This window comes from Fundulus heteroclitus, chromosome 6 (genome assembly GCF_011125445.2).
Source record: "Fundulus heteroclitus isolate FHET01 chromosome 6, MU-UCD_Fhet_4.1, whole genome shotgun sequence".
NCBI classification, from domain to species: Eukaryota; Metazoa; Chordata; class Actinopteri; order Cyprinodontiformes; family Fundulidae; genus Fundulus; species Fundulus heteroclitus.
This window is the reverse complement of record NC_046366.1, coordinates 11,970,771-12,040,944: the sequence shown is the minus strand read 5'-3', so window position 1 is coordinate 12,040,944 and position 70,174 is coordinate 11,970,771. Positions and strand designations below refer to the sequence as shown.

The following is a 70,174-nucleotide window of genomic DNA, read 5'->3' as shown; positions in this document are numbered from 1 at the left end:
TACGGTTTGTTTTAAACTTTGTTTTTTTCGGTTCACTCCGCCATCATTCGACAGTGCTACGAGCGTTAGTACAGCATTGATAGGGAAGGTTAATGTTGATTGTGTTTTGTGTAACTTAGGTGAACTCATCAAACTAATGTAAACACGACCAGGATGCACTCCCACACACGTCATTTCCAGTTGTCGTCGGCTAAAGTGCCTAGCTTTCCAAGTTACCATTTCGAGTCTAATTATTTCCTAGAGAAATAAGTAAATTAATAAAATCAAGTGTCCTAAAGGTCATTGATTTCTACTTAGCAAATCATTCTTTAACATGTTATTTCCTCAAATTTTTTTTTTATATAATTCAGATTTGCATTGTGAATGGATTGAAACACATACCAAATTTTCTAAATTAGTTAAACTAATTTAATCTCATTCCACCTTGTTTAAGATAAACTTTGGTTCTCTTACTTGGATCTGCATTGAACCAGGATTCACTGAATCATTCTGATGATGTTTTCAACTATCGTATTTGTCCTTTTTGTTTCTTTTGTGTGTAAATAGTTCTTTAGCTTATTTCTATCTCAATTTTGCTTAGTAGTTTAGTTAAGTCTCACTAGCCTAGTAGAGTGGAATTGTTGATTGAAATATAGTGTTAATTCAGATAAACAGCATTCTGTATTGATGTTCTCTGGATATTTATTTTATTTCTGTTAATAAATTCTTGAAGAGAAGTTGTCACTCATTTATTCTATGTGTGCAGAGTTTGCTGTTAAAAGAATCCCAGTGCTCGAATCATCCCTTTCAACTATTGTCCTAATATCAGCTGTATTCTTGTATATTCACCGGACAATATCTCACAGACCGAGAGTTATTTATTAAACATTAAATAACTTAAAACCTTGCATAATGGCACAACATGTGTTAAGAGTTAAATTGTTCCTTTCAGCTTCAAAGTTATCTCAACCTTTGTTGTGAAAATAACTAAAATAAAATACGTTTTGTTGTTTAATGAGATGTTTCTGGAATTTATCGTTATCCACGCTAAGATGTCACACGAGGCCGAGGAGGTTGGATATGTTTGACTGCAACTGTATAAATTCAAACAGTCAATTTTTCAGTACAAACAGTGAGAACTGCTGTCATGGTGGTGTAGATATGTAGGACATAGAAACAAAACAAATCTTTATGTAACTGAGAAACTAAACTCTAGTTTTTATTCCCATCAGCCTGACAAGTGCCTTACCACAGAAACACTGCCTCCCTGTGTTCAAAGAGAGAATCTACAAAAATAGAACATCTTAGACTAAATTGAAAGGATAATGTGGGTAGAACTTCAGAAAAAATATAAACTTGTGATTAAGTTTGAAGAATAGAAATATTTCATAAAAGAATTCTATGTGTGGTGCTTTTTTTTTTTTACTTTGTATTGTTAAGAAGCATGATCCAACAGGAACAAATTAGCTTTGATCTCTATCTAATACGAACCCTACTACGTTGTGTTGGAGAAAACAAAATACGGAAACCACTGCATTCAGTTTAACTTATGTTAAACTGAATTATTATATGGCTACAATTTGCAAAAAAAAAAAAAAAATGCTACCTCTAAATCCTTTAAAAGACAAACGGTCCACAATCATTTGCAGTTTTATGAAATTCAACTCAATGCATTTCCTTTCTATTCATTCCCATACGAACAACAGTCATATAGTCAGAATCATATCCGAATAAATGTCATGCCCGCTTTCCAAAGCCGTTGTCTCACCAGCACCGCTCTACTCTCCCCGGCCCGCCCCGTCTCTGCTCTGCTCCGCTCTACTCCTGTTGGTTTCCCACAGACCCGGTAAGGCCAGAGGGTTGGAGAACGCCTCCTGGGGGTGGCTTAGAGCAGCCCACTTCAGCGTTGAGTGTTTTGCGCTCTGCAGCTATTAAGCATTACTCTGTGGCATTAACTCGAAAAAAATCTGTGAGAAACGGTGGAATAAGAACTTAAGGAAATCATTATTAATAAAAAAAACAACTTTGAAATAAAAAAATATATATATTTGTATTCTTGTATATTGAAAAATGTCTTGGATATTTTCTGAGGATAAAATAATTCACCAGGATAAATATCTGGATCACAGATCAGGCTGAACTAATGATGCACAGTTTCTCTCTCTGTCTGGACAAGTATTGGTGTGAGAGAGACAGAAGCAGAGAGGGGAGAAGAGACTGATCTGTTCCATACCTCCTAACGGAGTTAGGTGCAGGAGAGAGAAAACTGTCGTTGCGGCTGCAGCAGCAGTTGCTCTGCCCTCCACGGCGCACATACACACCACAGTGGTTCAATCCACGGCCGTGAACAACTTTGGAAAAATCTGGAATTTCTTTTGTCAATGCACTCATTGGGCTTTCATAAAGGGAATAGCATCCGATGCTGAATACGGATTTAGAAAAATATATTGCCAAAATATTGCAAATAGGAAAAAAATTTACCACAACACAAGACACTTTCATTTACCTATTTAATACTGTTCTGAGCTCATTGTGTAATGCCACTACCAGCAAACATTTTATGATACTTTCATTGTTTACAATGGCAGGGCCGCCATCTTGTTTTACAAGCATGTTTCACAGCTTGCATTTAGTTGCTCTTTGATTTCAGGTCAACTTCCACACAAAATGCTTGAAACAAAAGCAAATGTATAATTTCTTTAATTCCTATTTGTGAAATGAAGAGGAAGACAAAAGAAAAATTGATTAATCAGATTTGGTATACTGTATTTTTCGGACCATGAGAGCACCGGATTATAAGACGCATTGTACCACATAAAAATCAGTGAGCAAGCTCAACGGTAATCATATATAAGAAGCACCAGATTATAAGGTGAACCATACATTTTTTTGTCAGTGGAAGACACTTTTAAAGAGCTAATTTTCTGTGCAAGCCCTTAACCCCATAAATGTGACCTGGTGGACTAAACACAATCACAAATGTGTTTCTATGCCTACTGCAGATTCACATCTGTAGCAGGAGTAGACAACCGAGGGTTAGATATGACGACTGCACAGGGACACACTGCTATAGAAGAATCACATTTCAGCCACACTTTTTTCCAGAGCCTTTGTCCAGTAAGAGAAGAGTGGGATACCTGTATATGTTTAAGGGTGTACACACTTTTCCAACCAAATTAATGGAATAAGTTACAGTTGAACGTGACGGAGGACATGGTGTGCAATGATTTCGTCTCACCGGAAGTCAGGAATGCCGGCTGAGGTGCTAATTCCAGCTCCAGTGTGGACGACCAAGTACTGAGATTCTTTAATGAGCTGAGAAAGCGTTTCCACTTTTGCCTTTAGCTCCTCAGGACTGTCAAACGTCTGCCAAAGATCAGAAAATACAAAAATCAACAACTGGAATAATCAGTCGTCAATAGTATTTGTTTGACACATAAATAAAAAGGAAGCAGTGCAATTTTGAGAGGTTATATCATACAACATTTCATGAAATGGAAGACGATCCATGCATACACACAAGTAAATCGGATCCGAACACAAAATGCTTCTCCTTTTAGACATGACTTAAACTGTGCCGTAGGGACTGGCAACTAATGTACCATTTTCCTTTATCGGAATTATTTTTAATTGTCATAAGAATCTTATTGTCATTGTCTTTGAACGCATGATGAAATGCAGTAAATGTTTACTGCTTTCTGTCCTACCATCCCAAATGTGAACATCTGCAGTTTGCTAAACTCTGCTGGGACTTTTACAAGAACTGTGCACTTTGGTCAGATGAGACAAGAGATTTTCAGCACCAAACGCTCCAGTTGGGTTTGCTGTGAAACAGCGTCTGGGCGTGTAGGAAAGTAACCCGTGCTCACTGTTGAACACGGCGGAGGACCTATGATGCTGGAAGCCTGATTCTCTTCCAGTGCTGAGAGTCCTATCAGAGTGAATGACAACACAAACTCTTTGGAAAACCAGGAGGTTGTCACCGGGTATTTCAGGACGATAACAATCTTAAACAATATTAACACAGAACGCCTCAGCCCCCAGACCTAAAACCTTTAGAACACCTGTGTGTTCAGAGAGAACCAATGGCCTCTGCACAATCTATAGAGCTGGCCAAAGATCCCTGCTGGGTATAAACCAGTTTGATTAAAAATGTTAGACCAAGAGCTCCCTGACTGGCAAAAAGGGAGTACAAAGCATTGACATTATGGGTGACAATAGTGGTGTCAGCTATGATTTTGTAAGATGCTTATTGTTATCAGATTTGTTTCTCTATTGAGTAAATGTACTTAAATTAAAAGCTGGATCTTTTTGTCACATCCTAAGTATAAGTAGTAAACAGTATAAAGATTATTTTTGATCTAAGGCTTTTTAAGCATCTTTACGAGATGTGCAACGTGTAAAACAAAAACAGATACACAGAGTAGTATACTCTGTATATATATATATATATATATATATATATATATATATATATATAATAAAACACTGCTTCTTAACTCCTCATGGTTGGACTTAACTTAAAAATAAAAACCCATCAGTGATTACAGCGCAGAGAACACCTTGTAAATAAACACCACCAACACCTTCTGACATCAAAAATGTGTAAACCCAGATATCTTATAGAGTTTATTTATTTTAAATGGGACAATGCATATTCACTGACATGCTTACAGTGACTATCAACGTGTAAATATGCCAAATTTAGCCATACAGGCGCATTTTCATCAGCAGTCCCATGGCAGGTTAATGTTATTTCGACCCGGAAAATGGTTTGTAGCCTACCTATAACTCTAGGTTTACTGGAGCACAATCTGTTCCTTCACAACTTTCTCATTATCTAAACCGACTTCGGCTAAGACGCTAACTAGCTGTTCAAAGAGCTCTCTTTATAGCTAAAAGAAGCCAGAATTTACCTCAGGCAATCCGCAGACACCTTTATCTGCGTACGGAGAAAGTCCAGCAGCATAATTTACAGACATGACTGCAAACGTTGTCTTTACTCTTTATATTAAAAGCAGTTCATACATCTAATGCAATTTCTCTCTGCCGGTGTTTTTTTTTTCTAACCTGAGCTGCTTTGTTTGGGAAACGTCATCAGTGAGCGACGCTCTATGCTGCATTAAATGTTATGTGGAAATTTTACTTCAATGCAGCACAACGTAGTTGTACGATTTTTTTTCTCTCACTAAAAGTACAAACATTACTTAGTTATTTAGTATTCTGCAGTTTCTGCAAAGAGAATGTCAAAGTTTAATTTGAAAAGGGATCCGTAATCTTCTCTCACACTTTCGTTCATGATGCATTCATGGTAACGCCTTTTTCTGAAGTTTGAGTGGCTCAAGTCCACACTTCCTGATCTCCAGTTTTGACAAACAACTCAAAACTTTAGAAATGTCTTTTAATTCAGATTTTTTTTCTTTTCTGCCTTTGTCAGGGATGTCATGTTAGTCTCTTCTATCTCTATGGGGGAAGAAAGCATAGACAGTACTGTACGTTACTAGTGCCATTAAGTTTGTTGAACCTGAACCCCCCTTTTTAAATGTTTGAAATCATCTTTAAAATTGTTTTTTGTTTTAGTTTTCTAACTTGTCAAGTGCTTTTAAAATGTATTTTCACGTATAATCCAGTGGCTGAACATGCCATCACACTTTGAAACAGGCGTTTTACAAACAAATAAATAATACATTATTTTGAGAGAAAACTTGGCAGTAAATTTTGATCCATTTGACCCTGCTCTTTTATTGATTAGAGTATTGAAAAAATATATATATTGCTGAACTCCAAATGCAATATCCAACTGTCCATCCCTCGATCATTCACTTCCTGGTCAGTTCAGAAGTACGACCTCTCTCTCATCTCTCAATTTATCTGTCTCAGTCAGCAGCTTTTAGGTCAGAGATCACCAACCTTTTTAAAACTGAGAGCTACTTCATTGGTACTGTGTCATACGAAGGGCTATCAGCACTGACATTTGAACTAGAAGAGTCAGAGCTTGCTATAACTTTATGTAAAATTAACATATTTTTAATTCTTTTTTTAGATATTGTCATTTCTAAATCAATATAAATGCAAGAGTGATTCCAAAGGAAGAGCAACGCAATGAAATAATATTTTAGATGTAGTTCACTGGAGGATTGTGCTATTTTTAGATAGAGCTCGAGGGCAGGTGTCACCAACAGGTCTAAGTCACGGAGTCGTCATGAGCGCATTATCAGCCAACCAAAAGCAGACCTTTATGTGCAAACCACACCCTGCCGCACAACCAACAAGAAAAATTTATTATACTGTTTTTCCAACCACATTCTTTAATGGTGAGACAGAGACCCCAATATCTAAACTATTGTTGTAGATTATACTAAATGTATTTGATAAATGCAGCCAATTCCATGGGATAAGAAACATCCAACAAAAGGAGAAAATCTCCTTAGCATGAACGCTGACTTCCATGTTCCCAGAGTCCAGTAACATAGATTAAGTGTTTGGGGGTTTTCTGACAAACTCCAGGGCCTAGGTGCAATAACAAGAATTTTGCATTTCACATTGATTTTCAGGTAGGAATGCAATATGACCAGCAAGTAAATATAGCTCTGTACATCTAAAGACCTGCAACTACTCTTCCTTTCTTATCATAAATTCTTCAGGAAACAGTTGCTAATCAAGTGTGTGAGCATTTGCACTTCTGATATATCTTGATTAGTTTCCGTCAGGTTTCAAAACTCACCGTAACACAAAAACTGAACTGGTGAAAGTCACAATGATATTCTCATAGCCCCAGACAATGAACTTGTATCTGTACTTGTCCTGCTAGATCTCAGTGCTCCATTTTATGCAGTCAATAACAGTATTTTTCTTCGAAAGACATTAACTGTGCTGTTGGAATCAAGGTAACAGCACAAGGCTGGTTCATATGAAGTTTCATTAGAGCCAAAAATATGTTTGTGTGGTTTAAATCTCGTCAAATTCAAGTTTGTTCATGTTAATGATAAATCTTCTTCATACGGCAAGGTTAATTTTGGAGTACCACAGGGTTCAGTGCTTGGGCCAATTCTATAATGATCTCTAATGTTCTGCTTTTAAATTCAGCCAATACATACGTTGTTATTTTGGGAACAGTGTTTTTGAAAAATAAACTTGCATAGTCAATCACTTAAATCGCATGGCATTAATTTGGCCTCTGGTAATAAAGTGACGAAGCTTGGTGTTGTCTTTGACACGGAAATGTCATTCAAATGCCATATTAAAAAGGTTTTTGTATTTCCTTCGTTGACCTCCAGATTATTGCCAGAATTAGCAATATCCTGTCGGGGAGTGACGCTGAAAAACTAGGCCATCCATTCGTCATGTTGAGGATAGACTATTGTAATTCTTTACTATCAGAAAGTCAACAAAACCCAATAAACAGCCTTAAGCTTATCCAAAATGCTAAAATGAGAGTTCTGATGAAAAAAAAAAAAAAAAAAAAAAAACAGAAATCCTATTTTGATTTTAATTTCATGTTTAGCTTCCCTTCATTGGTGTCCTATTAAATCCATCATATAATTTAAAATGTTCTTTTTCACATATAAAGCCCTTAATGATCAAGTTCCAAAATACATCAAAGACATGATTACTCTAACAGAGCACTTCGCTCTCAGACTGCAGGTCTATTGGTGGTTCTCAGAGTCTCTAAAAGTAGAATGGGAGGAGGATCCTTTAGTTATCAAGCTCCTCTTCTGTGGAACCAACTCCCAGTTTTAGTCTGTGAGGCAGACACCCTGTCTACTTTTAAGACTGCTTAAAACGTTCCTTTTTTGATAAAGCTCATAGAGTGGCTTACGTTATCCTGAGCTATCTCTGTAGTTATGCTACTATGGGGCTTGAAAGGGTGATGTAACAACCGCATTGCATTGTGGGATACTGGGGCATTGGGAAATCCGCTTCAGTTTGTTTACATATCCTTATCCCCAACGCTGCCTTTGTGTTCTTGTTTTAAAAAGTTAAAAACACGGTGAAATGTGCTGTGTCATTAAAGGTATACTATGCAACCGGGGTTAATTTTCCAGCGAGGTCCCCCAGAGGGCGAAAGTAAAAGTGCACTGTCGTAAAGATGCTCAGCTGTTCTGGTTTCTCCATGAAGCCAGGCGCGGTTGTTTTGAGCTTAGCAGACAGGCGAACGCAACGAAAAGTGGAAAAAACGGCAGTACAAACAATGACTAACACAGTGAAGGTATGAACATCAGGCTTCCCGCAGCGCTATCTTGGCGAAGCGGCCGCCGCGGCCGCCTCGCCAAGCCGCCCCCTCCTCGCCAAGCCGCCGCCTTGCCAAGCCGCCGCCGCCGCCGCCGCCGCCGCCGCCGCCACCGCCGCCTCGCCAGTTTGATTATTATTATTATTATTATTATTTTATTTTATTTATGTTGGCGAGACGCTACCGCCACCGCCTCGCCAAGCCGCGGCCGCCGCCTCGCCTTGCCGCGGCCGCCGCGGTAGCGTCTCGCCAAAATAATACAAAAAATAATAAATAAATAATAATAATAATAATAATAATAAAACTCGATATGCTTGCATGTTTATTTGACGTTAACACGCGGTTCTTTGTTGTTGCTTTCGCGCGTGCATATAGTGAATGGCAGGGCAAAAACACATGGAGTTCTCGCCGTAAAGCGAGACTTCTGTGTGTGCGGGCCGAGGGCTCCTGCAATTGCAAGTGCGGTATTTCCCCCACAGACCCCCAGGGCGGCCGAGAAAACCTTTGTTCGACCTGAAATGACTCATTTAATCATCCAAAACGGTATGGAACACATTAATTAACTGAAAAATGTTGCATAGTATGCCTTTAACTGTCACACTCGTTCACACGATCTCTTCGGGAAAAAACAACAATGGATTGAGATTTTTAAGTTTACCATCAAAGCCAAGGAGCTCGGATCTCTGATCTAAAATAGATGCGGAATGGACTATGGGTAGCAGTCATGAGACGACCAAACCTCACTTTCAACATCATATCCTGATACGTGTGTATGTTCAGGGCATCATCAGACTGGTAAGTGTGAATCAAAGGTTGTTGTGCTGTTTAACATGGAGCTTAGCGGACTGCTACCTGTTGCTTAGGTTGCTGGAGGACATAATGGTCATTTTCCCTCACTCTGTAACATCCTCCTAATACTTATTTTAACATTAACTATGTTTTCTCTGTTTTTTCCTCTCCCTAGAAGCTACTTCTGACTCGGCATTATGAGGGGGAGCATCGGCTGAGCTAATGCTCCAAACAGTTTGATGTTCACCTTCTATGGGTGATAGACAAGGTCCTGTCTTTCATCGTTTAACCATGTCTCTCTTCTAAACATAGCTATTGGTTGAGCTTTTAGTGAGACTAGCTGTACTGAAAACTGGCTCAGAGCTAATCTGTTTAGTTGTTTTCTCTCCTAGATGAAACGTCTAAAGGAGTCATATTTGCTGTAAACTCTTTACTTTTTCTTTAACATAGAAAAGACTCCTAGATCAGTCCTTCTGCGTTTTTTTGTGTGTATGCTCTGTTGTCTCAAACCCCAAGTCTGTCGTGGCAGACTGGGTGTTTACCCTGAGTCTGGTTCTGCTGAATGGTTCTTCTTGTGTAAAGGGGAGTTTTCCTTTTCACTGTCGCCACATGCATGTTCAGTATGAGGGATTGCTGCTAAGTCAGTGACACAATGCAAGCAGACATTGTGCTGCTCATCCAGGAGTGAATCCTGCAAGTCGCTGGAATCTGCTGAGTTTCCTTAGATAGAAAACCTATAAACCAATTTATTGTTAATAGAAAACTTTTTTAAAAATTTTAATAAAAAAGTGAACTTCACTGCATTGTTTGATAACTTGGAGCAATTTGGAATGCATTTGACTTTGAATCTTGCTATGATTGGATAATATTGACTTGTGAAGTGCTTTGAGATGTCATTAATTGCAAAATAATGCTATAATAATAAAACCAAACTGAAGTACATTTGCTGCCTTCCTCCTTAAACAACTACTACCAGTTTTTTTCACAGAATGACTTCTCAGGCTTAACTTCACAATATTAAACACAGCCCTTTAAATTAATAATTTAATTACACAGACTCAGCATCATGCATGTCATACTTGATGGATTTCAAGTACTCCAATACAAGTTATCTCGCGTTTAAACTATCTGGAAAAGGATCTAAGATTACTATTGTTTCGACAACTACTTTACAAGAGCACTGTGACAAATGTTGACCTAGAAAGATAAGTCTACTTAAGTATAAAGCTCCAAGAAAAACTAAAACATTCACATACTGAAGACTGGAAGAACAGGTTGTGACAAAATCTAAAAAGTCCATCAGTGATATTTTAAAGGATACGAGAGTCAAAGTAAAAGTCAGTGCAAGGGTTAGGATTTGGGTTACAAACAGGGCTACTACAAAATATACATATTATTCCAGACTTCTTTTTATGGTTCATTTTTCTGTCGCCGTGGACATTTAAATACCGCATTTTATTTGGGTTTTATTACCTTTTTGTCATAAATTGTCAATTATCACAAAAGATGGCTTTTGATTTGTTGTAAAAGAACATGTCAGTTTTACTATCTGGGGTTATCTGAACAAAGTTAGAAGTGTACATCACCCCAAAGTTTTTTTTTCTTTGAGATAAACTGAATAAACTGGGTTTAAATTTGCTACTTTACAAAAAAATCTGGACCAGGTTAGATTAAAGATTAAATTAGATTCCTTCAAATCACAGTTTTTCAATAATAATCCAATAATAATTAATGGAATTCCAAAGCAGTGTTTGAAATCTAAGCTGAACCCATTATTAGGGGTGTAAATCACCGGCTTTATCACAATCCAATGTTACGTTGATTTGTTTGTATGACGATACGATATTCATCGATATTACAAAGTCTGTTGCGGTTTCCGATCGATACAGTATCTGCCCATCTAATACACATCATTCACCCATTTTACACTATATACATTGCTGTCAGCTGAAAAAAATGAAATTACCATTTTATTTGTAAGTTCTGCCAGGTATCAGGCATTAAAATCAAAAACAGCATTTGTCTAATTTAAAATACCAAAAGGGAATAGATCACCAGCTCACTAAAGTCTTATGCCTGTATTTCAAAATAAAGACGCATCTTAAAAATTAAGCTATGGATCGGTATTTTCATGTTGCACCGATGTAATTGGATCGTTAATCATTAGATCGATATATTGATGTAGATTGATGTGTTGCAAACTAAAGACAAAAGTCGTCATCTGGATACAAATCAGTGCATAAAGTCCTTAAGTTTTTAGAAAAGTCTGATTTTTTTTTTTATATCTTTCAGGTAATAGGTGTCTGAAAACTTAAACGTCTCCTGTTCCATTTTAATTTTTCCATACTTAGAAAATGATTAAAAAAAAATACACACACTTCACTTTTCCAGACTTTTTAGGATTACATAGGAACCCTTTACAAATATTAGGGACGTATTGTCAACTAAGTAAGAGCAAACTTCAACATTATCTTCCATCCACATAAGACGACACATTGTTCTTTCAAATAAATTTTTATTTCCGGTTTAAATAGCTGAAATAAAAAAACAGACACAGGTAAATAAAACAACGTGGTGATCATTGGTACAGCTACGTGTGCATATTGATTATGGTTCCTGTAGAAGCTGTAAAACAACACTGAAGACCACCGCAAGAGGAAATTAGTTGCTTGTCTTAATTGTTTTGTCGCATGTAATTTTCTCCTGAGAAATTCTTTATGATGTCCCGGTTTAAAAGAAATTTAAAATCAATATTGCTGCAGAAAAATAGAATACACGCAGGACACCCATACACTCTAAAAATATCATCAAAGTCTGTTCACCTTTAGCTAACACAAAGAATAGGTCATGAGAAATAAAACAGGGCGGTCTGATTCTTCTTACTTCCACTTGAAGGGCTGAAAACTTCAGTAATCCTAGCAGTCCTCCTATCTACAGGTCTCTTGGCCAACCACTTGAGCAAAAATGTCTAACAAAAAAAATTAAATAAAGCCAATTATAATCATGAAGCTTGCAAGAGGGCCAGAAAAGCAAAGAAAGACAGAGAGCACGCTAAACACTAGTCAAAAACGCTGAAGGGTTTCTTCTACACAATGCTATAGGTCTTTGGGTCAGTCAGGCGTTGCAGAGACCGAGCCCAAGGAGAAATAAAACTCTGATCAACAGTTTCTTCTATGCCCATTCCCCTTAAAAAACAAAACAAAAAACCTCAACAAAACGGTCGTTTTACACGTCCTGGAAATCCGAACAAACACAGCCCCGGAGAAACACGTCCAACAGCAACTAGAAGACAGCCAGCAAACATCAGTTTCATGTTAGCAAAAAAAAGTTTGCGTTGCTCGTGTGAGGAACTGAGCCGCCGACTCGGCCGGCCGGCCGCTCCTCCGTCATCACGACAAAGTCTTTGCGTGGTCGCGGGTCGTGAAGGAGGCAAACAGTCCACCAGTAAGTAAGACAGAGATAAAAAGCTTTCCGAGATTCTCTGGCATGCACAAGAACTATGAAAACACTGTCACGTAACAATTCATTCGTGCCTTGTCCTATCGAAGAGGGAGAGGGAGAGAGACAGAGAGAGAGACAGAGAGAGAGAGAGGCTGTAAAACTTAGAAACGTCGAGCTTTGTCCAGCACAAACAGGCTGCGTAAACTGGGCAATTTCCATCAGAGAGCAGCAGCCACTTACAATTAGAGAAATACACATATGAGACGGGGAGAAAGAGGCTGAGTCATGTTTTGGAGAGTTTACACCAGTAAATGTCACTGTTCGCAGTGGTACTTACCCAACAACAACACTTTAATCTAAACGCATGAACTAACGACGCTGGAATAGGTGAGCAGTTACGCAATTCTCTCAAAGTAAGGTTTAGGTGACGATGAGGACCGGAAAACGCAAAAAAACGGAACTGGTGACTTGTTTCTTGCTGGTGCAAATTTGACCAAGTCTGACCCTCGAGGGGCGAGGCATCAACTTTTAACCTCTAAGGCTCAAGGAAAAAAAGCTCTTATTGATTTAGAAGAAGGAAGCTTCCAATCTTGGTTGTAAACCTGGAGTATCTGGCAACCCGGGCAGAGAGAGAAAGGAGGAGCATTGGTCGGACAGATTTAGGCGCTTCTGCCACCAAAAAAGCGCGTCATGACTCCTCGTTGCCGGAGTCGTCCTCGTCGTAGCAACAGTCGCCGTCCTCCCCCTCCACGTCGTCGTCGTCGTAGTAATAGTCGTAGAAGAGGTCGGAGCCCTCGTCGGGGGCCGGGGCGCGCGTCCGGACGCAGTACTCGGCCAGCGTGGTGGGCACCTTGACTCCGTCGCGCTCGGCTTCAGCTTTGGTGGCCATCACTTGTTTCCTGGGGGGGGGGGCAGATTTCAGGGAACAGCTGTTACAGTTTTGTGGCCTCTGTAAATTCAAAGCCTTTAGAACTTGTGACATCTTTTGACATTTCCTTACTTTACAATTATGTCAATGTATTTACTTAACCTGACTCCGCCAGATAGATTTGCTTCGCATATCCATCTGGAAACCTTCCGCTGAAGTAATTTTGGGAAGGGGCGAAAATACTGGTTAGCTGATTGGCCTATGTTGGTGAAAGACGGGCCAAATAAACCAATCAGATCAACGAAGCATATGACGTACTAACAGCGACGACGTAAACACAACCACAAGCTCTTGCCGAAACCAGTTGGGAGAAGAGCAAAAACATCTTTTCCTCTGAGAAAAGCCTCCAGAGGAGTGTTTTGCTCTTCTTTCAGCAAAGAAATACTCTGTAATTCCGATAAAACTTGCTCGATAGCCGCGCTAACGCTAGTTTCATCGGCTGAAGCCGCCATGTTCTTTAGACTGAACTGTCGATCTTCTCGTTGCGTCACACCTCAACCCGCCTCAATGCCAACGCTGATTGGACGTTCGTTTGGTGAACGGCTCCAAATTTAAAACTTTAACGGAAAGTATCCAGAGTGATCTGCGAGTGAAACCTTGAAAGCTCGCGAGATCAGGATGGTCTCACGAGGCTAGTATTTACTGGGATTTTAAGTGATTAAACAAAGCAGTTGATAATCAGGAAGAGGAAGGAAAACAGACTGTTTAACGTCTTTTTGAAGAAGAAGAATAAAAAAAAAAAATCTAAAACTGGGGCGCATATTTCTATTCACCGTTTACTCCTGATGTCCCTAAATGAAATACATGGCGACCAACTGCGTTTTATTTACCCTACTATTAATCTAGACGTTCTAAGAAGGCCGGACAGCGAACAGCATCGCCGAGGCCCAGGAACAAAGACGAAGACGACCGCGGACAGGTTTGAAGCAGAGCTAGCTTTGAGAAACAATTTCCCCGTCGTTCGTACATCTCACTGCGCACAGCTCAATCCATCGTCTGAACACTGAAGGAGTGCACTACAGCTGTGATGCCACCCAGACATGGCTGACCAGCTTAAATGGCAAGCCGAGAGAGGAGAGCACTTATGAAGCTTTTGATAACTCTGGAGGAGCTGCGGAGATCCACATCTCACGCCGCAAATTTGACCTTTATGGAAGAGCGGCAAGAAGAAAAGCCCCATTTTTCACTAGCAATGTAGGGGAGACCGCAAGCATGTGAGGGAAGGCGCACTGGTCTGATGAGACCTGAACACAAATGCACACCACACTTTTCACATCGTTGATTTGCCAAAAACTTTGGCAGCCAGATATGCCTTTCTACTCACTTTTATGCACTACCTTGTGTTAATTTATCAAATAAAATCCCCACCCCCAATAAAACAAACATTTAGGTTTGTGCTTTTAACGTGACAAATAGTAAAAGACTGCAAAGAGTACAGTTTTGCGAGCATTGTATACGCACAGCGAGGGAAACAAAGCAGCTACATGACAGCCGCTGAAGGGCTAAACCAATGAAGTGAGCCGATCTACCTCTATGGCTCCGCCCCCAAATAGTGGGGAGGTGGCGTTTACCTGATGATCTCTACGTACTCCCGGTCCTTGCCTTTGCTGTCCCTCCATTTGCGATACATGACCGAGGCGTCCACGTTGGCGGGGGAGAACGTGTTGGGCTCGTTCAGCAGCGAGATCACACTCAGTAGGATGGTCCTAAAAGCAAACGCAGAGGGAGAACGGCATGTTAGTTCGACTCTGCACCGGCTTTCAACAGGATGCAAACAACAAGGCTCTGAATGATTATTTATTTATTCTCTTTTTAAAAAAAAAAAAAAAAGAAAAAAAAAAAAGAAAATTTGATCTCTATCACCTTTTAGGATTACTATGATTTAAAACGTCAATGATTTTGTATAAAAGGCTATTTGGGAAACTGATACAAGAACATTATTAGAAGAATCTGTTCCTCTCATTTTGTTAAAAAAAAAAAAAAAAAAAAAAGAGAGAATATACAACTGAAACAACCATTATATACTGCCGCAGATAAAAATGTACATCAATCCTAAGATGTTTCAGGACAACAAACTTAGCACAAAAGCTCTGTTACTCTGCAGAGGCTTGGCATGCAAGAAAGTGGCCCAGTGAGCGACATTGTGTGGGCCACTTTTGGAAGCAGGATGCAGAAGCTGCGGTTTGTGACCACAGCAGCAGCAGAACCAGCCCGAGCGCTGGTTTAATGCTCGATACGAAATCGTCTGCTGCCACTACCCCTGGTAAAAGCTAAACCCTCTGAACCGAAGCAAGCCGAGCAGTTTCTGCTTCCTGCTTCAAGATTTCCTCTGGGCTTGTTTAGCAAATACGTACCAGGAAACAAACGAAACTCTAAAGGATATGTGTGTGTCAGCTAAGCCTTATTAACAGGGACACGGAAGTTGTGCGTTTATTTTACTGCTGCGACAGACAAAATGTGCTGGAGGAAAATTAGAAAATGTGTTAGCTGAACTTTAAAATCTATAGTCCCCCCCAATTCTAGGGCAACTGTTCAAGACATAATTAAAAGAGTTATTGTAGTGGAAAGAGTGTTACAGAAATGGGTTTTCGATATAAAAGTAAAGTCACTAAATATACCACAGTTCTGTTCATAACCACAGCAAATAACAGGCAACATAAGAGATGCTTTCAATCCTTTTACAACTCTGTTGACACAAACCTGAACAGGTATTCCAAATACATATGAAGCAGCTACCTTTTTTTATTCCTGGAAAATATATCCTTCAAGCTGCAGCTCAGCTCCATTCATGCAAAGTGCTGACTCAACTTACCGGGAAAGAGTTTTCTACATGTTGAATCATATTACAGGAAAACGTGAAATGGATCACAGGTGGAACTGAGATGGAATGACCAGCGCAGGTTGGTGACAAGATTAGAACTGAAATTTTCCTTTTCTCCGAGGACATTTCAGCTTGTAAGAGGATTAATTGAGAGGACATAACAGCAGAGCCCTGGATCTGGAGCACAGCCAGAGCTGCTGCTGCTGTAATGGTATTAATGGAACCTGTGTTTGTTTTTTTTCCTTATAAAAGGAAGACAATACCCACATCGTCTATAAACAGCTTGGGAAAAGTTGCATGAAAATTAAAGACAAATCAGAATTTATTGAAGACCAATTTTTGAAAAGCTTTGACGTAAAAAATTTTTCTAGCCTTCCTACCAGGAATTCTATTTATTTATTTAAAGCAGTAGCTGTAAAAATCTAAATTTTCAATTTAAAATTAAAACAAAATGAATACACTCATCTTTGGCACCATATATTAGCAATTAGCACAATTAGCATGGCCAAAACAGCTTTTGCCGTCGGTATTTCCACTGAGAGCGTAAATCCCTGCCTTAACAGAGATTTTCAGAAGGTTGCCAAATCCAGGATTGTTCCATGACAACAGTGGTTGATAGTTTCAAAGGATAAAACCGAGTGAAACTGCTGCACTCTGTTCAGCCTTCTCGTTATCCACTGAAGGATTTGCTCTCTCCAAGCCTAAAAAATCTGAAGGCATGTCTCAAGTCATGGAAATAAACTTCCTTTAAAACTGTTTCTACCTCGCCTTCCTCTGGCCTTATCGTGAACACCTCACTGACGCTAAAAATAGGTTGTTTTCAGTCTTCGTCACTCAGTAACAACTTCCACATCAAAGAGTACCTCACCCAGGTGCACTTTATGTATGATGCGTTCACTTTACAGAAAAAGATCAGGTTTTCTGAACATCGTTCAGATCTAATCACCCTCTGAACTGTTGATTCATCTTAAGAGAAAACGATTCATTCCTTTTTTTTGTTTACCTATCATGGTTATGGGAATATCTATTCTCAGCCAAGTTATCAACAGGATGCATACAAACAGTGTCCCTGTTGCAGGATTATTTTAAAACATATTAGTGGGTGGATCCAGTGTCAAGTTCTCTGAACAGGTGAGGAAGACAGCCCTGCTAATGTATGTCATGCGATAAGAGTCCGAGCGAGGCGGCTAAATTATTGAAGCGGCGGAGAGGGGACAAAGCAGGGAGGAGAAGGGATCAAACCGGAGAGAGATATACGAAGAAAGAAAATGATGAGGGGGTTGCTGACCGGACATTCTGGGTAGGATTCCATCTTTCCGAAGGCAGCTCTCCGCTCTGTGGGTCGTCCACTGGTGGGTGCAAAATAGAAATGCAGACGTCGCCATTCTAAAACAGAGAAAAATCAGCTTATTTCACTACAGGCTGACTGCGGATTTTGAAACGCATGATGTGAATAAAAAAAAGCACAGGCTGTTGGGCTCTGATACTCAACCTCATATATGTTGGGATGCCACATTTTGGTGAGGAAGCGGAAAGCAGGCGGGGAGTAAGGATAGTCTGTAGGGAACTTGATCCGAGCCTTGACCATAAAAAAACAAACAAACAACAAAAACATAACTTCATATCCATAGGGTTAAAACATTTATCAAAATTAGCCAGAACTTTATGAGTATATGACACAAGCTCTCGGACTAGTACTTTTGGCAGGGAGATGTTGCAAAACAAACACATGTTTCCTGCCAGATACATTAAGTGCACCTAAGAAATCCCACTAATGCAGTCAACAAACACATCAACAAACATGATGTACTATGAAGAATTATATATATATATATATATATATATATATATATATATATATATATATATATATATATATATATATATATATATATAAAAAAAACCTTTCTAATAAATCAATAGCGGCAGAGATGCACCAATCCAATTTTGTTTTTCCGATCCAATCCGATACCTTGGCTGATCACATCGGCCGACACCGAGCCGATACTACGGCTCAATGAATATTTGACACGATACAATTTTCAATACCAAGTGGATAAAATTATGAAAAATGTTTTAACATGAAAAACTCACCTTTTTCAATCTCAACATGGAACATGATTCCTCAACAGAATCGCAAACGCTAGTTAAAGAAGTGCGCGAAATAAATGCTAAATAAATAACCCAAATATAACCCATGCCTAGTAGCACGTTAGCCACAGCTAATCACACAACATTAATGCGGACCACCGCACTAACGCCAGTAATACGTTTAATGCATTAAACTAAATTATGAACAGGGACTTTAACTTATTAACCTGTAGGAATTCATCATGAAGGCCAGGGTGTCGGTCCTTAGGATGTTTGGCCAAGTTTGTTGTGCTGCTTGACTTTGTTGCCACTACTTTAAAGAGCTGTTTGCACACAGTCAAGATCTCTGGGTTTCCCTTCTTTGTTTGCCTCGTATGCAAAATATTTAGTGTTAATACCGTGCTAAATTAGTATTGTATCCGGATGCAACGTTCGAGTATGGATATTTTTGCCAACCCTTAATACCGTACCATGTTTGTGGTGTTGAATTGACCGACTTTATTGCAGATACTTGTTGGCGTATCAAGTTTGAAATGTTTCCAAATAGCAGACCTGGCTTGATCATCACTAGCTGCTGTGCGTGATGACCTCACCGGCGTTGTAAACATATAACTGAAGTGACTAGATCGCTGTAATTGTATTGCTCTGTTATGATATATATATATATATATATATATATATATATATATATATATAAAAAGAAAGTACTGGATCAGCGTTGCTGATCCGATATCCGATGCAGCTAATTAGCCAATATCAGAGCCGATATTCGATCCTGGTATTGGATCAGTGCATCTCTTTTTTAAAACATGTTTTAATGGAGAAAGAAAAAGGAATGATCTAAAAGATGCCCCCCCCCCTTCCCTGTTCTGCTGGATTTACAAACTTAATTCCTCTGTTAAAGAACCTGCAGCACAGCTGTCCTCTTTGTGTTATATACTCCTTAGAATAACAGAAAAACAACACATTAGTCACACTCTGAAGTGGGTATTGGTGAGGAAAATCTTGATCATAATAAACGGATGGGTGGATGAACAGATGGGTGGAAGACTAACAGAGGTGAGAGAGAGAGAGAGAGAGAGAGAGAGAGAGAGAGAGAGAGAGAGAAAGAGAGAGAGAGAGAGAGATGGATGAATCTCAAGCAGATAGATGCATACTGAGAGGCTGGTGGGAGGCAAACAGATGGATGGAACAACAAAGCTTGTGGACAACAGAATAGGAAATAAAAGTCTAAAAAAATACACACGTTTCCCCCCCATAAACAATTATCTTATCTGGGAAAACCCCGTCATTAAACCACATAATTTTCCAGACCGCGAAGGAACCCTGGATGATCGATCACATCTCCTTAGTGCCAGCGCCAAACTTTGCCGGTATAACAACAACAACAACAACAGATCTCCTTACCTTAAAATATCCCCCTTCATAGTGAGTGTTCGGCGGTCCGAAGATGGCCACCTCCCAGTTGTACAGGTCCGCCTCGTCCACCAGAGTTATCTTGAAGCCCTCCACGGGCTCCTCCTGGAGGCTCTTCATCTCCAGCATCAGCGCTTTCTGCGAGCTGGCGACATGCGAGGGGTCGTGTTGCGCCATCCTGCTTTGTGGAGCTTTTCGCGATAATCCCGAGTCAGCAGCTGACGCTTTTGTTGACACCAAGCTAACCCTAGCTAGCCAAAACAAACCTACTCCCCCCACCCCCTCCAACAACTTCTGCTTTTTTTCTTTTTCTTCTTTTCCTTTCTGTTGCTTCTGTGCAGAAACAACAACAACAACAATAAAAACAAAAGCGGGCCGAACCTGCGCACAGACCAAGCGGAGCTTCTCGGAACAGATGAATTAATGATCAATGTCAACACCGAGAAGTGGCCGAAACGAGAGAAACCATCGTGGCTGAGGAGCTTTAGCTGATTTACCTGGCGGGGCAGCAGCAGCAGCGGATATAAGCCCCGTAAAAATCTAACCACGGGGGCTATCGGCTAACGTTAGCTTGCAAAGCTTGTGTGTCCCTTCCCCGAAGCAGCTGGAGCCGATCGAGACTACGACTCAAAAAAACAACAAAAACACTTTAGAACTGCGAACAGCGGCGAGTCCAGACAGCGACAACCAGCAGCCGCCTAAAGCTGCGCCAAACCCGCACTCTGCCGAGACTTGTCAGCTCAGCGGCTCTGACCACAGGCGGAGGAGACGAGATAGGGAAATATGTAGCAGAAAGGAGTCCCTGTGCTCTGAAAACAGGTAATGGCGCCTGGTGTTGCCTGGGAGTTGTAGTCCTATTGTCATAAGCGAAGCCCCCCCCTTCCTTCCTAATAGTTAGAGGCATTTTCGCCCTAACGTCTTAAAATATATGAACATGAACATTAAACTGGCTTGCAGCAGTTTTATGTAAAAGTTGTTTTTCTAATTATTTAAAAATCTAAAATAACATTTAAAAAACGTGACACGACAAAATCACAATGATGGTTATTTCAAATGACAACAAATTTCCTTTAGTAGATATGCGTCAAAAATTACAAGTTATCTTTTTTATTTTATTTTTCAAAAGTTTATGTAACATTTGCGGCTCTAAACGAGTTTTAATGAGGCGACCTGATGGACAAAAATGGCTCTTCGTGTTGGAAAGGCTACAGACCCCTCTATGTGGGATGTAACATTTTGACAGTATTTAAAAAAAAACTAAGTGTCAATAAATACATAAATGAATGAATTAAAAGCTTCACAAACCACTCGGTGTGCTTTAAAACGTTTGCAATCAACGTAGTAAGTTGATTCTAAGGTCTTTAATTACAATGACCATTATTACCAGTAGTTGGAGTTTGTCTTCTTTGTTAGGTTTTGTTACAAAAACAGAAGGAAATAAAAAAATATGCGTTTGGACCGGATACATGAATCAAAAACGTCTAAACAAATTTTAAGCGGCCCAGAAAGAAAATTTGTATGACGTTTTATTTCCAAGTGGGGAAAAAAAAGAAACAATTCTATCCACCTCAAAATCCAATTAGCTTGGTATGTGTTTTGAAACATGGTGATATCTCCACTTCTGGCAGTTTTTTATACATAAATCCATGTACAGTTACATCCATATGTTTTGTGTGTTATTGTAGCGCTTTGAACAATAAAACAAATGCAATGGTCAAAAGACCTAGAAGAGTATCATCCAGTAAAATCCGTGCATTTCAAATGCCATAAAATAAAATAACATCTAACATTAAAAGGTGTCCAAAGGGTGCTTACTGGAGGACATTATATAAGGTGGCTTTATTAATTAAATATCCGTCACAAATAGCACAATTATTACTGCTTGTGCAGTGCGTCTGTTTTTATATATGCTTTGTAGTTTATTGTGACGTATTGAACTTGCGCCACAGTTTCTACAAGGGCCTTTGTAGGTGTCTTTTACTTGCCTTTGTGATTGTGGACGCTAATTTGATCTTGGAAATTTGTGTTATTTTTCCCCATTGGGTTTATTTTTTATTATATAACAATATAATATATATATATATATTAACATATTTTCACATGTTGTTGGCGCAATGTTTATTTGCCCTCTAAATTATGGCAGTGATCTGTCCTCTTCTTTTAACTAGTTCATACGTCTTATTTACGCGACAGAGTCTCTTTCGGACCCCTCCGTACAGCAGTTGGTTCGCGATGGGTTCGAAATCGCGACGTAGGACCCGGTCCAGGTCCAGAAGTCTGGGTAGAGAACGACGAAACAAGGCTAAAACGAGCAGATCCCGGTCTCCGGAGGAGAGGAGAGGCCGCAGCAGGTCTCCGGACGCCAGGAGAGCCGCCCGTGGACGGACCAGATCCAGCAGCCGCGGCGGCGGCAGCAGCAGCAGCGGGGCCTCAAATCATGGATCCCCGGTCCGCCGTCGGCCTCAGCACCGGGGCCGATCCGGGTCCGGCAGCGGCTCGGAGGACGACAGGCGGCAAAGAGAGCAGCGTCGGAGCAGCAGATCCCAGGCTCGATCATCAAGGTAAAGTCTACGTCCTGGGTTCTCATACTTCCTGTTTGAGAGCTTTAAGGTGTGTTTTTTTTAGAAGAGAAACAATAAACTCCCAGGTAATCACAATGTTTTTACCTTTTATTATTATCATTTAACTTTAATATGTTAGCTTATTTTTCTGCTGCGCACAGTGGCAAAGCCAGCATGGACTTCAGCATGTTGATCACTGAATATAAGCTGATGATTTGCTCACTCTGTGCCGGTCTGCTGCAGCTAACCGGGCTTTGTCCTAGTTATGGTGTCCAGTACAACATTTTGTTTCATCCTCAAAAAGAGTGTTTGCTGTGATTGCTACAACTAAGGAGGATACATCGCTACGTGTTTACATCGATTTAGGTGGCACGCCAAGGATTGTTGTGTAGAGGAAAGGGAAATGCTGAGATGATGATGATGCAAGCAGATACTGTATGTTGGCAATAAAGTGTTTTTGTATCCTTTGAATGAATCAAAAGGCTCAATGAGAGCCTTGACTTAGGGCAGGGCAATATATCGAGGTTTTTAAAAAGGCAATGTGAGACTTCATCGTTTATGTCGAGATGGTCTGTGTTGCGTTAGAATGAAACATTTATTTATAACAGTGGGTTATTTTTCAGTCGTTACTCATATTTATGTACAGCTGTTTGTTAAAAAAAATGCCTGTCAGACATCTGGGATAAAACAGAGACGCCTTTTTATAGGCAGAAAAACATGTCGAGATAAATATCATATATCGGCATTGAGCCTAAAAATATTGAGATTTATCTATTTATATTTGGTCCTTATCTGACTGACATCCTGTGGCAGAGCGCTTCGTTTTGCACCTGGAAAAAGTCAGGGACCAAATTTACCCGCAGAAGAGTCCGCCAACATACCTTTAATTTAAGGGGATCTTTGCAGAAGCTTACTCCATTTTATTTTTCTTTTCTTTTTTTTTTATTTATTTAATCACCTCACTGATGCTGAAAATAACTGCTTTTGATTATTCTTCCCTCAGTTACAACATTTGCACTGAAGAGTGTTGTTAGCATGACCTGTTTTTTGTTTTTTTTTGTTGTTGTTGTTTTTTTTTTTTGGCTTATGAGGTCACTCATATTTCCCGTTGCATATTCGAACCAATCATTCGAATATGTCTGCTGGAAGCAGGCCTGGTTTGCAGAGAGGCCATCTGACAACACAGAAGAAGAGAATCCGTTGCTTAAGTTGAATCATTAGACGCCCAAGGCCGTTCTTGGACGCTGCTGTCCACGCCCTGAAGGGTCAAAAGACGTTTTGAGACTAGCGAGATCAATTTAATTATTGAGCAGGTGGTCATAGTGTAAATGTTGATTGGTGTATGAACCATTGAACCTTTCAGAGGTTTGGATGTGAGCTTAGTCGTGATTTCCATGCTCTATTTCTAGTTGTGTGGCTTTGCATGAAACAGCACTCGTGTTTCTTTGGCATTCAAACAAATCGTCATTTTGTTTTTCTCTCTCAGCCCCGATTCAGATAATTCCAAGATGAGGAGGAGGAGGAGGAAGGAGATGGAGAGCCGTAGATCCTGTGAGAGAAGGAAGGGAAGGTCTCAGTCCGGCTCGGACTCGGGCGGCGGAAGCAGCGACAGAGAGAGGAGGAGAGGGAGACGAAGTCTTGATCGGGGGAGTCCACCCAGAGGCAGAGAGACAAGGGAGCGGGACAAGGAGCGAGTGAAGAGCAACAGCAGGGACCGGGAACGGAGAAGAGACAGAGGCAGGGAGAGGGAGAGGAAGAGTAAAGACAGGGAGCGAGGGAGGAGCAAGGGGAGCAAAGAGAGGGCTGATAGGAGCAGAGGGAGGCGGGGCCCCAGCCCGTCTGACTCCTCGGAGAGCTCGGATTCGGACAACGAGAACCTTGCAGTCAAAGAGAAGGAGGATATGAAGAAACAGAGGGAGCTGATGAAAGCCCTGGAGACGCCAGAGGAGAAGAGAGCCAGAAGGCTGGCGAAGAAGGAGGCAAAGGAGAAGAAGAGGAGAGAGAAGATGGGCTGGAGCGAAGAATACATGGGGTACACCAACGCAGACAACCCGTTTGGCGACAACAACCTGTTGGGCACGTTCAAATGGCAGAAAGTGAGCGCTTTACCGACCCAAGTGTGAGCCGTCGTTTTTTTTTTTTTTAACCCAGACGTTGTTTAATCCCATGATTCTTTGCTGCGTTTGTGCCTCAGGCGCTGGACAAGAAGGGCATCGGCCATCTCAGCGAGAAAGAGCTGAAGGAAAGAAACAAATGCATTCAGGAGGAGAACCGCAGAGAGCTGCAGAAGGTAAGGGACACCGGAGCGGTGCGTTTCTGAAGGCCGGTGGCGGCGACGTGCTCAGTGGTGACGGCCGTCTCCTCCTTCAGGTGAAGCAGCTGCGGCTGGAGCGCGAGCGCGAGAAAGCCATGAGGGAGACGGAGCTGGAGATGCTGCAGAGAGAGAAGGAGGCGGAGCACTTCAAGACCTGGGCCGAGCAGGAGGACAACTTCCATCTGCAGCAGGCCAAACTGAGGCCAGTGCGCAGCAGCGTCTTGGTCACATTAACTGCAGCATTTATAATGCACTGAGCTGTATTCACATATTTGTCCAAAAAATAAAATGTCCTTTTAGGTCCAAGATTAGAATTCGCGACGGCCGTGCGAAGCCCATCGACCTGCTGGCGAAGTACATCAGCGCGGAGGACGACGATCTGGCCGTGGAGATGCATGAGCCGTACACGTTCCTGAATGGACTGACCGTCACCGACATGGACGACCTGCTGGAGGACATAAAGGTCGGTGGCCACGAGCCGGGCTGACTGGAAGCCGAATGAGCTCTGCAGCGCGTTGGAAATGCATCTATGACCGCATTTTGTCACGATACAGACCAGTGCAGGGGAACAGTAACGTCAGGTGTAAGATTGGTAAAGTGAGACATTTAAAAAAAAAAAAAAAAAAAAAAAAGTCTGAGAAATGCCATATTTTTCGGACCATAAGGCGCATCGGGTTATAAGGAGCACTAATTATTCTTCCCAAGTGTGTAATATCACGTGAATGCGCTTCTAGTATCGACATTCCAGTCAGGCAGTCCTGTAGACAGCTCAGGGGTCCGATCAGGCAGTGACACAGTGCACCGTAATGATCTGAATATCCACTGAGCGGAGTACTTACACATTTTAACGGATTTCTTAGCGCATTGTACAACATAAAATCGGTCAGTGAGCACAACGGTAATCATATATAAGGAGAACAATCAAGTTTTAAGGATTCTTAAGTGCGCCTTATAGTCCGAAAAATACGGTATGTTCTCGCAGCATTAGACCGTGAGGATGCTTGTCTTCAGCAGGGTCAGCGAAGCAAGTTAGAGCTGACGTGAGGATGCTAAATGCAGAGACTCGTCCTCCTGCAACATTCGGCTCTGGGGCCACATGTTGAGGGGTCAGTGTTTCCACAGCAGGAAGTGACCAGAAGGAGCAGGCTGAGCTGCCTACGGGCGCCCCTAACTCTGTAGCAGACAGCATGACCAGGCATGGAGAGCGCCGGGGATCCGTTGTGTATGTCGCTTTTTCAGCATCCAGGTGGAGAAGTCAGGTTGTTACTAGAAGGAAGATCAGCTAACCAGTCAATGCTGTTTACTGTGTGTGTTCTGATATGCTGCATAGCCTCTACCCAAAGCCCAACAGAAAATGATGAATGAAACGTGAAAACCAAGACAGGGCAGTTTTGCTCATCTATTAATTAGACTTTCAGGCATCAAAGACGTGTTGCAGCGTGTCGTTCCCATCTCCAGCCCTGGAAATAAAGCTGTGATTGGGATGAAAACCTTAGACTGAGAAAAGCAGGGAAAAATGTGGCAGATTCAATTTAGTTAGGAAATCTAAAGCTGTTATTGATGGATTCTTTAAAAAAAAAAGTACCAAGAGTTTCTAAAGGGAAGAATTCTGTGGCTCTAAATAAGTATTCTTTACAGAAAAAAGGCCAAAAATGGCATTTTTTTACGTTCAGATCAAAGCAGTCATTCTTTATAAAGGCCCAGAAGCTCCATTGAGACCTAAATAGGATTAGGAAAACAAAGGTTTTGTTATTGTATTTTTATCCATCTGTTTTCTATACCCGCTTATCCGTCCAGGTCGCGTGCTGGAGGTGAGGGGGTGGGGCTGGTACATAATTTCAGTGGTCATTGGGCGAGAGAGGCGGTACACCCTGGTCAGGGGTTTAAACCCCGGATGTTAAGCAGTGCTACCAACCGCTCCACTGTGGAGCCCATTTTATTTTTAGATATTTTCCAATCTTATTTAGGTCTGTGGTGTCCATTTGTGTTCGGTTCAAATAAAGTCCAGTGCAGCCAGTGGCCTTCAGAAGCCACCTCATCAGTAGACGTTCGCTGTGTGTGAATTTAATCCCAGAACATTTTAACTCGTGAACTCTCTCCAGTTAATATGCATTAATTTTCTGCTCATCATTAGCACAGAGCGTGGACCCTCGGCACAGTTTAGATTTTCTAGAATCAGGCCCCAGCCATCATGTCTTTGTTGTCATGCGGGCTGATGTGTGTAACACGTGCTTTAACCTCACGCCTCCTCTGAACCGTGTTTCTGGTGCTCCGTCTGAAAGGTGTACATGGAGCTGGAGCAGGGCAAGAACGTGGACTTCTGGAGAGACATGACCACCATCACCGAGGATGAGATCAGCAAGCTGAGGAAACTGGAAGCGTCTGGCAAAGGACCCGGTACAGACCTCTTTGTGTTGCTGAGTCCATATTAGAAAAGAATAATCTGGTAGTTACTGAACTATTTAACAAAAGCCTTTTCTGAGGGAACTTGGATCTATAGTGCAAGAAAGGCAGAGTATTGGCAGGATTTGAGTTTCTCTGGCTTTCTCGCAGCTGCCTGCCATTCTTTCTTCCTGCTTTTAGAGTTTTGTCCTCTTGTTAATTGCTAATCTGAGATTCTTGTCATTTAGCTTGTATTACCGGTAAGATTCAGACAGTACATGTCTACATGCCTCGGTCCCATCGGTAGCATCTGGTGATGAAAAGCCATCGATGGGAACAGAGGTATTTCTTTATGATAAAAATCATCCCGCTGCTGTTTGTGGACAATAAATCTTTCTATCTAGTTGATTTGTCTTTTTTTTTTCTTGCTAAGAGGGATTTACTTGTTTCTGCATCCTACGAATGGACAGTTTAAACGTCCATTGTTGGCAGTGTGTTGTGGATCCATTGCAGTTGAATAAATCACGTAGATTTCAAAGAAATTGGGAGAAAAAGCGCACAAACTTCTCCCCCCTTTAGTTTAGTTAAGGTTTAGTCTCTAAAAAAAACAAGTTGGCTTAGCTTGAAAATCAAAAGCTGCTAAATCCTTTTGGTAATTTAAGTATAAATATCCCAGAATGAATAATTTACCTTTTAGCCGAATATGTTGGGAGTAAAAAGCAGACCTTTGACACGTTACGCTTCGCTCCGTCCTGCAGGGGATCGACGCGATGGCATCAACACGGCGGTCAGCACGGACGTCCAGTCCGTGTTCAAAGGGAAGACCTACAGCCAGCTGCAGGCGCTCCACCTGAACATCGAGGGGAAGATCCGGGCCGGCGGCTCCAACCTGGACATCGGCTACTGGGAGAGTCTGCTGCAGCAGGTTCGGGTCTACTTGGCCAAAGCCAGGTGGGACAGCAGCCGCGCCCGGCGGGCTTCAGCACTGAAACGCGCCGGCCCGCCTTGCTCATTTGTGTCGTTTCGCCAACGCTCAGGTTGAGAGAGCGCCATCAGGACGTGCTGCGCCAGAAGCTGTTCAAGCTGAAACAGGAGCAGGGAGTGGAGAGCGAGCCTCTGTTCCCCATCATCAAAGAGGAACCGAGGAGCGAGGAAGACGAGTAAGTCAACGCCACGGCGCATACGGCAGCGTCTTCACAGACCTTCACCTTTTCAGAATTTTGTCTCGTTACCGTTGCTACCGAAGTATTTCACTGGAATCTTCTAGGAAAGACCCCCCAAAAAAGATTAAAATGACACATTTATTCATTTATTTACTAAATACATCTGAAAAGGATGGCGTGCATGTCTATTCAGCTGCCCTGAGTGGAGTGGTAGCCTAGTGGTTACAACATATCGCATGTGTCCCGGAGGTTCTGGGTTCAACTCTCACAGACTGCCACTCTGGGTCCCTGAGCAAGACCCTTAACCCCAGACTGCTCCCCGGGCGCTGCAGAGAGGCAGCCCACTGCTCCCCAACGGGATGGGTTAAAAGCAGAGAACAAATTTCGTTGGAATATACATTGCCATGACAATTATAAAGATAATGATTGATTGATTGATCCCATCACAGTTACAGCTAAAAGTTATTTCCAGTATGTGCCTAACCAAACATTTAGCCTTTTTTTCCTGCAAAATGGCTCAAGCTCAGTCAGATTAGATCCGTTAACATTAATTTTCAGGTTTTGCTACAGATTCAGAATTGGATTTTGCTCTGGACTTTGACTGGACCATTCGACTGCGTGACGAATAGGCTTTGATCTAAACGATACCGCTGTACGTCTGAAGTTTTGTAACCTTCTCCAGCAGGTTTTTTTCTTCCTGGATTGCCCTGTGGCGGTTACATTCATCTTCCCTTCAGTTCTGACAAGCTTACCTTACCCTCTTAAAGGAAATCATGATCTGAGGTGCTGCCGCCACCATTTTTCACCCGGATGATGGTTTGTGCTTAGGGCGATGCAGTACAGTGCGTTTCCCCCACACATAGAGGATTTTCTTGATCTCTGCAGCTCCTCCAGAGTCACCATGGGCCTCACAGCTGTCTCTCCTTGCCCGGCCCTTTAGATTGGAGGATGGTCATGTGGTCCTGGTCCTGCTGGGATCATTTCATGCTCTTTCCCCAGTTTGACTAATTGATTGAACGTTGCTCTATGAGACGTGGAAGGCTTGGGATATTGCCACTGTTTAGATTTTATTTAGTTATAGCAAAGTAAAGGGGGGTAGGATATGAATTCCCGCCACACTTTACTGATTTTATTTCTCCAAAAAAAAGATTGGTTTTCATTCAGTGTCGCAATCATGCAGTACATTGTGCTAAGTCACCCCAAATCCCAATAAAGATCACTGTGGTCGTAAAGTGACAAAACAGGAAGAAACCTTCCTCTCAGGTACTTTTTGCAAGTTACTGTAGAAAAGTAAGATGGAAATAACCATGATTTAAAAAAAAGAAAATCTAACACAAAGCCTCTCGTTGTTTAGCGATGATGATGAAAGAGCACAGAGGCAAGGACGGGAGAGGACCGCAGAGGAGAGCGGCCCGTCCACGTCGTCCTCCCGGAAGAACAAGAGCAGAGAAACGGAGGAGGATGACGAGGCAGCGGGCCCGTCCACCTCCGCGGCCGGGAGCCAAGATGAGGCGAGAGGGGAGAAGGACGAAGGCAAGGACGAGGCGGTGGAGGCCGTGCTGACGGAGGAGGACCTGATCCAGCAGAGCCAGGCGGAGTACGACTCCGGCCGCTACAGTCCCACGCTGCTCACGCAGTCTGAGCTGCCGCTGGACACTCACACCATCACCCCGGAGGAAGATGCGCACAGGCTCCAGCTGGCCCGCCGGCAGCTTCAGGTCACAGGTACGGCACGCCGCGCTCAACACGCCGCATAGGCGTTATAAACGCGTCAACATCAGGCGCCCCGACGTTCATCTGCGTTTTTTTCTCTCCGCCCCTCAGGTGACGCCAGCGAAAGCGCCGAGGACGCCTTCGTACGGCGAGCCAAAGAAGGCATGGGCAACGACGAGGCCCAGTTCAGCGTGGAGATCCCCGTCTCCGGGAAAATGTACCTGTGGGCCGACAAGTACCGTCCCCGGAAGCCCCGCTTTTTCAACAGGGTCCACACGGGCTTCGAGTGGAACAAGTACAACCAGACGCACTACGACTTCGACAACCCGCCGCCCAAGATCGTCCAGGGGTACAAGTTCAACATCTTCTACCCCGACCTGATCGACAAGCGCTCCACGCCCCAGTACTTCCTGGAGCCCTGTCCCGACAACAAGGACTTTGGGATTTTGAGGTTCCACGCCGGCCCGCCGTACGAAGACATCGCCTTTAAGATCGTGAACAGGGAGTGGGAGTACTCGCACCGACACGGGTTCCGCTGTCAGTTCGCCAACGGCATCTTCCAGCTCTGGTTCCACTTCAAGAGGTACCGCTACAGGAGATGAAGGCCAACTCACCGGCATGGACAAAAAACCTCAGGGACCAGATTATGTTCACGGAAACTGGATGATTCGGTTCTTTTTACAGTTCAAAGCTGCTCTTACATAAAAGTAGAGCTTCAGCTACAAACTCGGTCATGTTGTCTGACAAGTAAAATGTAAATGTAGTTTAGTAAATACACATTAAAGATGTTTTTCACCTCTTGCTGTTTGCAAGCTGTCATTTATTGATGCTTTTCTGCTTGAATCTCAAATTTAAGGTGGAGTTTGCCTGCAATGGGTAAAATAATTAAACATGCCAAAATTTTTCTGCCTAAATATATTTTTATTGGGGACATTTAGATAAAATTTACAACCCGACTTATACACTTATAGAAAGAAATCAAAAGAAACGGGTCTATAAAACTGGTTATGCAGAATAGGGCAGCACTGGATATAGCAAATATATCGTCGATGCAATGTCGGTGTGCGTAATATTAGTTTTGCAAGAGCTGTTTGAAATCCAGTATTTGTTGGGTAATTGGTTGAGAGTTTAAAAAATACACATTCTGCGTCCTCATAAGACGAAGTATCAAGGAGCCAAAGGGGGCTGGTAGCACACGAGGTGGACCTGGATGAGGAAAATGTGGATTTTCTACAACTCACTGCAATAATTGCCTGTTAAATATTTAGTGTAGGATTTTCTGACGTGCTGCCCTCATGGGGGATAGTTGGAAAGGCACAGGGGAGAAGAGTCTAGGTAATATAGGAGTGCATCGGGGGGACTACCTGCTAATTCCAAGTCGTTCTGAAGCTTGGTTGACGGTTTATGCTGAAATTAGGTCCGTTTCCCTTCCAGATTATGACATTAATGGTGCATTTAAGATTAGAAATGCATCGGTAATTAACTGTGTGGTTTGCAGTAAGCTTGCCAGTAAGAACTCAGCTTCTAACCATAAATTGCATAATGTGTGATACCATCGTAAGAGAAACTTTATTCATCACTAGAACTAAAATATTTTTTTCACAGATGAGAAGCAGGGTTGCTTTCTAAATACTGACAGATTGCAGCTATTTTCCAGCTACTTCTCTTTGTGTCTTCAATGCATATTCCCCACACCATACCACTTTTTTTTCCTCACAATCTAATTTCTGGATGCATTTCTTTCTGATTTTCTTGCATGTGTTGATCACTTGGGTTGTTGCCGACATCTGCAGCGAGTTTCATGTCTGTAAGTCCGTAATATTGATGTATATCCAGGGACAAATGTCTGACATTTATTTGTGCACTGTAATTACAGAACCAGAACTGTGAAGACAGAAGTGTTGTTTGCGTTTGTCAAAACGTGAGCGGTCATGAACAGAAAAACTGATTTACAGCATCAGATCACTCCCAACAGCTGCTCCTCCTCGCATTCTTCAAAAACACAGCCGTGCCAACATAAATAAAATCGAATTGAAAAAAAAAAACACAAAACGGATTTGGAAAACAAGACAGAAAGCTTTTTTTTAATTCAAAAATAAAAAACTTTATTTCAAAAGAATAAACTCTTTCCAGATGGCAACAGGGAACAAAGTGGCTCAATTACATTTACAGTAAAAAAAAAAAAAAAAAAACTGAAGAATCATCGGGACTGTGGAAAAGTAGAACATTTTGCACACAAAACAACACAAAAGCATTTAACTTGTGCCAATTAGAAATAAAACAAACAAACAAAAAGAAAGATATGAGCTTTCTGTAAAAGCCTCCTGCATCGATCAGGTCAGCTGACCAAGGTTTTTTAAGAGCTACTGCTTAGAAAGTGTAATTGAATAAAAGCAAATGTCTTGGAGCATCACAGTAAAACTGATTATACAGTAGCATGCAGCAAATACTTACCCTACGGCGCAAACAGTTCTGCCATAAATTATGACAATTTTTCACAAGGCCTTAAGCTAAAGCAGAAACACTCCTGTCAGCATCTTTAGCCAGATTTGTGTACTACTATCCCCCCCCCCTCCCTTACAATTTCAAAGTTAAAGAAATATAGAAACTTGTAATCTTACAGACAACAAATGTTAGCAGGATAACTGCTCTTAATCCGTAAACATAGGGCTGATGTCTCGTTGGTTTTAACGGAAGGGTTTGAGTCCAACTGGATCACTACGTTAGTAAAATAGCAGAATGGGTTTTATTCTGACATCGCAAAATGAATCCCGACAGACGAGAGACAAACAACCTCTTTTAACACAGGAGCACAATTTTAAAGACAACTCTAAATCCACAATTGACAACATCAAGAAGCAAAAGCTGAATGTTTGGCCCCGTAATCCTTAAACCCTACAAATCATCAGCCCGAGACGCCGAAACAAAACACTGTGAGAATACAAATACACCCTCCTACTAAAAACACAACAGCAGATTTTTACAACTAATAAAGAGTTTAGAAAATTAGACTGTATTTTTTTACAGGTTTTCATACGGCTGTTTCAGGCTTTTATCATGTTTTTTTTCCCCCCATTTATTTATTTTATAACAATCAAGGCAATAAAAGTGTTGCTGAAAAACTTCAAGAAATGTGTCGTATTTTACCTTACTCCCTTAAAAATATATATATATTTTTACACTGAGTTATTCCAAATAATTTTTTTTTTATCAGTGTAGTAACATGTTAGTCGTGTTGGAATAGCCGACTCATCATTAATGCACTGCTCAGACAGGAGAGCTTGTGGTGCGTCATGCTCCGCTGAATCACACGGTGCGCTCCTTGCTCTAACCATTACCGTTCCTCATCGAGGTCTCCTGGTTCCGCTGCGGCTCTTTTCCCAATTTGCAAGGCAGGTAGCGCTTACAAAACCTCCAGGTTAGAAGAAGTAGGATAAAAACAGCAAGCAGGACGATTACAACTATCAGTCCAGCGTTAGTTGAACCGGCGGTCCGAGCCTGAGGATCTACAGTATCAATCGTGCGTAAGTCTCTGGAGTCGACGCTGACCGAGTAATAAGCTACAGTGGTCGTATGGTCGCCACTTTTGGATTTCTCCACAGACAAGCAGCGGTAAAGACCCTCGTCGCTAGCTGAGAAGCTTGGGATGAATACTCTGTCCTGATGATACGGGAAATTATCCCGCGTCCAGGAGATTTTTGCCAGGTTGGATGGGGAAGAACAATTGAGCTCAAACTTCTCTCCAGGCCTAAAGGACAGCTTCGTGGGCTCGACGTGCTCTGAAATCAAAACAAATTTATTTTATGACTTAACAACCCATAACATACATCATAGAATCTTACAACCCAGAGTTCCTTTAAACAAAGACACTTTGAGATTTTTGTTGCTGCACCAGAGTGCACTAACTCACCTTGAGGGCAAAGAGAGGGGTTTCCTGTCATATCTTGGATTATTGCTCTTAAAAAAAAGGAGGAAATACTTGTTTAGTTTAAAATGGACAGTTACAGTACCTTGTAAATTATTTATAACCCTCAAACTTTTGCCACAATAAAACTTAAATGTACTTCATTTACATTTTTTTCTGATGAACTAACACAGAGTAGCACATGATTGTGACCTAGTAAGTAAGGAAGTAAATACAGAGGCATGCGGCCCATCCCCTATAGCAGGGTTTCCCAAACGTTTCAGCCTGCTAACCCAAAATAACAATGCCAGAGACTGGCGACCCCATTTCGGTGAAGAAGATTCATTTTCTCTTCTAGAATTTCTGGTACGTTATAAAATTACAAGAACAAAGTAATACTTCTTAGAGAAACTATTGCAAAAAAAAGTGCAGCCTTCCAAAGGAGTTAAGACGAGGAACATATAGTAAATACTTTATATTCAAATGCTTAATCTTTTAGCACATCGGCATCAAATCATTTCGCGACCCCAAATGAATTCCAACTACCTTTAAAGTAATAATAATTAACTAGAGTCCATCTGTCTGTAAATGAACCCCAGCATGAATCCAGTTGTTATGCAAAGATCTAATTCAGAACATTAGTGAATAAACAGCATCAGGAAGATTAAGGAACACAGCGGATGGATCAGGAAGAAAGTTGCAGAGAAGTTGAAAACAGAGTTACGATTTAAAACAATATTGCAGGCTTTGAACAGAGCTCTGAAAACTGTTCAACCCATCATCTGGAAATGGAAGGATTACAACACAGCTGTGAAAACCTGGCAAGACATGTCTGCCCCCCTGCACTGACAGGCAGGGGAAGGAGAGCATTAATCTGAAAAGCAGCCAAGAGGTAAGAGAGGAGCCGCAAAGCTCCACAGCTCAGGTGAGAGAATATGTCGGCAGGACGGCTTTTAGTCTTTAGCCTTTATGAAAGAGTGGCGAGAGAAAAGGCCAAAGGAAGGCCCGATTCAAAGTTTGCCACAAGCCGTAATCCTTGGATAGGAAACTTTTTGACTAATCCGGATGATTTGATTGAATTTGACTTTGTAAAGTGCCTTGAGATGACATGTGTTGTGAATTGCTGCTACATAAATAAAATCAAATTGAAAATTGAATATATGGGAACCGGCAACATTATGGAAGATGTTCTGGTCAGATGAGAGCAAAGCTGACATTTTTGATCCGAAGACAAAATGCTGCATATGTTGGAAAACAACACTTCACAAGACCCTGAACACACCACGCCTATAATGAAGCAAAGAGGCTTTCCTTTACCAGGAACAGGCTAGCTGTTCAGAGGTGAAGGGAAGATGAATAAATAAAATACAGGGGATGTGTGAAATAAATCCAGTTAGAGCTTGAGATGTTTTATAGAGGCGAATGAGTAAGGTTTAGTCATTTCAGTCTGCAGATGTTCAGAGCTTGTGGAGACATGCAGCTGCAACTGCAGCAAGAGTTGCTCCTCAAAGTGTTGAGCCAGATGGGCTTTTCAGATTTCTGTTTCCAAAACGGTTTTAAAACCACGCGTCCTCTCACTTCCACTTCACAACTGAACACTGCTTGAGATCCTATTGACATGCGTTGAAGCTTGTGGCAAAATGTTATATTAAGTATAAAGGGTATAAATACTTTTGCAAGGGACTGTTTAAATTGTGTCCACTGGACGTTTTGGAGAGCTGCCTACCTCTGTGAACTGGAAAGAGAAACACATTTGCTCTCCTCGGAGTCCCATCCACAGTAGGGATCTCTGGCTAAAACACAGTCGACGCAGGTTGACGACCTCTCACAGTTAGCTGGCGCTATTTGGACAACACTGACATCAGAGCCGACGTAAATCTGACCCTGCACGAACACAAACAAACAAAGCAAGCAGGTTGGCACACTGTAAACCCAAATAATGGAGATAGTTAAGAGTACTGTGGCTTTAAATTACAGTTTCACTGGAAAACTTGAGAATCTTGACTGGCTGAGTAGAGTTAAAGAGTTGGACTTCTTCTATGATGAACATCTCTCCATCTTTGCGGTCCAAAGCCTTCAGCAGAGTGCCCTGGTCTTTTCAAAAATAAAACAATGTGTTTGTGAACTATTAGGGAAGTCTGCGTTTAAACAGAAACTAGAAATAGAGCGGGACACGAGCGCTCACCTGTGCCTATAAACATGACCTTGTATTTTTCACCATCCGAAGCTTGCACTTGGGTCACGATGATCTGCGTGAACGTGGCTCCGCTCCGGATCAGCACAGGTCTGCCTCCTATTGGCTCGATTGCCTGGTCCATGAGGGGCTTGTCTCGGATGAACTGAAGGGTCTTGTCTGGGAGATCCAGGGTCCGATTTATTTTCATTGTAAGAGCCTCTTTGTTTATGCACTGGTGAAGGAGGAAGGGGAGAGAAAAAAAAGCAAAAAAACAGTTAAAGGGTTCCAGAGGAACTGGCCTCCTGCTGAGTCGACTCGTGAAAAGAGGAATTGAGATTCTGCTTTGGTGCAAACACTTCAACACACGTTTCAGATTAAAGGTACACTCACAGCTCCAGGCCGAGGCCGAGGGACCTCTCCGGTGTAGACCACCCACTTTATAAAAGAGGTTTCTACGATGGCCGGGGTCTTGTACTTCCCTTCTGAAAACACTTTGTGAATGTCGAGCATGCGGTACGTGCACACTGCAGATATTTTGGACGTGTGCCTGAAAGGGGCATCCAAACAAACGTGAGGGTTAAAAAAAACAAAAAACAAATCAAACACTAAGAACGTTATCTTTGCTGGCGAGAACGTACGGCTGCGCGGTGAAGACGGCGTAGAAAATGCACTCCTTCCAGTGAGCAGGGGGCAGAGAGGAGTCACACCAGCGGTATGAGTCCTGGATAATGTACGGCAGGAGGGAGCCTGGAACTGGACAATCCAATCTGGCTTTGAGGAAGGATGTCCATTTCTTCTGCAGCGTCCTCTGACCTCCCAGATCCCCCTGCGGGCACGAAAGGAATCCGTTACAACACAAGGTCGAATGGAACCAGGGTGGATGCGAAATCCAGCAGCGGAAAAAGGCAGCTGAGGAGGAAGTGCTGTTTATGTGTGATTGTCGCGGAGAAAAACCTTGCACACACGGGCCACGCGGGACACCGCCACTTTGCTGAAGCAGTCGAACTCCACGGCGGTCTCGCTGAAAAAGAGGTAGACCTTGTCGTCGTCTTCGTCCTCGCTCTTCTGACTCTCTGGCATCCAGGCCATGGAAACAAAGTTTGGGTCTGGAATAGCAGAAAATAAAAAGAAATTTGCTACCAGTTATGAAGGTGAAAAGGTCCCTTTAACCACCTGGGTCCCCTGGAGTAATAAATAAACGCATAAAAACTGCTCTTTTAAAGAGAGCCATACTGACATATTCTATAAATAGGTATCTCTTGTAGAAGAGACGCTGAGTCTCAAGGGATTCACCTGTATAAATGAAGGATTAAAAATGGATCCCTTTTTTTACTAATTTTATTTTTAGGATTTTTATCCAAGCATTGAATGTCAAAATCACACAATAGCACTGATTCTGATTAGTTTTAAATTTCAAAGCAATTTTCCCCCCATTTATGCAAATCCGCCAACTTTCAGAACAGCGGATTTTCAACTACTAGATAAAATTCTGAAAAGATTTTAACATCTGGAAAACTGCAACTAAAAAAATCAAACTGTAATGGTGGTGTAGTTAAGAAATGTATTTTCCAATGGGAATAAATGGGATGTTTAGTTTTAAAAAGCATGTGAAAAATGTGAATACAATGAAAAATGCACCCAAACTTTCCTATTTTTAGCCCAGCTAAAATTAAGCAAAAATCTAATTAAAAAAAACACTCAGGGAGCCAGGAAGGTTGTAGCCGGGGAACATTTAGGTTGCAGGTTACCATAAAGCCAGGAGCTTTTTATCTCGGTGCGTATGGAGCTAGAAGAGCTGCGCATCAGGACGGGCTCAGAGCCGAGGAAGTTCATGGACGTGGCAGAGTAGAGGTCATCCTCTGCCAGGAAATGAGATTTTCATGAAAACATTGCAATGCTGCCTCCGAGCTTTCCTCAAACCTTTCATGATTCATCATTTCTACGTACCAATCATAATGGAGGCATATCTCTGGAACGGATCAAACGGACACTTTCCTTTGCCATCCTCATCAGTATCTGTCAAAGTCAAGTTTCTGTCTGCATAAGACTGGAAAAAAGAAACAGACAGTGGTGAACCTTGACCTTATTATACAAGTCCTCAATATAATCAATATGAAAAAAAAAAAAAAAAAACAGCTTTGAACTGATCTTACCATGTAGCGACATGCTGGATCAAAAGCATTGGTTCCACACACGTACATTTTGCCATCCTTCATCTTATGAAGTATTCTGATATAGTTCTTGCACTCTGTCTGGAATTTCAAGAGATATACAAATTATGCAGCAAGTTATAAATGATGCGACGTGTCAGTTGTAACTAAAGCCACCAACCTGTTCATCTTTTCCTTTTTTACCACAATCTGCCACTTGCTTCTGTGAAACCTTCCACGGTATCTGAAAAGGCAGAACCACAGATTTGTGTTCATTTTAAATCATTACATTTTTCCTTTACATAAAAATCACGTTTTTCCACGTCAACTAAATGTTTTTTTTAGATCAGTGAGTCTCTAAACTCAGCAAATATTACATTTTCCAAGTAACGCCACACTGCCATTTTCAAGCAGTAATACAACACTACCTGGTTTGGCTTCATTCCACTAAGAAAAAAAATATACAACATCTATCCACTGACTGCATATTTGATCGAAGTCTGCAGGTTAATTTTATGTTCCATTTAACTTCAAAAACACCAAATTATTCAACCCCCTGGGAGATTAAGAATCAACCATTTAATGGTTGTTTAATTTTATTTAACAAATAGTTTCTTCCATTTAGAAGTATAACTTTTATTATTTTGGAGCTGCCTTGCTAGAATCCTGACTACAATCTGACAAAGAACCTGTGGAGGGAAGCCAAATATTAGGGTGATGGCAAAAAGGCCTTCTAACCTTAAAGACTTGAAGCTCATCACCAGAATAACAACATAAACTGTGTCTGATTGATTTATCGCTAACATAATGATTCCCCTATATATTGAAATGAGAATAAATTAATTTCTAGATTCCATTTAATGTCATAAAAGCAGAAATATTTTCTTTCAAAACTGGTTCTTTTTGCCTTGTTTTATTATCTTTTTTAGAGATTCTTGTCTCATTCTGCAATAGAAACAAACTTGCTGGTCTAAAATCTAAATCTATCCATGAGTATGAAAACATTTTGCCTTATCCATAAAATGCAATGAAACACTGTTAAAAGAAAAACAGGTTAAAAGAAAACTGAAGCCTAAAACTGTTGGTGTGTATTAATAGTAACTGGACTGGAATTGAGATCAACAATTAGCATTTTTCATAGTTTTTCTTACAAGCACCTCGAGCATGGATAACTCTGCCTTGTACTCTAGGAGGAGTTATTTAACCTATTTCCACTGCACTTCAAGACATTAAACGCATCTTAAAACTGAAATTACCGAAGAGTGAACGAGCCAACCCTTGGTTGTTTTTTTTCTTATTAGCTTCACCTCATAATTAAGTGGTCTTTTATTTACGCGGCAAATGAAGGACATCAAAATTACTTCTCAGGACCACTTTTGTCATGTGGTTTGTCACCTTGGGTCCTGAAAAGTCATTCTACTAGAGACACACGTATATATATATATATATATATATATATATATATATATATATATATATATATATATATATATATATACAGTGGTGTGAAAAAAGTGTTTGGCCCCTTCCTCATTTCCTGCTCCTTTGAATGTTTGTCACACTTAAGTGTTTCGGAACATCAAACCAATTTAAACAATAGTCAAGGACAACACAAGTAAACACAAAATGCAATTTGTAAATGAATGTGTTTATTATTAAAGGTGAAAAAAAATCCAAACCATCATGGCCCTGTATGAAAAAGTGATTGCCCCCTAAACCTAATAACTGGTTGGGCCACCTTTAGCAGCAACAACTGCAACCAAGCATTTGCGATAACGTGCAATGAGGCTTTTACAGCGTCCTGGAGGAATTTTGGCCCACTCATCTTTGCAGAATTGTCCTAATTCAGTTACATTAGAGGGCTTTCGAGCATGAACGGCCTTTTTAAGGTAATACCACAACATCTCAATAGGATTCAGGTCAGGTGTATATATATATATATATATATATATATATATATATATATATATATATATATATATCCAACATAAAATGTGGGTTGCAATGAGGCTCAGTTGTCAGATAAAAAGTACATTTTGAAATTAACAACCAAGTATTAAACATACTTTATATTAAGCCCACATGCCTGTTTTAATTTTTTTTTGTAATCGGTTTAATGTAAAATCCTAATCCTAAATGTTTTCCTTATATATAAGCGAAATATCATCTCTATTAACAGAGATACAAGCTTTAAACATCAGTCTGTGAGTGTAATGAACCTATATAATGTGTTTACCTCGGCTTATTGGGTTACTGAAACAAATTACTTTTTGATAATTGATAATATCTAAAAACGTTCAATGAGTGGGAATACCTTTGCAGACACAGACTCAGTCCCAAAAAGTCATGTCCCACAGCTGTTAGCAATATCTTACTCATCTTTTAGGATAATTATTTTTTTTTGCCTTAACAAAACAATGAAAGGGTCCTTACTGAAGTAATATTCTTGGAGATGTTTCTGAGGTCGAGAGCGAACACTTTCTCTCTGGCCCCCACCAGCAACAAGTCCAGGTCTTCCCTCAGCAGCATGGTGGAGTAGTTGGACACGCTCTCCTCCCGAAACAGAAGGGCATTGTTGCCTAGAGACAGTAGAGCGCTTAGCTCGGCATTAAACCAGTGAGTCAGTCCAGACTCACAGCAACATGAGGGCAAACGTGAGCCAACACACTCAAAAAAAAAAAAAAAAAAACAAGGTTACACAAAGAGAAAGAGCAACACTCACTATGGTAGGGCACCGATTTGCGTGGGACACAGTCCAGCGGTGGGTCCTCCGCGAGCATCAAGGCCGCCGGCAGCAGCAGTCCAAAGACACCGAGGGACAGCAGCGGAGGCATGGCTCCTTTTGTTCAATTTAAGAGGAATTTGGGGCTTTATTGTTTCCAAAACAGTCATTCATACAGGGATAAAGACAGCAAGGGGCATCTGTGACGTGATGAAGTCTGCGGGGCACTGGCCCCTTCACCGGCCCCGCTCAGCAGGCCGTCCATGGTGAGACGGATGACACAGGCTCGAAGACACAAAGCCAATGAGGCCTGAAAGAGAGACGGTCGTATGAATATCGCTATGAATGCGCAACATTTCAGACCTGAGACAGAGGAGGTCTAAAATGTGTCCAGCCAAAGACCAAACACAGGATGTTTAAAAAAAAGAAAGAGAGAGAGAGAGAGCTGAAGTCAGCACAGCAGTAATTCTGTCAGAGCCATAGTGATGTTAATGCAGAGCCATGAAAAGCCTTCAGCAGGGTGCAGGGATGTCAGCCTCAGCTCCTCCGAAGCACACAGCGCTGCAGCACGGAGAGTCTTCACAAAGAGTGGCAACCTTTTTACCTCAGGCATGTTGCAAGAACCCAACTCTGTTTGGTTCTTGCAACAAATGCCCACATGCTCACACAGGAAACTCAGTGGTTTGACAGCCATCACTTCAATGAGAACGCTGTAACCGCAAAAATACGCGTTCGGCAAAATAGGCATAGAAACGTCTGACTGAGATCTGCTGAATTTAGCTTACTGCTAAAAGTTAGGTGTGAGATAAGAGTCAGGCTATAGAAATGGTTGCAAATAAATAGAAGTCCTCTGTAAGTATGGGAAACACGAATGTGTGTGTGTGTGTGTGTGTGTGTGGTAACTGTGTAGGTGAACGTGTTGAAACGATGAGCCTCGACATGTCAGAGAATGCGGGCCTGAAGAGATGTTTTCAAGTATACTGGACCGAAGCCAGTTTGATTTAAAATCTCTCAGCATGTGCACACACACACACACACACACACACACACACACACACAGTGGCGTTACTGTGCACCAATAGTGGTGATAAGTGCAGGGGGCACTTGAAGAAGGTTTTCAAAGGAGGGTTAGGATGTCTTGGTGGGGGTGGGAGCCACTGCTAGTCTCAGGGTTTCTGTTATGTTAACTGTAATACGGTTTAAATATATTTTTTAGGACCTGTATGATTTAAATTTAAGATCTACAAGAATAATAATTAAAAAAAATATATTTGACTTATTCAAATCTAGTTGATAGTTTGAGCAAATTACCTACAACCTAAATGGGTGGGGTTTTTTCAGCTCATGAATGTGACTTTAATGCCTAAATTATCTGAATTAAGCACCTTCCAACAGTAATACAGCTTTATGAACGTTACTGGGAACAGGTTTTAGCAAACTATTAATATAAATCAGGTTAAACTGTTGCCCTCCGGAAAGCGCCTCAGGCTATGTAGAGGCCATCTTTACGGCAGAGCTGCAGTTGCAGCGGTTAAGACCTCACACACTTGAATCTGTTTTCACTTTATGTGGGAGAGTGCATAATGGCAGATAGAGCAAGTTATGGCCTTTTTAATTAGACCAGGCTTTTGAACTGTTTTGGATGCATTTTATCATGTATTTATTTGTTCTTTAGTACAATTAATACTTTCCAGTTTTTATGCATCTCTGCAAAGAAGTCATGCAATCTTTTTATACTGTACCCGTGGACATCACAGACAATAAAGCTCTTACTATTACTACTGAAATGCCTTATTAAATATTTAAATATTGCACCTACAGTATTCTGGGGTTTTTTTAAACTTTCTCCTGGCTTAAAATTGCATGATATGCCAGGAGGCAAGTTCAAAGTCCATCAGCCAGAGATAGAAATCCAACAAACAACATCAGGGCAATTAAATTTTTTTTAACAGAATAACCATGAAAGAAGAAACAAAAATTGATGCAAATATAAAAATTTCAACTTTAAGACTTTCCAAGGCAATAGAATAGCATTGTTAAATTTAAGGTTTTTAAAGATGTTTTAGTATACATCAACAATATCCTGCTATATATATATATATATATATATATATATATATATATATATATATAAATAGTGCAGAGTGGTAGGGCAAGTACAGAAGGAGTGATTTAGAGTCGCCATAGTATGAAGTTTAATGAAATAACAAATAAAGCTTAATTAACCACAAACAAAGAGGTACATACATAAATGTTGCAACATCTAGAAGTTTATTTTATATTTATTTTATTAATTAGATTTTTTTAAATTATGGGCCGTTAACTCCCCCTTTTAGTGGCACCACTGCTGAAATAATTATAAAAGCGAGAAAGAATAAGTCAGAAGCAAGTCTAAAGTTTTTTTTTTTTTTTTTTTTTAACTTTTGTTTGCTTATTTTTTTTAATATATATCCAATACAAAACTCCTCAATTTAGCATTACGATCCCCGCTGCCCCCTCAGCTGGTCGAGCTGTCAACCAAACCCCGGCAGAAGTTTAAGGGAGGCAGACTGCAATCCTTCCGTGAATCTCTTACCTGCGCGCACAAACGTCCTGGATTGCGGAAACTCTGGTTGCAAAATAATGCCAGCAGCACCTGCTCGGGTTGCTTTTTAACCCCCCATTTCTACAGCAAATAAAGTATTCGCAAGAACAAATACAACGAAGTGAAACAAAGTGCACGCAACGTACCTTTTGAGACGCGTGAATCCAGTGTGCTGCTTCTGCTTCTCTCTGGAGTAAAAAAAAAAAAAAAAAAAGGCTTCTGAGGCTTCCGCAGCCCCGTCCTGCCCGTCCCAGGCGGGTCCTAATGAGCGCACACAGGAGGGGAGCTCAGGTGCCCTGAAAAGCGTCTCTGAACTCACACCCGGCTGTAAAAATAAAGCATGCGAACAGCTGTGTGGTTCTTGTCTCGTTGTTTTTTTTTTTTTGTTTGTTTTCTTGGCTACCGTCTTCTTCAAACCGCCGTTTAGGAGGAGGCGGCTGAAGGCGCTGACCTCTGCTCCGATCACGCTCTCGTTGTTTCTCAGTTACTGTGGTCAGACGCTAGAGGGCGCCGCTGATCCTCGCCTCAGACAATGCAGCCAGAGAGCTAAACGTCATCTACACACGGGCGGCTGATTTAATTATTTGTAGCTGTACAAAAAAATGTAGCCCTACAGAATAGCAATTGTTCTCTCTAAAAAGTATTGTAAAGAACAGGTAAAGTAGTTGAAGACCTCCTTTGAAGCAGACGCTTTTAGGGCAAAGGTGTTTGTTAAAATGGAACTAAAGTGAAAGTTCAACTGAAGAAACTCTGCTTACTTCCATCCAATTGGAGGCCTGTCCGCTTCTGTCACATCCAATCTGCTCCTGGCCACACCTCCACGAAGTCCAATCAGCATCCAGCGTTCTACTTAAAAACTGCTCCATATCATCCCTCAGCCTGCTTCTCAGCAATTGCGAAAACACTGATCATGTCAGACTTCGATTCGGATGACCCTCAACCCACCTCCATCCCCTTCTCCACCATAGTAGCAAGTTCTACCAGGCTTCGTCAATGCACCTTCATCCTCGTTCCTAACAGACTGATGTTCCTCCTGGACTCTCTGGAGTTTTCCGCAACTCCCTCGGTCCGGCAGAGACCACCATGTTGAGCCCGGTTCTGCCAGAGGTTTCTTCCCAAATGGGGAGTTTTTCCTCTCCACAGTCGCTTCTCGCTTGCTCAGCATGGACAGCTCTCAATCTAAGTTATCGCCTCTCAACCAACTCTTGGACTACCTACTTTATCTATCTCCACTCCACCACCAGTTTCAGACCCGGGGGAAATATCCCTACTCTCATACATCTGTTTTGTATATTAAAATATAAATCAACATTCATGTTTCCTGCCGAGGTCTGAGCGCCAAACTGAATTTGTATCAATAAAACTCTTCTAATTGATTCCCTTTTCTCTGTGAGTTTTTCAGATTGAAATAAACATATATACGAGTGATCATTTTCATTGAATTTTAAATACATAGTCCTGAATCATTTCAATGTTCCAATCATTTATCAAACACAGAGTTTGTGAAAACAGACTGACCAAAGTGTGCATTCATTTCTATACAGTACTGATGCCTTCATTTATTTTATTTGTTAGCCTTACTCATCATCACAATATCAGGCCCATAGGCCCCCTTTCCATTGAAATTTTTTTCTTTGACAAAATCAAAAGAAAAACACTAAAGTAACAAAAACCTTCACACGTGAAAACGAAGGTTGTCTCACGTTGTTTGGTTCTGCTCCTGGAAACAATAAGTTACCGGATCTCTGATGATCTAAGGTGTCTACACGTTTAAAGTTGCTCAGAAGCGTACCTCTGCCCAAGAGCTTTATAGACCAAGAATTTTAAAGTTTATCCTATTACAAAACAGCAAGCAAGAGGAGGGATTCAGTAACTTGATTAAAAAAATTCATTTTCCTAGTGTTGGTCTGGACTCTGGCAGCAGCATTTTAGATGAGTTTGAGTTGTAAAGTTTGAGTTGTTGCAGTAATCTAACCTAAAAGCATGCACCAGTTTTTCTTTATCCTGTTATTGACAAGAATCACATAATTTTTGCAATCTTTAAAGATTATGGCAGGTTAATTTAGACTTTATGCGGTCTGAGCTCCAATCCAGGTCTGAGCCCAAAATAGGTTTACCTGCTGAGTGTTCCTTAGCCCTATTAACTCCAGTTGACTGCTAATTCATCTACAGCTGCATTTCTGTAATATGCTGGGGAAAATTCTGACCACGCTATATTAGACTGACTCCCTCAGAGGCTTTTGCCATGCTCTGACACAAAGAAATAAAAATGTGTGTCATCAGCATACATATGGTGAGAGGAGTTGTAGTACTCCATTGTGTGACCTCAGGATCAAGATCATAGCTACAACTTTTTCATCAAAATGGTACATTTTTCAAAAATGATACGTCCACAGAGCGTCTAGAGTGGTGCAGAATAAAAGCAGTAATTTTAATGAATATATAAGCAACTGTTTTATAAATATTGATGGCTCCAAAACATATAGGTATTTATTTGGGGTTACTATGCTAACGTCAACACGAAAGGATTGTGCACCACTAATAGCTATAAATTACGTCACGTATGATGGAGCTCAGGCTTTGCCAGATTGTAGCTCTGTGTTGGTGCTCTAAAATGGCTTTTGTGTCTGCATTACATTTCTCAGATTCAAGTGGACCAACAAAAGAGGCAAAAAGAGGGTGAACATCAGTCAAGCTTTAGCTTTTGAGCGTTGGTGTCAACTGCAGGGCAGAAAGGAGCTCAGCAGTCTCGCAGAGGTTGCTGCTTTGTTTCAGTTAAGTTAGACGTTTGATAATGCTAGCCAAAGAACCTGCTAACTGGCAGGAAAACAGGAAAGTTGGAATGAGAGCGGCGGAGTGCAAATCTGCCACCTACTGGCTGGGAGGAGTTCTCCTTCAAAGTGTAACTCACCTCCATGTAAAAGCATAATCCCGCTCTCAGACAAACTTGAAAAATTCCACTGAGGTGGGCAGGGATAAGCGGGAAAGAGGGGAGTGGGTCTGTGTTCAGTATGAGGGGATAGCAACAGCTGACTTTATTTGCCATATTGAATCATGGAGAATGAGTTATACTGGTAGTTCTGTCATATTTCGGTCTGTTGCCTCGAGATAGTAACTACAGAACAATTGGTGGTTTTACGTATATTTGCGAATAACATATAAAAAAATTGCGAGATTTGTTGCTAGTTCCTTCTTTGAAGAAAAAAACTCACTAGTGTGATCTGAAAAGTGCAACAGTGCTCACTACGGAGGAACAAGACGAAGCTGTTTTTATAACCCACAGCAGCAGAGCCACTGACATCAGTTTCCCCATACGATGTCACGAAAGGTTTTGAACCAATAGCAATACAGAAATTCAATGCAAGTCCACCGTTTAACCCTAGGAAGCAGGATTTCAACAATAATGCACTATTGTCAAAATAACCAGGATATATAGACATAACTAAAAGACAACTATGTTAGCAGTTTATTGGCAAAAAAAGTTGATTTGGGGGTCAGTTACCCTTTAAATACCAGTGGGCCCATAATGCACTCTTGAGGAACACCACAAATAATTTTTCTTGACCCTGATTTACAACTAACAAATGACACAGCGTAGTCTGCCAAATGAGATCTGAATTACCTTAGCTCGTGTATCACACAATCCCGTCAATTATCGCAATAATTATAAACACATTCAACATTTATTAATTCAAGTTCATATCAGGGATTTACACATTTAATTATTAATGAAATGTACATTCAATATATTACTGACACGATTAAATCAACATTCTGAGAGTAATTAAACATGAAATTACTTTTATTCATTTGTTGTATTTGTGTGTGTTTTTTTACAGCTTAATCTTAACTATAACACATATAAATATTTCTTTAACCATATTGCACATTTTTAAGTGTGTTTGTTTATTCCCAGCCAGGGATTTGAACCCAAGACCTTCTGGCTCAAAGGTATCCACTTGTTTACCACTGTGCCCATAATCTAGTTGAGATAAAACTTTGTGAACAAACTTACCGTTGCATTAAAAAGATACAATTGTTGTTGAAACGTGTGCACATGTAACACTTCTGTATAGAAACACTTCTGATTAGACTTGATTATTTGCACAAGACACTAACCCATCTTGTGCAAATCAAATTTCAACCATGCAAATGAAAAAAAAAAAAAAGTTGCTGCCATTAAGTTAGACTGACAAGCCATTTAAAGCTGTCCTGTCTGTCAGACAAACAAACTAAAAGATGGAAATTGTAGATAATGTGCTCTCAGTCATGTGTCTGTGCCTATATCTGTGATGCCACAGGATAAGCTGTCCATCTATGTGGTTAGAGGACTTCTGAACAAAACGTAGTTGATAAATCAACAAAGGCTGACACCTGTTTCAGGTAAGATCTTCGCAATTTCAAAAACACCTGTTTTTGTTTCCTTTTTTAAATAAGGAACTGAAACATTTCACTTCCAGAGTTGTGGTACTTGTTCTTCCCTCACTTCCCAAATTCTTGCTTGAAAAAGAACTAGGGAGAAACAATTGTGTTCAAGGCAATGTGTTGTTGGTTTTAAGCCAGCATTTATTCTGACCATTGTTATTTGCAGTGTAATATAGTAAGGGAACAAAAATGAAGACAGTTTCATTTTGTCACTAGAGCGTTGAGGTCTCATTTTCTTCTGTATTTGAATCTAACCAGAGCGGCTAGCTAATGGGATGAAACATCTAAAGAAATACGTTAAGTTCTGTTTGCTCTGTAGAATCTAGTTTTGCATTACAATGGAAATACTGAGACTTTTGTCCTGAAGAGAATGCGTGAGCTTTATTTTGAAAAAAAAGAAAAGGACTCTTTTCCAGACTGCTGGTCTAGGCTTTTTATGGACTCACTTGAACCCATAATAGAAATCCTACAAATATTAAGAAAAATTACATTTATTTCATTAATTCAATTAAATAAGTTAAACTCATATACAGCAGATTCATTCTACAAGTACGCTGCTAAAGAAAACAGGTGCAGAACAGCAGCAACAATGAGAACACCACCTCCTCATTTGTGTAAGGAGGAACATAATGAGTACTGCCACAGCCCTACAAAGAGACCTCCAGCAGGCCACTGCAGTGAAGGTCTCTGCCATATCCATGGAGGGGCGCACAGCCCTGTACAGGAGAAACGATGGTACCCTGACTGTCTTTAAGCATGGGATGAAATCCTTGGACCCATCGTTAGACCCTTCGCTGGTGCAGTGGGTGCTCCTGGTTCGTGAATATGCCCGGCCTCATGTTGCAAGAGTACACAAGCAGTTCCTGGAGGATAAAGGAATTAATACAGCTGACTGGCCTCCAGATTTTCTCTGGGACATCATGTTGAGGTCCATCCTGCACCACCAGGTTGCAGGAGGTCAGTGATGCTCTGGTCAGGATCTGGGAGGAGATACACCAGGACACCATCCGTCATCTTATAGGCGCAGGCCACAATGTTGCCAGTACCACACTGAGTTGCTGCAATGACATTTCAGCAAATTGGACCAGCCTGTTGCATCCATTTTTTAGTTTCACTTTCTCTGGGTCTTTGGGTTAAGTCCTCTGTTGGTTGATCATTTTCATCAAATGATGTGGCATCCGTTTGTTTCTATTGCACTACTGATTCCACATCAGTATGAATATCCGGCATGATTTTCCCCCCCCGCACATTGAAACATTACGTGTTTTAATAGTTTTCCTTTACTCATCTGTCGTATTAAAAGATGGTCATCCAGTTTGCAAATTGTTTTGAATAATTTAATGGGACTCTTTAACAATAATAAACTGAACTCTTTTTGGTATAGCAATATAAGAACACTATTTGGGTCAGCTGTTCTTTCAAAACACTTGCTGCAATTAGCCAATTTTAATAACTGAATTTAAAGCTGATTTTAAAGCACCAAAGTCTGTTTTTGAGTGATTAAATGTTATTGGATATATGTTAGTATGAAATTAAAGAAATTGTCAAAAGTGTGTTTATTAAAAGATGGATACTTTGTGTTGTATGTAACATTTCATTTGTAAGATTTAAACTTTTCTGTAATAATTTTGCCCTAAACTAAAATGTTCCATCTGCATCAGCCACCTGTGCTGGTGGATCTAATCTTTCTAAAAATACAGTTGATTTGGAGGGGGCTGTTGATGCTCTTTATAACCCTGAGTGCGTCTGAATGTTTAATGTTGAAAACCCAATAAGAATATCTTTTGACGAAAAAAAAAATATGTTTCCTTCCATTCAACCCTCTATTCAAATGCTTAGATACAATACTCTGAACAACCTGCTTCTGTCCAAAGTCAGCAATCCTTTTCTTTTTGGAGTTATGTAATAATCACATTTTTTGGAGAAAACTAATATTTGCATTTTCTGTAGTTGTGAGTCATAATCAACCAAATTAAGAGAAATATGCATTTGAAATACATAATTTGTTTAATCAATTACATGAGATTCACTATTTGAATTTAAGAATCAAAATTAACTTTTCAACTTCAACTATATTGTAATTTTATTTAGCTGCATCTGGATAAGACTGAGACAAGTCTGAGCGGCATTTAAGATTGAGGTGTTCATGCAAAACAATTTTAATGCTCTCCATTTTTATCAAACACACTTCTTTAATAATAACCGAGTAGGCACGACAACCTATGTACAAACATTCAATAAATTGATCATCGTATGAAGACACTTATGAGTCGGTTGTTCACAGTTTGATACCAATCTGTAGGGATGGGGGAAGAGGCAGAAATGTCAAACATGAGGATAAAACACTTTACATTTAAGCACCATCAGAAGTAATAAGTTAAAGACATAGAGGGTAACATTATACTGTCAAACAGACTCATCAGGCACTTGTGCTTCTGCAGAGACGGCGTGCTGATGACGTTTCTGTCGCTTTTGATTCACAGCCAATCCACCCGAGAGCAGACAGCGACTTTTCTGGCGGAGGAAGAGAAATCAGCTCGACTTTTACCGGCGTCACACAGCAGAACAGAGACAACAGCAGACAAGTCAAGCAGGTCGGACACGATCAGTGGCACACTTACAGTCGAGTGGAGAATAAAAAACAACCGCTGTCAACAATCAGCAACACAATGAAAGTCCTTCATAAATCTTTAAGGAGATCTCAGAGCAAAAGCCAGACCTTGTGCAGGGTTCAGTTTTTGTTATGTTCAGTTCGAGAGGAATTATTTTCCTTAGTCTCCCTATAAAGTGGCAGGAAGAGGAAAGATTCTGGGCTGAAAACAGAACTTGCCTGTATCTTTATTGCCCTCCGTTGCAGATAAAGGATGTGAGAGGAGGCTTTTAGCTGCAATGGTGCAGATCTCTGCAGTCCGCAGTCTGTTTGGCCGTTCAGTAGCAGAAAGTTTAGCAGCTGGCCAGCCAGAGAAAGGCTCAGACAGGGAAACAGTGGGCTCAGTTAGTGCCAGCAGGCTCAGAGTTGTTGTGGCACTTCGATTGGTCTTGGAGGCAGTCGGTAACAGCTGGATGGATGCGGCTAAAGCAAAAGGCTAGCACCATTTTACGAGACGAAGTCGTCTTATCCCCCTAAGTCCTAAGAGAAAGTGGAGGCTTTGTAGCGACTCATCTTCCACCACAAAGGCACCGGATGAGAATGTGCTGAAGCTGCTGTGTGAAGAGACTGGAAGGTCTTCCTCGTGTCAGTCCTGACTGGTTCTCCTCTTCTCCAGTGTCATTTTGAGCTCCTCGTTCAGTGCTGGAAACAGATAAAAAACACAGTGAGGGCAAAGAACGTCTGAGCGAATGCTGCCGGTAGAGCTGACATACAGTCGTACTCACTCTGCGTGAGAGGCGAAGGGGACAGGATGAGTCGCCTCATTGGGTTGGTGGGCGAGGCCGGCACCGGAGAGGTCAGGACACGGCGGTCTGTGGCCGGGGACCGGGACAGAGGGCTAGTGCTCCAACGATCTGGGCAAAGAAAAGGGGAAATATAACTCCATAGTCCATCTCTGTTTGCACGGTGACTCAAGTGGCCGAGACAAACCTTGTTTTGGAGGCAGAGCGGGGACCCTGGGCAGGGGGCTCGAGGGGGCGGTATGCAAGATTTTTTCTCCATTTTCGTCATTTGCAGAAACATATGCTAAAGATATGAACAAATTTAACCTGTTTAACCTCCTAGATTACTTGGGAAACTTGCATAAAAGGCATAAGACAGATTTTTACTCACTGATATTCTCTTCGTACGGCTCCTCCAGGAGGAATGGTTGCAGAGTGCCTGCTGTTTTCTCTACCAAGGCGTCAATGACATCATGCAGTGTTGCACAGGGAATCTGAAACAGGACATAATCTTTCTCATTTTTCACAGGTCTTTTTCAAAAGGAATTAGGACAAAATGTATGAATCTAGGATATATCAACTGATAAAAAACATCTGAGGACCAAGTCAGAGTCTTTAAAATTTTAATTGTTACATTTTAGACTTCAGGCAAGAAGATGTTTATAAGTCATTAACAGTGATATACTTTCTTTTAATTTTTTTTCTCCTCCTTTCCCTTTTTTTTCTTCCTTCTTTTCCCTTTTCTTCTCCCAGTGTCCTGTCTAGCAATGTGGCAATAGGAATTGATGTCTCAATGCCAGATAGAGCTCGACAGATTTTGCTTTTACAAGTGGAGCAAACAGCTTTCTTTTAATTTTTAATGCAAAATGTTGGTTTGCACAGACGTATTGAGCTACACCACAATCCCTAGACACTGTCGTCCTACACTGCCTTGAAAGATATTCACATACCTGGAACTTTCTTTTTTACATTATAAACACAAACCTTATGTGATAAACCAATTTAAAGTACGGCTTAACTGTGAAGCAGCAGGAAAACAGATACATTTTTCAAATACCTTTAAACAAATTCTCCATAAAAATATAGAGGAAGGTGATCTTATCGGATGAGACCAGAAATAATTCATTCATACATCATGTTCTAGCTGGGTCTCAGCTGGAACACGATGAATCCCTAAAAGCTAGAACCAATTTAACACCAAACCAGATTTATGACCTGTTGGGCCAAAGTCTCTCAACCACATATATCAAGTACAGAGACAATTTCTACAGACAGAAACACGGGTGTACCATGGGCTCCCCAGTCTCACCCATTGTAGCCAATATGTTCATAGAGGAGGTGGAGAGCAGGGCACTCAGTGCTTACAAGGGAACAGCATAAACTCTCTAGTTTAGATATGTGGATGACACGTGTCACCAATCACATCAACTTAGTGGACAGCAACATCAAATTTACCAGGGAGGATGCCAGGAACAACACGTTGCCTACCGGAAGCCCCCACACATAGACCAATATCTGCATTCTGATTCACATCACCCACTGGAACACAAACTCTCCATTATCAGATCTCTGAGCTATCCGGCGGACACCATTCCCTCCGCCACAGAGGAGAAACAAATATACATCAGGAAATCCCTTCAAGCATGTGGTTACCCTAACTGGACGTTTGCCAAGCCAGCAACAAAACTGGCAGAAAGAACAATAACACTGTCGAACACAGAGGAGAAAAAAAGAGACGCAACAATGCTCTTGTCCCATACGCGTCAGGAGTTTCTGAGAAGCTCAGGAGAATTTTCTCAAAAAGCAATGCGGCGAGGATTGCTCAGACTTCTACGTCGGAGAAACAAAAAAACACAACTACGTAAACACATGGCACTGTACAGGAGGGCCAGCAGCTCGGGACACGATTCAGCAGTCCACTTGCACCTCAAGTGAAAGAAGCCATCTTGGTCAAAGGAGAAACGCCAATGCTGAACAGAGAAGAAGGGGTTCACGCTTCCAACCCCCCAGTGTGTACAGCTCGGTGTTAAAACTCATTCCAAAGAGATTACATCAGCAGTCTCATCAGGATTCGGGTGACCAAGTACTTCACTCACACTAAGCAATAGCCTCTAATGACCAAGGACAGGTGGGTCGTTGACTTGGAAAGCGCCTAGGAGGATGGGCCTCCATGTGCTTAAAAACAGCAGCGCTCCAACTACAGGTTGCTTAAGTGAGAGCCAGCAGAGTTGACCAAGACTCCTGGATAGCTGTTGAAACGTTTTCAGAAGAACTGAGCAAAAGTCCTGTTGCCTCCGGTTTAAGCCTGTTTGCCAGTGTGACAAAATGCAAAAAAAGGGGACAAAAGGAATATTACAAGGGACGGTTAGTAACAAGTTTCTAATTTAGATTTAATAGCCTACAAAGACTTGCGTTTAGGAGAAAATTATATCAGTAGCTAGTAAAACCTCTATATTCCATCGTGTTGGAAGTGAAAACAATGAGAACATGTTCCTGCAAACACGACAAGGTGCACTTCGCTGTCAGTAATGTCTAAAACAGTTTGTAAAACAATCTTTCACTTCTCCAAAGTCAGCCGGTAAAAGTGTTATACGGTCAGGTTTGACGTTTCGCTGCTTCAAATGAACCACAGTATGGACATAAATCCCTCTTGTACGGCAGCAGTGTGACGTTACTGTTTCCCCCAGAATTGATTTTCCTTCTTATGAAACTTCACATCTCCAGTGGGAGACTTCGTGGTGAGATTTTGCCTCGTGTGACATCATTGGGGAGATTTCTTCATGATGTTTGAGTCATTTGAGCACGTCGGCTATAAATGCATAAACTCCTAATCAGACTTGACATCAAAATATAAAGAGAAACAATGCCCAGATTTTCATGTATTCTCCTTCTAAAGGCTTAAAAAAGCTTCATGTTCATTTGGTTTGATGAACTGGTTGGAAAAAGGCACGGGGCTGAAAAAAGGCACGGGGCGGTTGCGTCTCCATCCTCATGTTACTCAGCACTGCTGGTGAGCTGGCTGAAAGGAGGCCATACCCTTTGCCCTCAAATACAAGGGAAACAACTTTGGCTGTTTCAGAATATTTTCTACTGTCGCAAAAAGCACGGACAGCCATGGTGTGGAAACTAAAGGAGCACTGCTCATTACTACTAATGAGACAACGCTGTTAAAAAAAACGCAATAAGTAAGCAACAGGTAGGTCTGTCAAGCAGCTGACTGCAGGCTCAACTAGAGCAGATAGCCTAGCTAAACAACCAGCTAACATCAGTTTGCTGTACTTGTGTTTAGTGACGCACCGTGAGAACAGCCAGTCACCCAAAATCAGACGATTTACACTTGATTGACCCTGATAGATGGTCTGCTGTTTGGAGACTAAAACTTCAATCCTTAATGCAATCAGTGAACACACTGGCCAAAAGGTTCACTGCAAAAACAGAATTAAAAGTACAAGTTTTTTTAAATGAGTGTATTTGTCCTTGATTTGAGCAAGTAAATAAGATTTTCTGCCAATGGAAGGAGTATTTTGACCCCTAAAATAGGATAATTAGATATACTGCACTTGAAATAAGTTGATGGAGATGAGTTGTTCCTATTTTAAGTGCAAAAATCTTATTTCACTGGCAGATCATTTAAAGTTGCAGCTCATTTTAAGAAAACTTTACTTATTTTTTGTCACGTTTTTGCAGTGTTGAGCTCTTTGGTGTGGAAGATGAACACAGCTCTTTTCAGTATACGTGAGGAGTCTGAGACAGTACAATAAGTGTAATATGAACATATAAAGGAAAACAAATGTTTCTGATAAAATAAAAAATCTAAAGAAAAACCTGAATTTGCCCACAAAGTCTCTGCTCAGTTCATCTACTTTATCAGGAATGGAAAAGATCCCTGGCTTTAAACAGAGGGGGATCCCATAGAGAAAAATCTGGACAGAATCAGTGAACTGGACCTGTTCTGAGATAGGTTTAGGCCTTTGATCTGATGGAAAACTTACCAGGATCAGAACCAGACACTCTGGTTCTGATCCTGGTAAGTTTTTGCATCCATACTGTGAAACTGTGGCCTTTTTCCTGAGGACTAACACAACACAAGAGTCTCACAGCAGTCCATAACCAGAAGCAAGGCAGCTGAAGCAGGTTAGGTAAATGGATGTTCTGCTGGTATTCAGTCATATTTTAACTCTTCTTCTAGTAAAAAGCTTGCCATTTATACCAGTCAGATTTTCACCACATTTTAGGATCCCATGCTGAGAAAAGCGAATCCCACTTACTGGATTTTCCACATCAATAACATAGCCACCTTGGTCTCTCTGGGTGACTCTGTAATGTCTGAACACTGACCTGGATGAAAAATAAGACAACAATAAGCAGCCTTTTAGCTAGAATATGAATCTGTATTCATTTTTGCCACAGATCTCCAATCGGTTTGCTCTTAGTTTACCCATTGAGGTCCTGTCGGGTGGTGACAGCCAGCGAGCATCCATCCCGGCCTGGACGGAGGAGCATGTTGCCACAGTCCGGGTGTCTCTCCAAAAGGACTTCAGCTTCTGTGCGCGACACTGGACGAAAGCACCTGCGGATAAAAAAAAAACATTGTATCTTAGCGTTTAGAAAAAATAATTAACATATGTGGTACTGCAAAGAGAAGGAGAGCTCACGCGGGGATCTCGCCCACTAAAGGGACAGAGAGGGGCGAAGGAGGAGCTCGTCCAGGATTGCGAGTCCTCCGTCTGGTCCGTTCTTTTTCCACCACCTCCTTTAGCATTTGGATCTGCCCGGGCAGCAACGTGAGGCTGGACGGCACGTTCAGCTGCATCCCAAAAACAACAGAGAACGTTTAAATTACGGCACCAGCTAAAAGGATTCCGGTAAAGATGTGCAGGAGGCTGATATTCACATCTACGACGGAGTAGAGGAAGCCTTTCCACAGCTCCCGGGCCTCTAAGTTTGGCGCCTTGAGGAGAGAACCACACGTAACTCTTCTAAATGTGTTTCATTAAAAAAAATAGAAGTGCAACTAATTGTGTGAGAGTTGAAAGGCTTACTGTAAATTTTGTCTCCCCATCCTTCATGCGGAGGATGAGTCTCGCTGCCTCCAGGTTCCTGTCACGGCTGCTGTCATCTTTGAGGGACACAAACCCGCTGAGGTCCAGCTTCTCCACATACTGGTCCACACACACACACACACACACACACACACACACACACACACACACACACACAAAGAGGTTTTAGTGTCAGCACGCTGCAATGGACAAGACATCTGGAAGAAGGTTGCACAGAGTGAAACTTACATGAGCGTCCTTAGCATTATTGAAGAAATACAAAGAATTCCCACAAAGGCAGGTCCAAAGCCTTCTGGAACCCTGTCATATACACATCAACAAGCAAACATTGGGAAAAAAAAACAAAACATAGATGAGCCGTTGTTGCAATACAAAAGATGTTTTTTCCCCCCACACAAGGCGGTGCAGACTACATTTATTCACACCTCTGGTAAAGATGCGCGTTTTAGATCAGTAATATAATCTCATAGAAAAAGAAGAAAGGAAAAAATCCTTTAATTTTTTTTAAACTGATTAGGTTAACTTCTTTTAGTCACTAGCTACTGTAGGAGGGATCAGGACCCATATTTATCTGGAAACCACACATAGTGGGACTTATAAGGGAGGAATAAAAAGAAAACCTCCACTGCTAACTTTTGATAACCACAAGGAGTGGCCTCGCTTTGTCACTCATCAAGTAACCGTAATGAATGTATGTCATCTCCAGAAAAAAAGTATTTTTATCCTACCATCACAAATAAAGCTTTTCATGTTGCTACATGCTGCAAGGACTTCAAATGGAACAATGAGCTGCGTCAACAATCCGCATGCAGGGAAGCATCTATTTCAAGCTGTTGAGTGCGGTAGAGGACCTGTGATGCTGCGGGCCTGTTTCTCTAATGAAAGCCCTGGGGAAGCATCGTTAGAGCCGAGGCTGTTACGCCATTTTGGAAATACCAAGAGATTTTAAATAAAGGCCATGCAGAAAACACTATATGGGCAAGTCACCACACAAACAAAAAAAAAAAACCTTCAAGCATGGCCATCTCAGCTTCTATATAAATGCTATTGAGAACCTGTGTGTTGAAATGAAGAGAAAAGCGCTTAAAGGAGGACTCAGGTCAATGTACAGAAATAATGTTTAAAGGTTGTCCTGTTGGGGACATTTGGCTCTACCTCACTGAAGGTACCTGCATCTACAGGAATAGCCACCATTTAAAACTGAAAGCTTTTCAAGACGCCTTTACCCCAGGATGTCAATAAACGTGGCCAGCTGTGTAATGGATGCTTCCTACTATGTCACTCCCATTTCCTGTCCCAAGGGACAGATAGTAAAAGTGAAGTCTCAGCTGCTGCCCATCTGGGACCGTGGATCCATTCAACATCCTGCGCCTGAGCCGGTCTCACGTTACACGTCTGTATTGCATCAAGATGACACTAATCAGCAAAGGGTGGACACGAAGGAGACGGGGTGTCTTTGTCGCCTCGCACAGCCGTAAAAACAAGAGGCAGGCAGCACTCTTAGGATTACGCGTTTCCCCGAAATCTCTCCAACATCTGTTTGCATCGCGTTCCGCGTGAGTGGGGTTAAGAATGGGAATGTTTGCGACATCCAGAGCACACGGTGTGCTGCGGGTGGCAGCCCAGCCCACGCACGGCTCCCCAGGTAGAGCAGCTCGCGTTCCCGCGGCGGTCCGTGTGACTCCCCACGCCGGCAGCGCACGGATCGCCGCGCCCATTCCAGCGCGACGAGGAAGTTGACAGCTTCCAGGGAATGGTGGGTGATCAGCCAGCGCGGCGGGCGGCGCACATCCCACGCAGGAGCCGCACCAGCGCCGCAGCCGATCCCTGACAACCCTCGGCACGCCCGCCCCACGCCGTGGGGTGTTGGTTGGTGGGTGCTGGATGGATGGATGGGGAGACTGGACCTACCTTTTCCTTCGGTCCTCGCTTCTCCAGGTAGCCCTCGAAGTAGCAGGGCGGGAGCTGCGAGCGGGCGCTCCCCGAGCCGCAGCGCTGCCTGACGGGTGCAGCCGCCATGAGTGTCGCAGGCTGGGCACCGACTGAGGACAAAGGGGCTCTGAGTAATTCGGGGACTGACACGCCTTCGCCAGTGAGATAGCGGTGCGGATCCAACCCCAACAGCTGGCTGCTGCGGGCTGCTGTCTCCGGGGAGGGAGGGGGGTCGTGCATCGCGGACAGAGGGTTGATCACATAAAAAAAAAAAAAAAAAAATCTGATGGTGGGATGATATCCACTTTAATATGTGATGCATGTAAATGAGACCTGCAATGAGATGCCATTCACACAATTGTTCATTTTCTAATTTAAAAAATAACAAAAACCCGCTCACGGAGGAGGACCGCGTTTAACATTTATTGAAGAAAACGAACGGCATTTATTCAGAGACAATAAAAACACACGATACACAAGATTACACTTTGCCTAGTATAGAGGTAATCCAAGATAATCCCACATTTACCCTTCCCAAAGCGTCACAGTTACAAGACACAAGGTACTGAATTAACCAAAAGCTTTTTTTTTTTTTAAATAAAGACGTAAAAAAAAAAAGAAGAAGAAAAGGTGGGGGCTATATCGTTCACAGAACATTTCCATTAACATTGTGCATAGTGAAATAAAGCTTTAAAGCTGTTAATACTTCATCAATATTGCAAAGCTGATACATAATATAGTAATGTGAGCTGCAGCAGTGCCACAAAAGATGATCTCAGCCCTTTGTTCCACAACATCGTTCGTCATCTAGATGACCCAAGCTGAGCCGCACACCTTCTGCCTCTCTTCAAGGGGTTATGGTTTAGTGTAATGAGGCGTGTTAACCCACACCTGAACCACAGCTATTACTCAGCGCAGCCAGGGTCCTAAACACACCGCTGATAACGTATGCATTAAGGAGGTCCGCAGCAGGACAGGCAGTGTGGATATAATGCAAAGCATGCATAAGAGAATGAGCGTGCAGAGGCACCGTGGGTTTGGGACGGGACAGATAATGAGGAAGGGGGGCAGGTGGTGAATAGAGTGGTGGGGGGAGGGCATAATCCACTGTTGTGTCTCCTTCTCTGCAGGAAAAAAAAAAAAAAAAAAAAAAGACCTGTCTGTTCCACTTGCACTTTAAATAGAGACGGCAAAGATGAGCGGGGCAGGAAAGGGGGGAGCAGTTTAACAAGGGGATCATGACAAGAGGGGAAAGTTGGCATTTTAACGAACTGCATGAACCGTGACAGTTCATAGTTTTCTTGTAATAGGCTTAACTGAAACTGAAGCCAGCTATTGTGGACAGACCTTGTTATTTGTAAAAATCGGCGCACAAATCACACTGGGAGACAGCATCCCCCCCATAAGCCGCGGTGCACAGGCAGGTAAGGCGACACCAAGCTCACATCACCATGCATTTCCATGCCCCAAATCAAAGCAGAGCCTACACAAAGCTGAGGGGCGCGAGGAGATCATAGATGGAACATTCACAGGCAAACAAACATTTGCCAACAAAAAGCCGTGGAGAACAAACGACACTGCCAGCAGCATCAGCCGAGCCTGAGAGAGCAGAGGAACACAAAGAAACCCTCTTGCTGTTTTTTTGGTTAAATATTACTCACTATACGGACTAAATCAGTCTTGGCTCTTTATTGTTTAGGGTTTCGCTTCAAGTTAAAATTAGACTGAATAAAATACAAGCATCTGTAATGATAAGAGGACTGAGTTCAGAAACATGGGCAACCTTTCTTTGGTAGTAGTGAATATATTTAGAGTGATTTTAAAGACCAGTATATTGGCAGTTAAATAGGAGAATAAAAAGTAAACAAGGGATTTATGATGTCTTCTATTTGAATTTACTAGTTGGATTTTTGTAACGCGTTCCCAGGTGGGAATACAACAAAATTGCCTCCTGAAAGATGGAAGTCCCAGAGCGGCCATGGATTCTGCAATCGACATGGCTGCCGCACATCTAAAATGTAGTGAAAGTTGCAGGTATAAAACGTTTTATTTCTAAAAGTTAGTGTTTATTTGAATCAGTCACACACAGCACTGACAAGCCTCTATTCATTCGGGTTAGGGTACAGAACCCATAAAACCCTCATTAGCTCTTTGTGATTCTGCTTGTGCTGTGAATAGCAGTTAGCACCGCACCAATTAGACAATCCCTCTGGGTTTAAATCTGCCAACTAGAACCTGCTGAGCTCGGCGTCGAGCGTTTTCCTAATCTGAGCTCGGACTTCGGAGACAAATGTAACGCAGTACTAGTGTAATAAATATAATCAAGTAGTGCATTTGCAGAGTATCTCTGCATTTAAAAACCCAAATTCAAGGCTTTTCTGTTGCCAAAATAGCCTATGTCAGCAGAACCTGCAAATCTAATATCCAGTTTCAGCTTTCACTCCCAATTAGAACAACACACCCAATGTGAACTTCTTAAACGTGTCAGAACTCATGGTTGATCACACACATACAAAAACAAGACTGACACCCTGCATAGAACCACCAGATGGCGATAAAGGATCAAAAGTTTGATGACGACAAACGGTTCCCAGTAGTGTCTATTTTGCTTTGGTGCTCAAGTCTGTAGCCCAAGATGTTTAAAACTGTAGAATTAAAGAACAAAACTAAATGGTTTTGTGTGGCTCAATTTTCTGCAATACACAGAACACGATACTGAGGATGAAATTCAATAAGACATAGAAAGTGATTAGATACTGATGCCCATCTAAACGACGTTTGGTTCTGTTTAGCATTCAGCTGGAGCCGTTGTGTACAAAGTGCAAAGGTGCCAAAAAAAAAAAAAAAAAAAAAAAAAAAAAAAAAAAAAAAAAACGTTTTACAAAGACTGTGGCAATTGCACCCAAGTATCACGCATCACCTCTGACTGGACCAACGGTTGTCCTTTGTGTTCCTATGTTTGCAAATCCATTCAATCGCAACAAAATAGGAAGTTTCTCCTTTTTACTCAAAAAATAAAATAAAAATAAAAATCCCAAAAGATAAAAAAAAAACAAAACAAAAAAAACAATTTCCTTGCTATGTTTCTGTGACTATATTTCTAAACCTCAGTCTTTCCCGTTCGGCTTCATTCTAATGCTTGCTTCTCGCCGTTCTTGTGTTAGCGTGACAGAGGCACAACTACTTCCACGTAGTTGGTGGGAAATAATCCAGACTGTCCGCGGAGTCTTCCTTCAAACCAGTTCTCGTCGATTTGACTGACCAGCGTGATGATTTCCCCCTCGCAGAAGCCCAGCTCTCCGTCGTTCTCAGCCACAAAGTCGTACAGGGCTTTACAGCACGGCTCCCCTGCACACATGGACAGAAGAGCAGAGATGCAGGAAGGGAAATAAAACACAAAGTCCAGCTGCTAAAATACAGACGAGCTGTTGGTCAGAAGTTTACGTACACTCATAATCTGCATGAATGTAATGTTCATTTTCAGGCCGAAATGATTAGAAAGGAAAAACTCAAGAATTGAGTGGAAACGTTTAAATTTGTTGTGAATTTTCACACAGATTTAAAAGTATGCTTAAAGGCTCAAACATACATATGGATATTTGGTTTAAAGTGTTCCTTACCAAGTAAACCACAGGTTTGTATCTATCAACAAGCTTCAAGCACAACATTCGAGCACTGCTTTCTTGGTAGAAATTATAGCGCTTTCTTTTAAATTGGTTGGTTTCCCGGCTCAGATCTGGCTTTTAAGCACAGGTCACAGCTTTTTAAATCGGGTTGATGTCTGATTGTGTCAACAAGCTTTACATTGTTCTGCTTTATTTGCCCCAAAGACCTGTTTTGATGTCTGTTAGCCATCAATGCCTGGATGGAAAACCCAGCTGTGTTGTAGTATCAACCTGATGTTGATTCAAGAAGTTTGAGAACTCTAAGGTAGTCTTTATTTTTCTGGATTGAGCCTCATGGTTCCTGAGTTGATCCTAAAACCCCCAGACAAAATTCCTTCAGTCTGAGGAGATGGTTTGAGTCAGATGGTTTAAAACTTAAGGAGCAAAAAGTATTTACCATAAAATAAACCTAAATCTTTCTCATTTGTCTCCTGGGATGGAAGTAACATTCCAACGCTCTTTTCCATCAACAATGTCTTAGTCACGTTTTTCTCCTTCCAAACCTACAGGTACGGTCTGGAACGGCTTCTGTTCAGAACATACACCGTGTTTACTTCCTGGTCCCTGAGCCAATCACACGAGAGCAGTATTTGGCATTTTATCTTGGCAAAAGAGCAGCAGCCTGCAAACGTGGAAGCCAGCAAGAGGAGTGGACCAGAAGTGGAACAGAAAACAACGTGTTATACTCGTCCTGTGGAAGTGAAAATTCAGTGGAATTGCCCAACAGCAACGGACCACTTTGAAACTGCAGGCAGTGCGTTTGTGTTGTTCCGATTTTAACCACTAGGTGTCATTATTACTTATTGTTCCTTTAACACAATTGATCTCAAATCACATCAGAACTGGCTTTGGAGTAGATAAAGCTGGCTAACGTGAGGCTTCTGGATTAATCCTGACCTCAACGCTACTGAAAATGTGAGGACTGTGCTTCCTGCCAGGAACCAACCAGATTAAGTGAATTTTACTAATACTTCCAAAATGAGTAGTTAAATATGCAGACAGAATAGAAGCTCGTTGATGGCTACAAAAACAGTGTGGTTTTACCCAAAAACCTCCAATTGTTCATGTATTTCTTTAAACCTGTATGTATAGTTCTGATAAAACAAATAAATACATAAATAGAGAAACTCTGGATAAGATTTTAACTTGTGGACTCAAATTATTACTTTGACGTATGATTCATCTACAGTGGAAAGACAACAGTAAAATCAGAATAAGTTCAAGGCCAACTCATGGCAGTTATGATTGGATGTAAACTTCTGACCCGTCCCCTTCAACCTGTTTGGCAGAAACTCCTTCAACAAGTTCAGACACGTTAGTGTGACGTTTACAGGGACTCTGCAAAACACCACTGATGTAAGGGTTTAAAGACGAGGAAGTGAAGTGTTACGACTTATTAGTTATCAGGTCATTAATAAAGAAACCTTCGGAAGCTCAGCATCAGAGCACCGATGTTACAGACTTATTCGTTTTTATTCAACAAAAAAAAAAAAAGATTTAGCTTGAGATCCAGAAGGTTCAGGCGTCAGCAAAGAAGTCGTCAGATGTATAAAATTCAGCCAAATTTACACATAGCGGGTCACGAACCTGGCTTCAAATGCTTCAGTGACTAACACATTTAAAGTAACATTATGTGAGCTGCTGAGGATTCTACACATCTGAGGACCAGGTAACAGGAATAGTAAACACTTGTTCCCCTTTTTATGTTCTGCTTTGCTAAAAGAGATCCGTTAACACAGAAAACATTCAGTCGAGTTAGTGAATAACAGCCAGAGAAGTGCATCCATGTTACCGCCACACCCATGTGCAACAGATTCAATGAAAGCGGTAGAGGTTTGTTGTTAATTGACAGGTAATCGTCTTCTGTCCACTCACGCGGTTTGCTCCTGATGGAGGGCTTTTTCATGGACGGAGGTGGATGGTATGCTTGGGCTGCTTAATGTTGCAAAAAAGGGAAATTAATCTGTCAGAAGAGCGATGCGGATGTGCAACGTGCTTCCTTAGGACTGGGCCTTTGCACGACTCAAAAAGATAAAGTAAAACATAAAAGTCATTTTACCAGAAGCGTATGACGGAGGGCTCACGGCGGCAGATGAATATCCGTCGTTGGAGGGGTCCGTGTCTCCATAGTCAAAGGATTGTCTGGGTTTAGGTTCGCGCTTTGGACGGGGACGGGACTGAGATTCGTTTACCCTGCGCAGAATGACAACAGAAACAAAAAGATTACATCTCTGATCTCAGTGGAAGTACAAAGCGAGTGCAAAAGGCAGATTGGGAAAGCAGCTGGCTCTTTATGCGCTCCACTCTGGCTCTTCACAACTTTGGCCAAACATTAGATATAAAAGCACTATATTTTTAAATGCACACATTTATCAGGAAGGCTATTTTCATCCACTTTTCTATCCGTTCTCAAGCAATATCTGCACACAATTTCCACAGCAGAATGACATTAATGGTGAAGGAAATACAGTTTTGTTTTCCACGATAACGACATGTATGTCATTAGGCTATAAAATGAAATGCAAGCAATGCATTTCATTTTATAGACAACATTTTTTCCCCCACAGTACTGCATCTAATTATCCGTAAATGTGGAAATAACTCCACTCATTGCCCACGTTTTACTCAAAATGTATATTTCTTTTAATGTACAAGTTGTTTTTTTATCCTCAGAAACCTAAGAGAAATAAAATTATGGTTCTTTAATTTCCTCATACAATAACTTGCTTAAATATTTGCACCCTTTGAATTTCAGCACAAAATAAACCTAAATGAGAGCGAGAACAAAATATTGCATAATTGTGACATCAAATGGAAGGAAGACAATGGTTTTCAGAGAAGTGCAGCATGCATATGTAATCAGCCCGGCTGAGTCAGTATTCTGTAGAACCACCTTTCGTTAACAGTACTTTTGGAGTATGCCTCTTCCAGCTTTGCACATCTAGCAACTGAGATTCTAGTAATCTCTTCTGAAAAATAACCCAAACAAAGTGGGACTGGATGGAGAACATCGGTGAAAAATCAAAGGCTGATTCTTCACTGGATTCAGATCTGGACCATTCTAACAAATGAACTGTGACTGGCTCTAAGCTGTTACATTGCAGCTCTGAAGGATATGTTTGGGGTCGCTGGAAAGGAAACCACCCATCGAGTCTCCAGTTTTTTTGCAGACCCTAAAGGCTGGCTCACACGGCAGGATTTCGGGCCTGATTTTTGCCCCGACCTTTCCCTTCCTATAGGCGCAGATTATCGGGGTGGCTCCAGAGATAATCTTAAGAGATATTCCTGCCGTGGCCATTTGTGGCGTTGGCGGAGTGATCTGGTCAGCTCAGGAGGACGTCGGGTCCGCTCCGACCTCAGATCGAGGCTATTCAACATGTTGGATGGTATCGCAGGAAGCCTGTTGACTGTGACGTGTCGCCCACCTCCACATCATAGCGCAGCAAACGGTGACCCTCCCATTCGGGTTGTCTCCACTCCTTTAACCAACACCTTTTCTTTTTGTTTTTTTCTCTCTGTTAAAATCAATCCACAAACTATTGCCATAATCCTTCCTCGTCGTTCATGTTCATTCACTCTGAACTCACGTTTGATCTTGAGAGGTTTCGCAAGATTTCCCATCTAAAGACTTCCGACATCTGAACGATCCTGACCAGACTCCTGTATGAGCAAACCTGTTCTAGCTACGTGTGGCGTCTCTCAGGCTTTGAAAATCCGTCGACTATTTTAAAATCCTGCCGTGTCAACTAGCCTTAACAGATTTTCTTCCAAGTTTGTCCTGTATTCACAGTTTATTCCAGCTTCGCTGTGCTCGCAGAGGAAAATCATCCCCTAAGCCCGGTGCTGCCACCAGTATGTTTCCTGGTGGGTGCAGCCTTGGAAAATATGTTTGTATGCAGGCCATAAAGTTCAGTTTTGGTTTCCTCTGACCAGAGCCTCTTCTTCCAATTGTTTGCTGGCTGTAAAACAGCACTTGGATCAAATCCCCATGAAACACCATCCATGTATGAGCATGTGATTGGTTGATTTGAATTCTTTCTCTTGTGTCCTTTTGCACCTGGCATGTAGACGAGGTTTTCACCAGGAAACTCTGGCTCTCTGAACACAAATTATTTTAACACACACCACATTATTCATCATAGTTTCCCTTTCACTTTACAGTTATGCTCTATTTTATGATGGTCTGTGGCATCTAAACTTTATTAAAGTTGGAAAATTGGAGACATATACTTTTGCAATGCACTTTAAAAAACATACTTTTATTTGTAAGCATTTAAAAAAAGTTTTGTCAGTAGGTTCTGCACACATTTTATTAAGTGGCAGCATTGTTAAATGACTCTAGATTGTAGCGGTTTCTGAACTATGCACTACACTCCAAGAAATTTCTTTCTTTTGTCTTTAAAGTGATTCAGAATCGCATCACCAGACTGCAGGAAAACCTGCGTAATCTCATGCCTCGTGTGTCTAAAATCTAAGCTGAGTTAGAACATCAGAAATGCAGTTTGGTTAAGACAGAAAACAAGATTTTCATGAGTCAGTCACAGCAAGGATTGTGGCCTTTCCTGAGTAACTGGGTCTTGGTATCGTGACCCAGATATTCTGGGATAGAGCTCAACAGGCTGTGCGGGAGTCATGGGTCACTGCATTGTTCGATTACACAGAAAAGATCACATATATAGATGTCAATTCAACAGCTCACCATAAGCTATGTATAACTGAAGGATGAATGGTAACTAGAAAAGTTTTTACATCAGCATTAAACAAAAAGAACATTTAGCTCTAATAAAATTAAACCGTGATTTAATTTCTGAGGACAGAAACGTGTTTCCTAACGACAGTGAAAGAGCTAACCTTTCTCTCAGTTTCTCTGTCACCTCCTCCAGGACCTCTGTGGCCTGCCTGTGGTACTGCAACAGGGACTCCACAAAGGCAGACAGCTGACTCACCTGCTCCACCTACATGTGAATCAGCACAAGAACATTTTAGAGCAACCAACAGAAAGAAAAAACAAACTAGGAAGCAGCAGCAGCTTTTCCTCAAGGCTTTTTTTTTTACAACTTTATTGAAGCTTCTTTTCTGAAGCCATGAGATCCCTAGTGTTTATCACATGAATCACAATGGCTTCCTTCATATGGAAGCGGCGTGAAAATAGTAAACAGCAGAGACCAATCAGGTTAGACAAGCTTGGCCTACAGTAGGTCCCCATGGAAAAACACAGAGGCAGGTCAGATGATACAGGCTGTCCTTAAAAGCCCCAGTTCCACCGGCTTGGTTTGGCCGCGTCCCACTCGGCACGGCCCGCTTGCAAGTGTTTCAGAAGCAGTTTTATTTTCAGGGCCAGCCTGAGTTTCTCCGGCCCCACTCAAGCAGGGTCAAACCGAGCGGCCTCGAGAGGAGTTTTGACATGAACACCCAGCTTTTCAGCGATTGACAGAGGGGCGAGGAGAAATTAGGTTTTTCTCAAAGGAAGTCCAGAAAAACTTAAGAGTGGCTAAATTGATATTGAAGGACCATTTTGAAGGGAGTGGGTTAAACCAAAACATAATTTTACTATTTACAAAGCATTAACCACGCCTGAAGGGGGAAAAAAAGAAAAAGAAAAAGGTCACTTCAGCTTTCTATATGCAGACGCCCTGTATCAGATTCAAGGATTTATGGATGGTTTCTCAAAAGATTACTTTATCCTTTAAAAAAAATATCCAAGACAATCTTGCATATAGTTGTAAAATAATTATTTGTATTCTTTTTCCCTTTTGTTTTTAATGATGTATTTTTTTAGCGTTTACCATTTCTTGCAGATTTCATTCAGTATCAATGTTGTAAACAGGACGTGGGGGATGGGGCTAATGCCGCCTCCAGGAGGCGCTTCCCTCTTCCAGGCATTTCAAGGCCGGCCGAATCACAAACTGAGCCAAGTTAAACTGAGCGAAAATCTTGCACCGAACTACATAAATTAATTTCCACGCTGCAATATCAAAACCATCAGAATATAATTCATATTTAGGGGAGTAATATTTAATAAACACCTGCCACACAATAGTCCACCATGATTACACCAACTCCCATCCTTCACCTTTTATACTTGATAATGTTCTGATCAAGATTTTACTCCATACCGATTTGAATTGGCTTTTTCGAACAAAAAAAAAAAAAAAAAAAAAGGTCTAATGCATTAATTAATAAAATAAAAATAAACACAAAATCAACATCACTGTCATTTACCAACTAAATTATGTTTCCAAATCACATTGTGGCCTAGAGCCCCTCCTTATTAGCTTGGAGTATTTTTCTCCAATTGATGCAACAAAAAACATCTTGTTTGTGAAACAAGATGCAAATGTTGGCTTCCAGTGAGGCCATTTCACCACAACCTTTACATTTAGGAAACTTTAGATTGGCTCCATTCCAAAATTGTATCAAACCTGCACTACATTATTCAACAAACAGATTCCTTTAAATCTCAAAAACAATCTTGGTGCTTTGTTTGCTTTCTGAACGGGAGCAGCTCCAGAGCTCCTGTTCAGAAACGGCACCTGTGAAAAACGCTGATCTCAGAGTGTCTAGAGGCTAAAGGAGCAGCTTTTTTTTTAAGTGTAAATTCATCCGAAAGTCTGTGGAACCAAAATGTTTCACTAGTTGGACAAAAACTACATTTTTGATGTTTCAATTCGAAGATGAAGAACATATTAAAATAAAGACTTTATTTTAAATAGACTAGGGAATAAAGTCTGCAAACTCAAGCATTCTATATTCTAGATCTTCCAGTTTTCTTTATCTTTCCAGACTTGAAAAATTCTTTAAAAATCCCATTGAACGCTTTGCCAGAAAGCCTCCATAAATCACGTTCCCCATATTACGTGGATCATGTAGAAGTCTGCTTCTCCCTTTCAAATTGCTTTAGCATGTCCTCCACGACCTGTTTAATGGACTCCTCTGAATGCTTTGTTGTGGTAAAACTAAACATCTTTTAACCAGTAAAAAAAAACATTGCGTTTCGCAAACTTACGTCAGTTTCCAACAGATTATGCATGGAGCTCTCGGCCATCTCTTTGGACTCGTGAAACTTGTCCAGGGCCTGCCTGATCTCCTCATCTGGGATTTTACCTTGACGTTTCTTTTTATAATCATAGTCCAAACGGCGGCCTTCCATCTTTTTTAAGTGGTGCTGAGGGTTAAACACACATAATTAGGAGGGAGAGATTAAAATGTCATTTGAAACAATTAAGATTCATATATATATGGGGGTTTTAAAGTGTTTTTTTTTTTCTTTGGATTACAAGTGTGTGCGGCTTGTAAAGTGCAAACCTCACCGGCAAATGTCAAGCCAGTGTGTGCAGAAGAAACGTATTACATCTCCATTCTACCTGAATATCTTTGATGTCCCTGTCAGCGACTGCCTGCAGTGGGTCGATAAAATTCTGCTTCACATCAATATCCAAGGAGTCCTTGACCTCCGCCAACCTCTTCATTGCCTCTCCAACGTCCAGCAGAGCTCCACCTAAACAACACACACAAATGGAAGAGCAGGAACTTATGACTGCCCTGTGTCAACATCAGATCAGTAGATATTTGCACAAGCAGCCAAGTCGTATAACCAGAGATTCATCATCAACCCCCGCTGAACGATGCTACATGTTGATGACATGCATCGAGACAAATTATTGCAGAACTGAAGTGGAAGGAAATGGGATGCAAAGATTCACCATTTTACATTAATAAAACATGAGACTGGGGCACAGGTTCTCCTTCTAGCAGGAGAACAACCCTTAACATGCAGCTGGAGCTACAAGTGAATGGTTCACATGGAAGCGTAGCCATGCGTTAGAATGTCCTAGCCAAAGCACAGGCAGAAATTCAATTGATTATCTGTAGCAAGACCTGAAAATTTCTGCTCATAAATGACCAATGTGGACTCTATTCACTACTTGAAGTGACTTCTAAAAGGCACTTAGTTACTTTGGGGTATAACAGCAGAGAGGGCTCAATACTTTGTAATTTTTATTTGGAAAACTGCTTGAAAATCACTTATTATTTTCCTCCTACTTCACAACTTTGAACTCCTACTCTAGTATACAAAATTCCAATAAAATACACTGCAGGTTGTGGTTGTAATGTAACAAAAAAGAGTCAGAGTATGAATACTTTTGCAAGAGCATGTATAGTTAACTTTCTGCAACAGTCCATCTGATGAAAAAAAATTAACATTTTTGCCATCAGTCTGTGTTTTTAAAATGCAATGTTACATAGATACAATTAGTTGTTTTCTACTTCTTTGTATGCATGAGCATTTCACTATTTTAAACTTAGGAAGTTCACTGCCAAATGTCTGTTAAGTGTACTTCTCATCAAACAG

General features: G+C 41.4%; 6 protein-coding genes across 8 annotated transcripts in view; 1 reads left to right on the top strand and 5 right to left on the bottom strand.

Annotated features, from left to right (window-relative positions):
* The window catches only part of sirt6 (sirtuin 6), a 23,255-nt gene extending 18,193 nt beyond the window's left edge, over positions 1-5,062 (bottom strand). Inside the window, exons 1-2 of the mRNA XM_012874686.3 lie at positions 4,896-5,062; positions 3,218-3,345 (exon numbers count right to left, since the gene is read on the bottom strand). Of these exons, the coding sequence (XP_012730140.2) occupies positions 3,218-3,345; positions 4,896-4,961 (194 nt within the window). The 5' untranslated portion in view covers positions 4,962-5,062. The remainder of the gene's footprint in view (positions 1-3,217; positions 3,346-4,895) is intronic.
* A 6,434-nt stretch (positions 5,063-11,496) lies between these two features.
* On the bottom strand, positions 11,497-20,525 carry cdc34b (cell division cycle 34 homolog (S. cerevisiae) b). Its single transcript, XM_012874632.3, has 5 exons — positions 19,687-20,525; positions 17,681-17,767; positions 17,477-17,574; positions 14,939-15,073; positions 11,497-13,338 (listed from the first exon to the last, which is right to left on the bottom strand). The coding sequence occupies exons 1-5, from the start codon at positions 19,870-19,872 to the stop codon at positions 13,128-13,130; spliced, it is 717 nt and encodes a 238-aa protein (XP_012730086.1). The 5' UTR covers positions 19,873-20,525; the 3' UTR covers positions 11,497-13,127.
* Positions 20,526-21,884: 1,359 nt separating this feature from the next.
* Positions 21,885-30,629, top strand: cactin. Its single transcript, XM_021322641.2, has 10 exons — positions 21,885-22,256; positions 23,743-24,352; positions 24,451-24,546; positions 24,627-24,772; positions 24,871-25,033; positions 26,853-26,967; positions 27,711-27,903; positions 27,990-28,112; positions 29,470-29,840; positions 29,940-30,629. Exons 1-10 carry the CDS (start codon positions 21,928-21,930, stop codon positions 30,428-30,430), a joined length of 2,637 nt encoding a protein of 878 aa, XP_021178316.2. The 5' UTR covers positions 21,885-21,927; the 3' UTR covers positions 30,431-30,629.
* Positions 30,630-31,906: 1,277 nt separating this feature from the next.
* On the bottom strand, positions 31,907-43,808 carry sema4e (semaphorin 4e). Its single transcript, XM_012874680.3, has 15 exons — positions 43,511-43,808; positions 40,781-41,090; positions 40,492-40,637; positions 38,240-38,302; positions 38,062-38,160; positions 37,856-37,955; positions 37,657-37,767; positions 36,863-37,014; positions 36,547-36,734; positions 36,299-36,455; positions 35,918-36,140; positions 35,708-35,826; positions 35,459-35,616; positions 33,739-33,785; positions 31,907-33,607 (listed from the first exon to the last, which is right to left on the bottom strand). Exons 2-15 carry the CDS (start codon positions 40,890-40,892, stop codon positions 33,156-33,158), a joined length of 2,127 nt encoding a protein of 708 aa, XP_012730134.2. The 5' UTR covers positions 40,893-41,090; positions 43,511-43,808; the 3' UTR covers positions 31,907-33,155.
* Positions 43,809-49,942: 6,134 nt separating this feature from the next.
* On the bottom strand, positions 49,943-58,411 carry stap2a (signal transducing adaptor family member 2a). Its single transcript, XM_012874630.3, has 11 exons — positions 58,136-58,411; positions 56,453-56,524; positions 56,204-56,323; positions 56,056-56,112; positions 55,817-55,968; positions 55,600-55,731; positions 55,430-55,499; positions 51,553-51,655; positions 51,370-51,465; positions 51,165-51,293; positions 49,943-51,081 (listed from the first exon to the last, which is right to left on the bottom strand). The coding sequence occupies exons 1-11, from the start codon at positions 58,394-58,396 to the stop codon at positions 51,026-51,028; spliced, it is 1,248 nt and encodes a 415-aa protein (XP_012730084.2). The 5' UTR covers positions 58,397-58,411; the 3' UTR covers positions 49,943-51,025.
* A 141-nt stretch (positions 58,412-58,552) lies between these two features.
* The window catches only part of LOC105934558 (endophilin-A2), an 18,243-nt gene continuing 6,621 nt past the window's right edge, over positions 58,553-70,174 (bottom strand). Inside the window, exons 4-9 of one of the 3 annotated variants that reach the window (XM_036138055.1) lie at positions 69,186-69,319; positions 68,828-68,986; positions 66,673-66,776; positions 63,881-64,014; positions 63,697-63,753; positions 58,553-61,504 (exon numbers count right to left, since the gene is read on the bottom strand). In XM_036138055.1, the coding sequence (XP_035993948.1) occupies positions 61,317-61,504; positions 63,697-63,753; positions 63,881-64,014; positions 66,673-66,776; positions 68,828-68,986; positions 69,186-69,319 (776 nt within the window). In that variant the 3' untranslated portion in view covers positions 58,553-61,316. Of the gene's footprint in view, positions 61,505-63,696; positions 63,757-63,880; positions 64,015-66,672; positions 66,777-68,827; positions 68,987-69,185; positions 69,320-70,174 lie in introns of all 3 variants that reach the window. The other 2 variants (XM_036138054.1, XM_036138056.1) reach the window with 2 other exon arrangements.

Bases quoted from the DNA above. Each gene is read 5' to 3' on its own strand.
- cdc34b (XM_012874632.3), bottom strand. From the start codon at position 19,872: ATGGCGCAACACGACCCCTCGCATGTCGCCAGCTCGCAGAAAGCGCTG. The intron at 17,768-19,686 runs GTAAGGAGATCT...TTTATGGTCAAG, and splicing joins ATGAAGGGGGATATTTTAAG to GCTCGGATCAAGTTCCCTAC. The intron at 15,074-17,476 runs GTCAGCAACCCC...GTTTGCTTTTAG, and splicing joins AATCCTACCCAGAATGTCCG to GACCATCCTACTGAGTGTGA.
- cactin (XM_021322641.2), top strand. From the start codon at position 21,928: ATGGGTTCGAAATCGCGACGTAGGACCCGGTCCAGGTCCAGAAGTCTG. The intron at 22,257-23,742 runs GTAAAGTCTACG...TTTCTCTCTCAG, and splicing joins TCCCAGGCTCGATCATCAAG to CCCCGATTCAGATAATTCCA. The intron at 24,547-24,626 runs GTAAGGGACACC...CTCCTCCTTCAG, and splicing joins ACCGCAGAGAGCTGCAGAAG to GTGAAGCAGCTGCGGCTGGA.
- sema4e (XM_012874680.3), bottom strand. From the start codon at position 40,892: ATGCCTCCGCTGCTGTCCCTCGGTGTCTTTGGACTGCTGCTGCCGGCG. The intron at 38,303-40,491 runs GTAAGGACCCTT...CTGCCTTTTCAG, and splicing joins TCTCCAAGAATATTACTTCA to ATACCGTGGAAGGTTTCACA. The intron at 36,735-36,862 runs GTTTTTCTCCGC...TCGTGCCCGCAG, and splicing joins GCGTGGCCCGTGTGTGCAAG to GGGGATCTGGGAGGTCAGAG.
- stap2a (XM_012874630.3), bottom strand. From the start codon at position 58,396: ATGCACGACCCCCCTCCCTCCCCGGAGACAGCAGCCCGCAGCAGCCAG. The intron at 55,732-55,816 runs GTGAGCTCTCCT...TTTTATCCGCAG, and splicing joins TTAGTGGGCGAGATCCCCGC to GTGCTTTCGTCCAGTGTCGC. The intron at 51,656-55,429 runs GTAAGTGGGATT...GTCCTGTTTCAG, and splicing joins TTATTGATGTGGAAAATCCA to ATTCCCTGTGCAACACTGCA.